The following is a 72,089-nucleotide window of genomic DNA, read 5'->3' on the forward strand; positions in this document are numbered from 1 at the left end:
TGCATATCATTTTGCATCTTGCCCCACGCCTGCGGGCATGCCTGCGGGCATATTTCTTTGTTATCTAGTATGTTTGTCTAAGTCTTCGGCCTTGTCAAAAATGGGTCGTCTCTGGGCTTTGACATTCACTCCCGTCACTTACGACTTTCGAGTTCTGTCAAAGAGGGGCAACTGTAGACACCCCATTTTTGACCGACCTTAAGATTTAGACGTCACTGATTGAGCGCTCGGTGATGTTGCATATTGTGCTCGTTCAGAGGTCGCGGAGTCTCGGCCGTGAGCCTTGCCTCCGGACTTTTGGACTCTTTTGTGCTTTGCCTCGGTTTGCGAACCAGGTCCTATTTTCTCCATCTTCTCTTCCCAAAGGGAGGGAGAGGTCTCGTAGATCATCCCTCAGTGGCCGTAGGCTACGTTTCGTGGTCGTAGACCGTTTTTCCCGTTTCGGAGCCCTGTTCCCGGTTTTCGGAACCGTCGGCCGTGTGCCCCGGTTCGGGACCGCTTAACCACCTCCGTTTGCTCCGATTTTTGGTATACACCCCACCACCATCCATTCCAACGACTTGGAGCTGTTTTTCAGGGCTTAGGAGCACCACTTCTCAGACCAAGAGCTGCTGGTCCATTGGTCTTCAAGGGTAAGCTTCTTTTCCTCTTTTTTGTTCCTATCTTGCTCTATATCTAAGCCTTGCTTGAAAGCATTTTTGGGCTCCGACCCAAACAGTAAATAGTCATATTTTGACCTCCTTTTCATGTTTGATTAAGGACCTTTTGCTGTTTGAGGTCTCCTACTATCACTTGCCGCTTTAACTCTCTTTTAGGCCTATTTTTTCATGGTATTTTAGGCTTATTTGTGAGCTGTTTCGTGGCTTGATGTAAACTGTAAAATGTCTTGTTTTGAGCCCCTCTTCAACTTTGTTGAAGGGCTCTCTTCGGTTTGAGGCCAGAAGTTACCACTTGTCTCTTTATCTCTCTTTTAGGCCTATTTTTTAGGGAAAATTTGAATTGATTTCCCCCCCCCCCCAATTTTTCCCCCCTTTTCCTCCATTCCTCCCTCTATAAAACCAGCAGCTCCAGCTGCATTTTGGGTTAGAAAAAAATTTTGTTTAAGCCTCCTACATTTAATTTCTCTCTCTCTATATTTCAAGCATTAAAACCCTTTTGTTTTTTTTGGCCCCTTTCTACACCACCACATAGCACCACCTCCCCACCATCCTTTCCAACACTTGGAGCTGGTTTTCCAGAGGCAAGGAGCACCTTTTCTCAAGCCAAGAGTTGTTGAAGCATTGGTCTTCAAGGGTAAGTTATCTATCCCTCTCTTTGGCCCTATTTTTGATCAATATATTAGCTCCTCTTTCTTGCATATTTGGGCTCCGACCCTAACTGAAAATAGCATTATTTTGAGCTCTTTTTCATGTTTGTTTAAGGGCCTCTCTCTGTTTGAGGCTTCCTTTTTACACTTGCTTCTTTACCTCTCTTGTATGCCTCTTTCTTGCATAGTATTTTAGGCTCATTTGTAAATTGTTTCGAGCTTGGTTATAAACTGTAAAGTGGATTATTTTGAGTCCTTATTCAACATTGTTGAAGGGCTCTTCACTGTTTGAGGCTTCCTTTTGTCACTTGCCTCTTTATCCCTCTTTTGGCCATATTTTTGCATGTTTTGTTAGCCCATTGTGCTTGTATTTTTGGGCTCCGACCCGAACTGAAAATAGTCATATTTTGACCCCCTCTTCATGTTTTATCAATGGTCTTTTGCTGTTTGAGGCTCCTTTTTTACACTTTGTGTTTAAACCTTCTTTTAGGCCTATTTCTTGCATAGTATTTTAAGCTTACTTGTGCACTGTTTTGGGCTCGGCCATAAACTGTAAAATACCTTGTTTTGAGTCCCTCTTCAACTTTGTTGAAGGGATCTTCATTGTTTGGGGCCAGAAGCTGCTACTTGCTTCTTTATCTCTCTTTTGGGGCCATTTTTGCATGTTAACTTAGCCCTATTTGTGTTCACTTTTTGGCCTTGATTAAAACTGGAAATATGCATTTTTTGGGACTTCCTTAATTCTGTCTTTATTCTTCATATTCAAATAATGCATGCTTTGTATAGCTATAAGTCATTCCAGGCGCCTAGTTTCGAGTTTCGGGTCTCATTTCATGCATCGGGTGCCATGCTTCCATGTTTTGGGGCTGTTTTGCATCATATTTTGGTACTGAAATTTGCATGTTTGCATATCATGTTTCATACCTTGCCATGCTTTGTTAGAGTGGCATTTGTGCCTTAGGTTCGGTCCTCGATTTGCGTGCACGTGTGCACGCATCTCGAGTGTCTCATTTTCATCTAATGGCCATTGATGTGAGTGCGGCTGAGGTCCACTCATGTTGGTGTAAGTTCATCGTGCATTGTGTATGCCATTTCAACTCATAGCATTGCGTTTGCTAGGTTGTATGTTAGAGCATCGTGTATGCCATGTTACATCGCGCATTGTGTATGCCATTTCATAGCAATGCGTATGCTAGGTTGCATGTTAGAATTGCATTCATGCATGTCATGCATATTGCATTGTGTTTGGGATAGGCGTTAGCCCGAGTACGGAAAACGAGGGACGTTTCGTACTCCGAGTGACGGAATGTGTCTCAATTCCCAGTCACCGACACTCCGGATTATCCATGATGAAGTCTCGGTCTTGTTGTGTTTATGTGTGCATTCATTTCATATTAAGTCGTGCAATTCGACTCCTCGGCCATCATGCATCGAGATGCGTGATTGGTGGCACGAGGATTGAGGACTACACTACCCGAAGAGTAGTCAAGCACACATATGTGAAAATACTTTGCCATGCCCCTTTCTTGCTCTCTGCTATAGCAAATCAAGAGTCAGTAGCCTTCCGGAGCTTAGCGCGCATCCCGAGAACAATTGCAAATAGAGGCAAACCGGGGCATCGCAGTGGATTTTCGCGCAAGGCAACTTAAGCATGCATCATCCATCATTCGGAACAGAGTCGGGGCAGTCCCTAGCTTGCATGCTATTTTACCACTTTCCTAGTTAATTTGTTAATTAATTAGGGTTTTGTACTTATTCAGACTGTATTATTCATTTGGGACTGTATATTATTTATTCGGACCCTCTGCGCGAGGGCAATGTTGTAATAAGTGTGCGTGTGTGTGATGTATGTCTTCCAACCCCGCGTCTTTCTCCCTTTTATTTACCAGCTTATGATGGTTAGATTAGGGAATGTTTCAATTAGCATACAGTATGATAGCATGTTTGCATTCATTCATCTGTTTTGCATGCACCGGGCTCGGCACATCATACTAACTGCGTTGTATTTTCAATTCAAAGTTGAATACATGTTAACTGTAGCATTTCATATGCCATGTTTAAAATAGCCGAGCTTATCTTAGTTGCATTTTGCATGTGTTGCATTAGGCATTTCTGTATAGTTAGGATCATGCATGGATTTCTAATAAGCTTTTGTTTTGGCTTGGAGTACTCGGTAAGTTTTATGTTTTAGCATCCTTGCATGTGTGTGAGTGACTACCATGAATAGCATGCTTACCATGAGGCTATATGCTTATGTGATATAACTGCCTGAATGCCTGTGGGTGAAGGTTGGGTTATTTAAATTGGAACAATTCATCAAATGTGTGTTTTAAGCCCACTAGTTAGTGGCAAAATCATGTTTTCTAAGTCCACCTGTGGGTGGCAAATCCACGTCTTAGCCTACTTGCGGGTAGCACCATCAAACCATTTTCAAACAAACAAACATGAAATGTTTTGTTCCAATTCAGGCGATCCAGTCTATACTTGTATGCTGTGCGCATCACATAGTAAATCTAGGCTAATAACCGAAATAAGAACACACAATGTTTTTCAAAAATAGATATCATGGTTAGTAGAGACCAATCTTTGATCGGGCGAGCAGGGGTGCTCACAAAGTGACCTTCCCCAATCGTACCCAAGTTCCCGAGCCGAGGCAACTTTGGTGATGACGGACGCGTGGCCTTAGGCAACGAGTCAGGGTTTCCTAAATTCCCCCCAAAATAAAATATTTAGGTGGCGACTTTGTATCTGGCAAAGCGGTCCATGTTTGGCACTTCTTTCAAAAAATCTGTTTTCTCAAAATGATTTGCCGGATTTGGACTCTTTGCTTCAGATTTAGAACCATGACAAATTGGGAGTCCAAACTGTAGTGAGCCCAATATCGAACGGAACGGGGGGACTCATTCCTCCCGGGGCGTTCGGGGGACGTCTACACCTATACCCTTTGATAACGAGCCTTGCCTTATACTTGTCAATTGACCCATCGACCTTCATCTTTCTTTTAAAAATCCATTTGCAGCCTAAAGGCGTACAACCTGGAGGTAAATCTACCAACTCCCAGGTGTGGTTCTGTAAGATGGAGTCAATCTCACTTTTGATCGCTTCTTTCCATAAAGGACTCTCTGGAGAAGTCACAGTTTCGTGAAAAGTTTGAGGTTTGTTCTCAACCATATAAGTCAAGAAGTCTGAACCAAAAGATTTGGACATCCTAGCCCTTCTACTCCTTCTAGGCTCATCTAAAACCTCAATTTGATCATCACCTTGATCATCAACATGATCATCATCACTAGCAAGCTTATCAAATTGCTCTAAAGACCTCGGAACCCCTTCATGGGTTCGGTAAGGAAAAATGTCTTCAAAGAAACATGCATTCCTTGACTCCATGATGGTATTCCTGTGTATGTCTGGAATTTCAGATTTATGTACAAGAAACCGATATGCACCACTATTATGTGCATAACCAATGAATATACAATCCATGGATTTCGGACCTATCATAACCCGTTTGGGTGTGGGAATCGCCACTTTTGCATGACACCCCCACATTCGTAAGAATTTATACGAAGGCTTAACGCCTTTCCATAACTCATACGGCGTCTTGTCCACCTTCTTCCGGGGTACTTTATTCAGAATGTAATTTGTAGAGAGAATTGCTTCCCCCCACATGTTCTATGGCAATCCAGAACTTATCAACATTGCATTCATCATTTCCTTCAGCGTCCTATTCTTCCGCTCAGCAATCCCGTGGTGGATAATCTCAGATTGAGCACAAATCTCAATAAACGGAGATTCATACTCACCACCACGATCACTTCTTAGAGCCTTAATCTTGCAGCCTACTTGATTCTCAACTTCATTCTTATAAAGAACAAACTTATCAATAGCCTCATCTTTGCTTTTGAGCAAATAGACATAACAATACTTAGTGCAATCATCAACAAAAGTGATGAAGTACTTATTGCCACCACGTGATTGTATAAATTTTAAATCACACACATCACTATGCACCAATGGTTTTGAACTTCTTTCAATAGAATGAAACGAAGATCTTGTCAACTTCGCTTCAACACAAGTTTCACACTTGTGTTTCGGATTAATCTTAAAAGGTGGTATGTGATCTAACTTGATTAATCTATGTAAAGATTCAAAGTTCACATGCCCTAGTCTACCATGCCACAAATTGGAAGACTCAAGCATGTAAGCAGAAGAAAATGCACCTTTATTCATCTTTGGGAAAATAGTCATTACATTGAGTTTAAACAAACCCCCCAACATATAACCCTTACCCACATACATTCCACTCTTGGTTAGAACGACCTTGTCGGACTCAAAAACCATGCGAAAACCATGTTACTGAGAAGAGACCCTGAGACAAGATTCTTACGAATGTCCGAAACATACAGGACTTCGTTCAAGGTGAGCTCCTTTCCTGACGTCAACTTCAGGACCACCTTTCCTTTCCCCTCAACAATCGAGGTAGCAGAGTTTCCCATAAACAACTTCTCACCGTTTGTAACTGGCTCGAAAGTTGCAAACAGCTTCTTCTCAGAGTAGATGTGGTGTGTAGCCCCAGTATCAATCCACCATTCACCTCAGAGACAACAGTAGACAAGTGCATATCATCCTCCTCATGGGAGTGCTCTTGTATATCTGCCATATGAGCACGAGGTTTGGTCTTGTATGGCTTCTTCTGCTTGAGGCAGTCACTAGCCCAATGCCCCTCGCTACCACAATTATAGCACTTCCCTAAGAATCGATAACCTGGTTCCTGTGGCTTGTATGCCGCCTTCTTTGCAACACCACCTCTTGGCCCCAACTTTGAGCCTTTGTTCACATGAGGCTTGTTCCTAACCCTAGAAGATTTGTCATGCTCAATGACATTGGCCTTTACTGAGGAGGTACTCCCTTCTTTCTTTCTATTATCCTCTTCAATCTGGAGTCGGACGACCAGCTCTTTAACTGACATTTCCTTGCACTTGTGCTTCAAGTAGTTCTTAAAGTCCTTCCAACCATTGGGAAGTTTCTCAATGATCACAACAACTTGGAATGACTCATTCAAAGGCATTCCCTCCGCATGAATTTCATGCAAGATCACTTGGAACTCCTAGACTTGGCTTATCACAGTTTTTGAAGCCAACCACAAATTTCATTGCCCCGGCATCCTCAGTCTTGTACTTTTTGTCTAGAGATTTCCATAACTCTTTTGCTGAGCTCTTGGAACAAAACACACTATAGAGTGAGTCTGCCAAGCTGTTGAACACATAGTTCTGGCAAAGATAGTCTGTCTGCTTCCATGTGTCATGCGCCATGACTTTCTGCCTGTCTGGCTCATTCTCTGCCACGGCTAGAGGATCCTCGCTCAAAACCTTTGCAAGGTTTAGCGTGGTCAAGTAAAACAACATCTTTTGCTGCTATCTCTTAAAGTTTACCCCATTAAATTTTTCTAGGCGCTCATGGTGACTAAGTGGTCCTCCCGGAACAGCTGGAGTAACGCTAGGGTTGACCATAAAGGTCACAGCAGTAGCAGTTGGCTACCCAGTTGCCTCGGGGTTCAGATCCTCGCCAACATTAGCAGTAGCAGCAGCAGCAGCATCAGTGATAGTTGCCATTTTTTAAAATTACACCAGAATATCACTTCTGTGTTTCCAGAAATTAAACTTAACCCTTAGAAAATCCCTTAGATGAAAAGTTAATTCAGAATTAGTCTCACCACAAAACCTAGAATCGAACATGGTCAAGAAAGTTCGCAGGAAGACTGGAGGGGTCACATCGATCCCACTTAAAACTCAGTTAACCTTTTGACAAAACTTTCAAGAGCATGTTGACTCCTAGTCCGTGATAAACAATTTAAAGAATTAAATTTTCTTAGGGATGAACTAGGTTAAAACAAACCAAGGTCCAAAACTTTTACAAGCAATGTAAAACAATTGTTACAACAATATAAGCAAATAAAACTCACTACAAATTGGTAAACAAACCAACTAAATCTCAAGCAAAACATGCTTCAAACATTTAAATAAAATAGTCAATCGATAAAGATTCTGTTTAGTCCAAAAGCCTTTCCACGCTTAGGTATTCCTATTCAACACAAAGGTTAGTAGTCCAAATATTTTTGTTTTTACATCCCAAATACTATATATTTGGTTTTGTATTTGTTTTTCCGTTCCCTTTCGCATTGGTATGCCTACAAATAAAGTTAGTAGCAAACCACAACAAAATACAAACAAATAATCTAAGAAAAAAGTAAATATAATAAACTAAATGAAACCATCTAGCCAACTATTTATAAAATTAACCAATGAATTAAAGTGCCAATTAAATTAAAACTTTAAAATAAAGGTCAATAGTGTTGAGTTATGAATGAAATTAATTTATAATAAACATTTAAACTAATAACTCCAAATAAATAAGTTAAATTCAAAGTTAATGCACCCAATTAAATAATTCAGATTAATGCACCCAATTGAATTACACAATATTCATGTACATAAATTCATACAAGTTACAAAACTCTATAACTCCAAAATACATTAAACTAAAATTAATAGGCAAGAATTATAAATAATTGTTAGAAACCAATAACCATTTAGCAATTCACATGCAAAAAAAAAAAAAAAAAAAAATCTAAAGATTAAATCATGTAAGAAAAACTAAAGGCTAGAAACTAAATAACATGTCAAAACTTGCATAATTTACAAATATTGAATTTCCAGGAAAACTAGTGGATTAAAACCATCAAATTGAAAGTCTATAAGCATGCGAATTATATTGAATAAATTTATAATTTTATTTTTTCAACAGTGGCACGGTTGTAATAGGCAGCAAGCACATCTGTTCTATTGTTTATTTATTATTATAATACCAAACATGCAACTAAAATCAAAACATGACAAACTCAAAAGTCATGCAAATAAAAAAATTTAAAAAAAAAAAAAAAAAAAAAACTAGAAGCAATCAACCATAAATTATCTAATGAACATAAAATAATTATCTAATAAATTGGATTGCAACCATAGACAATGAGAAGTAAAACATTAGCATACAATCTTATGAATCTAATTATGTAATTTATGAAAACATCAGAAATTTGTTTTGAGCTTGTTGTTCAAGTTGTGAAATTAAATAAATAGATTTATGAAGAAATCAAAATTATATACCAAAAACATATGTTGATAATTACAACTAAATTTCAACAGAAATACACAAAACAATAAAAAATGATAAAGAAACCAAACCGAAGCCTGCACGATAGCAGTTTTCTTAAAACTGATTTCGCCGCCTCATGGGTCGAGTGCTTGAGGAATCCTGGCGTCTGTCTCCCAGGATACGACGGTCAAAAACTAGCTACGGCAGAAGCACTCTCTGTCTAGCTTAGCAAACAAAAACTGTGGCAGCACTCTCTCACTGTAAGAACTTTCTGGCAAACTGACTTGTAAAATGGAAGCAAAAATTTCTATATAGAGACTTGATAAGAGGGTCTCAATTTATACATGTATAGGGGAGAGAAGAAGAGCCTCCAGCCTTTAAGGCTGGTCATTAAAACACCATTAATCAGCATTCATAGCTCCTTTTCAAAAAATTGAAAAGTTTGGATGCCTAAAAGATTCACACCATGTATAGGGGAGAGAAGAAGAGCCTCCAGCCTTTAAGGCTGGTCATTAAAACACCATTAACCAGCATTCATAGCTCCTTTTCAAAAAATTGAAAAGTTTGGATGCCTAAAAGATTCACACCCGTTAGCCAAGAAAAAGGATTTAAGTACCCTTTAAAATCCCATTCATGAATCTAACATCATGAGGCAATTTCTTGACAATTTCTTATTCAAATCTCAATGGTTTTTGGCCCACTTGGACCCAACACAATGAATAGTTGGGACCCACTTTAATATTTAATTAAAGTCACCACACTTTAATATTAAATTAAAGTCACCAAAAAATCATTTTTTCCAACAAATAATTCGAATTATCAAAATGAAATCCAAAAGTGGACCTGTTGGGCTAGACTGGACTGTCTAATCTGATAAATTAGAGAAAATAATTGCTTTTTTTTTTTTGTATTGTGGTTACCAGCTTGTTGCTTCAACAAGCAACTTATCCACATATTTACAACTTTCTAAAATATAGAACATCTAATAGTAAAATTGATATAGGTCAACTTGCCATGGAGTTTTATGAGTGCTTGGAAGAAGGTGAACAAGGGTTGAGTTTTGATGGCTGGAATAAAAATTTCAGTTTTTTAAAAGAAGTTTAGAATGATTTCAAATTTGGTAGTCAGATTTGAAACAGCTCAATGAGCAAATCTCATTGCTGTGTAACGTTTCAACCTATTTTTTTTTATTAGATTATATAATTTAAGGTTTCAAAATCACATTTTTACTAATTTTGAAAAGTTTTAGTTTGGTTATAATCTTGTTCAGTAATTTTTGTTATTTCTTTACTATTTCGTGTTCAATTAGTGAGGGGACATAAATTTTGAATAACGACACGTGGCCGAGGTGTCACCGAAGTGCCAGCCAGGGTGTCACGTGTCTTGGTCATGATGCTGAGATGATCTCGGCTATGTCGAGGTTATTTGCGAGAATAACGGAATCCAGGATAAGCGGATAAGGAACAAGAGTCCTAGAATGGGGGAAGACTTCAGTTTGGATAAAGATAAGACTCTTAGAGAGTTTACCCTAATCCTACTGGGGATCCAAGATTAGCAGTAATCCTAAGTCCATTAGAGCTAGGCTTCTATTGGGACTAGGATTGTGTTGGCTATAATAGGGAGGCACCTCCATGGGTCTAAGGTATGTCTTTTATGCTCTGTCTAGTGAGTTAAGCACTATTGATTATCTTTGAGAGATATTTTACTAACTTGATCGTCGGAGTGCCTCCGGGTGGACTAACCACCGCGGGATTCTTATCTTTCTGTGACAGGTTGTTTAGGCTTAATCTATTTTGCCCTTGCTCTCCAGCTGAGTTCCTCTTTTTGGTTGTGTGGTCGAAAATCAATACCCACAATTTGGCGCTGTCTGTGGGAAAGAAAAGAGAATAGATGGCCAATAACGGACAGAAAGAGAAGATTGGAGACGACACTCCTACTGGGAGTGGGAAACCTATTGACCTTGATGTCGAAGAAGAGAACTACAACAAAGAGACTCGTGATAAGAGTCACGGAGAGAAGGACGTCGGCCAGGAGGGCGACGTACCAAAGAAATCAGACCGAGGCGGGTATTATAACGAAGACGACCTCCAGGTATGAAAAGATAGATGCCTGCTAGAGGTGTGCGCGGTGCGGATCGGGCGGTTTGAGAGCAAAATTACAAACCGAATGGCGGATTAGCGGATTGACAAATTACGATTTAGGCGGTTTTTGGCGGATTGACGGATTGAAGAATATTCTAACTAATTATCATACATTTGCGTAATATATAACACTAATTTGTATAATATTTTTTAGATATATAACACAAAGTAATGATACATAATATGTTTCATATATATAACCACTAATTTGTAATAAATTTCATATCTTAAATCTCTTTCACTCAGTTTTACATTGATATTTCATTGGAAGTTAAAAAATATATATGTATTAACTATAGCGGAGCGAAGCAGTTCGGTTGGCGGATTATAAAATTTAAAGTTTAAACCGCGGTTAGCGGTTAGAGCAATGCGGATTGATGCGGATCAGTGTGGTTTTAGTGGATTAGGCGGTATTTTGCATAGCCCTAATGCCTGCGGAGGGACGACGAGATGAAGGAACTGGCAAACAAATTGGCAGACCTACAATCGGTCGTCAATTTCATGATGCAGAAGAATGTCATACAGCCACCGTTCCCATTACAAGATACGCCGATTCCAGTGGCCAAGAAAGATGCCCAGAAAAGGGGGTAGAAAACTGTTCCAACAGTCTCTCAGCACGATAGAACCGAGAAACACTCTCACCGGCCTTCAAGGGAGGTCGGGTTAGGAGAATCAATAAGGGGAGATTCACGTAGGACGCATCACACCAAGGAAGCTGACCCTAAAGAACATCGGCATGTTCAGGGGAATGAGCTGTGTTTTGACGCAACCAACGGAGGGAAGTCCAAAAGGACCCACAATGACAGTGGAAGTAGTGCAATAAAAAGGTTGAAATCTGGAGATAGCTGAACTCCTGGACAGACCAAGGAGGGTCTGAGGGATGACCTCTAGAGGAAGCGGCAAGACGCCGAGGTAACTTCTCCGGTCAAGCCGAGAACGTTGTTCTCGGTAGAATTAGACAAATTTGAAGCCCTGAAGAGGTTCCACATGCCGAGATTCCAAATATACGACGGTAAGTCGGACCCTAACTTTCACGTCGGCTTGTACCTGAACTCGATGGCATTATACACCGGGAATGAGCCGTTGCTCTGCAAAGTGTCCCCCTCGTCCTTCGGGGAAATTACATCGGACTGCTTTCATAAGTTGCCGAAAGGAACTGTGAAAACCTGGAAGGGCCTGGCCGAGATGTTTGTGGCCAGGTTTGTGACGAATAAACTACAATCGTTGAGGGTGGATTCCCTAATGGCTCTGAGAATCAGTGAGGATGAAGGCCTTAGGGCCTATGCCAAAAGGTATTATGAAGTGTTCAACTGAATATCCGAGTGCAACCAAGAGGTGGCGGTTTGTCTTTCAAGAATGGCCTAAAAGATGATTGTCCACTCCGAAAGTCATTGGCAAAGACATTACCAAAAAGCATGGAGGAGCTCACAGCCAGAATCGAGAAATATGCCAAAGCCGAGGAAGACACACCGGGGACAAAGGTGTCCAAACAAGAGAAGCGAAACGGTTCGCTGAAGCGAAGCTGAGATAACACTGGATACAACAAACAAGAGCTCAGATCTCGGATCCCAGATCCTAGAAGACAAGATCTCTGCCTAGATGATTAAGTTCGTGAAGAGAAGAGCTCGGCCTAAGTTAAAGAATTTTTATATAAGGTCCACAAAGGAGTATGTGGAAGCCATGCAGGGGTAGATCCCTTGCCCATAGAGCAATATCGTAGGGATTCTTTTGGCCTTACATGCAAAAGGAAGCTAAAGTCTATGTAAAAAAGCGTGAAAATGTTGTTGAAATCCACTTGCAACATGCAATAGAACAGTAATTTGGTTGGGGCCATACCAGTAACAACTTGCTAGGGCTTACAAACAAGAAGGTCAGCCCAAGAGAGTTCAAGGATAGGGACCTCATCTTGAGAAAGGTTGCTGGTAATAGGGCATATCAGCTGAAGTAATAATAAAAGTACTAGTTTGATTTTTGTGAATTTGAAATCTGTGCGATAGGACCGACCAGTCCTATGACGATGTTTCTGATTGAAACATGACGAATAACTTAGACTTATTATGTGGCAGAGTAGAAACTTTACTTGCATATAATAGAGTTGAACTAAGTTGGCGATATTTCTAAGCGAAACATGACGAATAACTTAGACTTATTATATGACAGAGTAGAAACTTTACTTACATATAATAAAGTTGAACTAAGTTGGCGATGTTTCTAAGCAAAACATGACGAATAACTTAGACTTATTATATGGCAAAGTAGAAACTTTACTTGCATATAATAGAGTTGAACTAAGTTGGCGATGTTTCTGATTAAAACATGACGAATAACTTAGACTTATTATATGACAGAGTTGAATTATACTTGCATATAATAAAGTGGAACTAAGTTGGGATGACTTGAACTTGTTATATCAGCAGAATCAGACTCAGATTGGAACTAAGTACATGTCAGTCAAATTAACAAAAAGACCGAGGTTGGTAACCTCGGCCAGACTTTGTTTGAATCTGACCTCGGCAACAAGGTCAAAAAACCCCATACTTAATGAGACCCCAAGTGGGACTTAGGTTCACATTAGGGGGCAGAGGGCTGGAATGATCGCTTGGGAGCTGGAATTTATAAGCTAAAGTTGGTTGAACATTTGTTGAAATTTTGAGAAAAATTTACAAGTTGAAGTTAAGCCGAGGTTATGTTAAAGGAAGATGGTTAACACTTGTTGAAATTTTGAGAAAAATTTACAAGTTGAAGTTAAGCCGATGTTATGTTAAAGGAAGATGGTTTAACACTTGTTGAAATTTTGATAAAAATTTACAAGTTGAAGTTAAGCCGAGGTTAGCAAGTTGTGAGTAACACTTGTAGAAATATTATGATAAATATTTTCAAGTGTTAGGTCAAAGCCGAGGTAAACCGATTAGTGGGTATAATCGAGGTGTTACACCCCAAGGAGAATGCACAGTTAAGGTGTATTTTAAAGACATGCAAATTATTCTAAGTATAGAATCATACAAGAGTAAAAAGAAGACATATACAACCACGTTGAAAGAAGAAATTAAAGAATGCATTCAGAAAAGGAAAGAAGGCACTTCGGCCTAACATTGAAGAATGATTGCTTAGATTACAAAAAAGCCGGTGTGAAGTACGCTGGTGTTAGATGGTGGTAGTAAGCAAAGAAGTGCAACGAAAGCCTCGTCGGAGGGAGAGAGTGAAACTGGTTGCAGAAAGCTTCGCAAAAGCAGCAATGGAAGATTTGAGAGAGAAAGTTTGAACAAGAACGAAGATGCAGAAGTGAAAAGACGGAGAGAGAGTTAATTTTGATCAAACGCATGAAATGGCGGCAAAATGGTAATTATGGTGCCTTGGACGACGTGCTTGTTAGACGGTGCACGCAAAAGTGATGCGACTTGATGGCGCGTATCAGGTACGGTCTAGTAGGGGAAAGATGCGTGGTAAAAACGGTTGAAATACTATGCGTGCCAGCTCATACGCGTGCTGGAACTCTTGGAGTTCTTGATTCAATGAAGCAAATACCTCGGCTAGGAAGACGGTTTCGGCTAAGAAACTTGAACAAACTTGGTTGTTGGTTCCAAAGTATTGATGAAAGCAGTCTATAGATCTTGGTCATATTGAGCCGACGAGTGATGACCTCGGTAATGAATAATGGAGTGAGCTTAGCCGATGTGTTAAATGGATAAATGATATAGGTTCCATCACCTCAGGATGCCGAGGTAATAGAACCTAGGAGGCAGTCGTGGGGGCATAAATTTTGAATGACGACACTTGGCTGAGGTGTCACTGAAGTGCCAGTCGGGGTGCCACGTGTCTTGATCATGATGCTGAGATGATCTCGGCTAGGCGGAGGTTATCTGTGAGAATACCGAAATCCGAGATAAGTGGATAAGGGACAAGAGTCCTAGAATGGGAGAAGACTTCAGTTTGGGTAAAGATAAGACTCTTAGAGAGTTTTCCTAATCTTACTGGGAGTCCAAGATTAGCAGTAATCCTAAGTCCATTAGAGCTAGGCTTCTATTGGGACTAGGATTGTGTTGTCTATAAAAGGGAGGCACCCTCATGGGTTTAAGATATGTCTTTTATGCTCTGTCTAGTGAGTTAAGCACTATTGGTTATCTTTGAGAGATATTTTACTGACTTGATCGTCGGAATGCCCCCAGGTGGATGAACTACCACGGGATTCTTATCTTTCTGTGACAGGTTGTTTGGGCTTAATCTATTCTGCCGGTGCTCTCCACCTGAGTTCTCCTTTTTGTTGTATGGTCAGAAATCAACACCCACAATTAGGATTATAAATAAGGATGTATTCTCTCTGATGAATTAAACTTTGTGATTAATAAAATTTCTTTACTTTAAATTTTCTTGTTTCATGGTTTCTTTTCTTCTAGATTCAAAGTTTTATTTAAATGATATCTAGCCTCGTTCATGCAAGATTGTTGTGTCCAAATGAATATGGTTTGAATGCATGGGGATATGATTGCAACATCATCTATCAACATGGATGACTACATATGTAGTTGTGACAATTGACTTACGATATCTTTGAAAAATATTTTTTAAAAAATATTATTTACATTTTAAAGTAAAATTGAACCCCTAATTTGTAAATATTGATCTGACTAAAAAAAATTGAAAATAATCCAAGAAATGACTATATAAACGTCACAATAATTTCACAAAAAATCAAGGGCAAAATAAAACTAATAGTCTTTATATTTTTACTCTTGTGCCATTTTAGTCCTTATAATTTTAATTGACTCTATTTTTACTCTGAAATTTATGATTTTGTCTCAATTTCGTTCAATCGATTACAATTTTATGTGCTTTTTGATAGAAAATGCTCATATAAGTGACATGTGTTATACTTTTGTAGGCACAATTGTAAACTTATTGAACTCAGTAAGTTAACTTCAATCAAATCAGTGACTATTTTTCTTTAAAAATCTTAATCAAGATTATCAATTAGACTAAATTGACATAAAATCTTAAATTAAAAGTTAAAATCGAACTAATTAAAATTACATGAATCAAAATAAGACAAAGGATAAAATATAAGAATTACCATTGTAATTTACCCAAATGTCAATATGAGACAAAGGTTAGTTATTGCAATTACCATTCTTCAACCAAAGTTTAATGGGTGATTTTTGGGGTTAATTTTTTATTTACTCTTAGAGCATCTCCAACAGTGAATCAGATTTTTCATCAAATCTGAGTCAAAAAGGACTCATTTTACCAAATCTGGTAACAGATGCTCCAACGGTTCACCTTTCACCAAATCTATCCCGGGACAACCGGGTGGTCGACCGGTGAGTGAAATTTTTTTTTTTTTTGAATTGTTTGAACTGTTTTTGTTGAACTTTCTGAACTTTTTCCGGGACGACCGGGACCGGTTAGGGAAATTTTTTTTTTGAACTGTTTGAACTTTTTTTTGAACTGTTTGAATCTTTTACTGGTTGACCGCCCGGTCAACCGGCTGGTCGACCGGTTGGTATCACCCCAACGGTCAGTAACAATGATTTGATGAAATGCTTCGCCTGCTCTCAGTTTGATGAGATGTTTGGTGAAATCTCATTCTGATATCGATTTGGTGCAACCGTTGGAGCATCAAACAGTAACTTTTTTACCAAATTTTAAATTTGATGCTGGGTTTAATGAACCGTTGGAGATGGTCTTAATGATTTTGATCAAATAAAAATTTGTTATTCATCTAAACGCGAAAATAAAGACATTATAACATGGCTCAACAAACTTATGAGATCAATCAAATCTAAAAAAAATAAATAATAAATAAATAAATAAATAAATAAAATTTGAGATCCACCTTAATTTTGGCTCAAAGATGACGAAAAGCATGTTTACAAAAACCATTTTTCTCACACTCACAATGCGTTGAGGAATGGTTCCTCTAACTTTTGTAACATTTCACAAGAAGGCCGATAGATTTGGGTATTTATTTATTTATGTATCAAAACTTACAATTTTAAAGAATTTATTAATTACCACATGCTTCTATGAAAACCCAATATCAGAATACAAATAAATAAAATCTCTAGATTGAAACACTATTAGGAATTCCCTTTCCCGTCAGTCCAACTTCACTTGTAGGAAACAACAGAGTATATGGAACCTTAACAGGCCCAACCCTATTCTTCAATTTCTCATCATTGTTCATTTTAATGATCATTTCTTCAATCTCTGTCGATTTCTTACCAAATCTCCCAAATGCCGCCGACGGCTTTTTGTTGGTTGTCCACTTAGCACTGTCTCTCTGCCCGAGATAGACCTCATCTGCCGAATGCCTCAACAAAATCTCAATCAAAGAAATCCCAAGAAGTGTTTGCAATTGGGCTGTGATTGTTTTCAAGAAAGCCTTTTTGGGGCTCGAAACGAGCTCTTTGTACTCAGGATTACCCGGTTTAGGCATCAACCGACGACTAATGGTTGGACGGTTTGGGAGGTACCCTGCATAAGGGTACTGCCCAAAATAGACTGCGGCGTGGAGGACAGAAGCAACCCAAATGACAATTGCGCATGTGTCAATTAGCTCTCTCCAAGTCTGCATTTTAGGCCACCATAGCTCGTGTTGCTTGTCACCATGCCCTTTCTCTCTAAGTCCTTCCACCAGAATTGAATTTCCATGTCTTGCTTAACCATTTCATCGTTCTTGTAGTAAAAATCACAGTAGTCTTGAACCCAAGTTTCGATTGCTGACTAAATTTTAAGTCCATCCACCGCATAAGGGTAGTCTTCAATCAGTAAACAGAGGCCATATGGAGCATTGCTGTCTTTCATCGTCATTCCTCTAGATAAAAAAAAAAAGAACAACTAAGTTCAAATTCGAATTTTTTTTTTTTTTTAATTCCCTACAAGATTTTTAACTACTAACTATGTTGAGAAGTAAACATAAAATTTTACTGTGGTGAGAAAATAATGGTTTTACCTCTTGATGAGATTGGCACGAAGTGCCTGCTCAGAAAAACCCAGTTCTTTAGACTACAACTGACATTTCCATGGCATATGTACAGGGAGAAAATACTTGACGCTTCCGTACTCCTCTCATCCAAGCTTCATACTTCTCTGAACTATGTCGTTGAACCGGAAACACAGCGACAGTAAGCTACCCGGCTGGTGTGTTGCCGGAAAATCCCTCCAACGGTCATGTTAGCACTGAGAGAGAGAGAGAGAGAGAGAGAGAGAGAGAGAGAGAGGGGAGGGAGACAGGAGGGGACAAAAGAGAAGATTGCACAGTCTAAGGAAAGTCGTAGACCTATTGTATGGAGGCGCTGCAAGGCTTATATACGTTCTGTGCGATCTCCCTTACTCGTTCTCTCCTGGGCACGCGGATGTACTGTCCTTTGTTCGTCCTTCACGTGTGTGCACAACAATAGTACTAAACAGCCAAACGGTATTGACGCACATGAACAGTGAGTTCCTTGCATTGCCCTTCCATTGGGCCACGTGGTAGTTTTTGCCGAACTGCCCATAATCCGGTATTAGGCCGTTCACTTCCAACGGCTTACACCAATCGGCCTAGATCCAAAATGCCCAACTGGTCAACTGCATCTCGGCCAAGTCAGTCGAACTCACCCTAGTTCCCTACCTTGGCCCAGCTTTGCTTGGCTTACCATAGCTCGGTAAGATTGACACGATTCACGAGGTAGGATACTCTGATTGAGGTAGTAGAGCTCGGTTGATATTGCTAGGCAGACCCAGTCCACTTTAGTCTAGCCTAACCAATCGTAAGGCGGTGGGTCGGGCTTGGCCCATCAGATAAATAGCTCGGCCCTTTTGCACGGCCAAAACTCCCCTCTCAGCATACTTTCCCAGAAAAAATTGTTTTCTGATGAATTCCATCGGCATTAATCAGGATTTGCCTAGCAAATGCATTTATATTCATTGTGTCGCTGAAATGGGGATGCAAAAGCTTGTGTATCGGGTGAAGCATGCTCAACTAGCTATATGTCACAATCACGAATGACTCAATCACTGCGTGGGTATTCAACCTTCTATAAAGTTAGAGGTATCCGAATGAATAATTTGAAGGTAGTATCCGAATTGTATATATGAGAAGCTTATAACTTTTTTATTTTATTTTAAAGAGTTTGTACTAAAATGTTTTGTGTATCTTCTACTTACAACATATGAAGTAGAAATAACTTAATAAGTAGAAAAAAGTTGATAATCTAGAATGAACTTTTGACTCCTGCTTGCTTTTTGATTATCAGAAGCTACACCAAATAGGGACACTAACTTGTTATATTAAGTTTTGAGTGTTGTTATTCAGGCCAAAAAAATTAGATCCACTTTCCAGACCTAATGATGTGTCACTCTATTAAAATATTTAAGTCAAATCTTTTTCTCATTTATTCTTTAATCATCAACCAATCATCTTATTGACACAACACTGGGTCTAGAAAATAGATTTAGAAAATGGGCTTATGTATCATTTTTCTTAAGTTTATGTTTGACAAAAGTTGTACCAGTGACTAATGAGTTGATGGTATTCGGAGTCATTGATTGCAACATATGCTTTAGCCAATTGCCAAAGAGAAGCCTTCAATATCCTGTTCAGATGGGGTGTACACTTTGCTTATGGCTCCAAATTGATCTCCCTTTGGGTGTGGCAAGCTTGACTCGATTGCTAGAGGCTTTAAAGTCCCGTCTTTTTGCAGAAAGAGGAGAGTTCTAGTGGCGTAAATCTTCATGATGTTGTATTAATACGCCTTACGTATGACATCAAAGTGTCATGATGATCTAATATGAAGAGTCGGGTTTTTTTCAATTGCCTATACAAAAATTGATTGAAATTATTATGATTTACAATATAATGATCATTTGGCTGTCATTGACATGGTGTACCATTTGATATTTAAGAATGTTACATACCTCTTTTATTGTGAACCCAACTAGGTTGTTCTTTGTGTGATCTTTAGTCATTGAACTATTTTGATTGTTATAGAGTTTAGGATCTAGTGTGCTTCTTGAAGGGAACTCCTGCAAGTAAAAAAGATTAGTGAATATTGTAATTGAAAGCCAAAAGCATGTCTTCATTTTCTAGAAAAAAAAACAAACGATGTGCTTAGTGAACTTTTTTTGAAAATTATTCTGAAAAGTTCTATTGAAAACAACCCACTTTCAAAAAACACTAAAAAATTGTTTCGAAATTGTTTTCACACAAAAATAAAACGATGGGTGTCTTACTTGGAGATGACGGATGATGACAGGGTCTAGTCCAGCCAACATTTCTCTTGCAAATTCTTCATCTATCCTCAATGCGGTCTTGTCCTCTGCTCCAAACACCATGAAAATGTTATAATTATAAATAAATTATAAAAATATTCCAAGTTGATAAAAGAGAGTAGTGCATCGTAAAGTGGCAATTAACTTTTTATTCTTCTTATATATATAAAGCCAAAAAAAATGTGATTTAGTTTGTGAGCTATGTAGTACTGCTTATGACTTGTGGCATTAGGAATTTGAAGTACCCCTCGCCATCGGTCATCAAGATTTCTTTGATAATTTCCAAGGGGATGTTTTTCTTAATCTTGTCAAGTAAAGGTCCCTTTGGTAGCTTGATTCCTCTTTCGAAGATTTTGAGTATATCTTGGAAAGAATAAAACTCATTAGGTGTTTTATCAAATAGTGCCTCAAACTCCGGAACAAGAAATTGAACTACGAATTTTTACTTATACGCTAAAATCGGACATCTTCGAGTGACCAAACTGTTCATCTCTTGGAACATAAATATTCAAGCTCATTAGAAGTGGTACATTCCGATTTTGGATCTGTCATCAAAATAGCCAAAAAAAAAAGAAAAAAAAAGAAAAAGAAGTTATATTAAAATGATTGAAACTACTATTTTTTTAGTACCGATGCTAAATTATTTTAAAGATCCTTTTGTCACAAGTAAGTGATATAAAATGAGCACGACTGAGTAACCTGTCTTGGTTGGTGGGCGGCTTGTTCTTTCCCTGTGGGGATAAGGGTAGTTTGATGATCCACCAAGAACTGGGCGGACATATTTAGAGCCTTTATCGGGATCTCCCAAGTCATTGTAGTAAGCATGATCATAAACTCTATCCCATTCCTCAAGCTTTCCTTTTCCATCTCCTCTCAAATTCACTAGTTCTTGCTTTCTGTACTCAATGAGGGTTGATGGAGTTTCATTTGGAAGATATGTCTACCAAAAAAAAAAAAAAAAAAAAACGTTGGCGAATTATTTCAGCATTCAACTTCACAAAAATATCAAATTAATTAATAAAAATTAATATTACTTGATTGGTGAAGAAAAAGCAGCCGAGTGAACCCAGGAGTTGCACACAGAGTGAACACGATTATGTCCAGGGACATGATAAGAGAGTTAAGGCCCCGTTTGTTTGGGGTTATAGGAAGAGGATTTGGACTACTAATACCTTGGTATTACTAATACCTTGTTTGTTTTGAAAGATGACTTTGGGATTATTAATACCTTGGTATTACTAATACCCTTGGAAGGGGGATTCATAGTGATGAGGTAGAGATGGTATTAGAAAAATAGTGAGACGATTAGAAATTTTTTTATTTTTTATATATTGAGAATTTTTTTTAAAATATTAATGTTTAATTTTAATATTTTTTTATTTGTTTTATTATTTTATATAAAAATAATTTATCAATTTCTCACTATCAATTCCCTCACTATTAATCTCCTCACTAACAATCCCCTCCATTCTATCTCTGAAAACAAACGGATAAGATAGAATTCACCTTGGTTGAAGTTTTTTTTTTATTATGAATGCCCCTGGAACTCCTATCTCTTCATCCCAATCGAATATTATATCATATGCTGAATTGCCTGCGGTTACTGGGGTGATCTTGGTAATCTCCCAAATATGCTGGTTTTCCAAGTTTCCCTCTCAAGCCTTTATCTGAAAAAAATACCATATTCAAATTTAGCACTACAGTTTACTAACTGAAAACAAAGGAGGGATAAAATGAGAAAAGCAAAGAAAGGATGTTAGATATATATTATTATAATTATCTATCTGTATTATAGATATATCTCATCTCCTTTTCTATACTTATCTAGGTTTCTTCTCAGCCTATAAATACAGGCTTCTTGTATTTCATTATTCATTCAATATACAGTTTCTCTTTTCTCTTCTCTGTCTACTTTCATAGCATGGTATCAGAGCCTAGGGTCCTCTTCTAGCCTCCTTTCCTTCTTCCTCATGTTTTTTTTCTAGCAGATTGCTTTTGTTCCCTGTTGGTTTCTGTGTATCTAGTCTATCCCTGTTTCAACGTTTGGACTATACCAACCTCTTCGTCTCCTCAAAATGAAGCCAACGCCACCACACTCACCTCTATTGGAGTGTACATGCACACGCGCTTCCCAAAGAACGATGCGTTGGTTGACATCAGCTCCACTCTCACCACGCTCCCGCACGCGTCATCTTAGCCAACTTCAGCCCCTCGCCTTCCGCCTTAGTCGATTTGACCTCGGCTCGCCCATTGGCTTCCGCTTCAGCTGATTCACTATTGGCTTCCACCAAGTTTCTCTTAGCCGCACGCCGTTGCTCTGGTTTCCGCCCGGCTTGCTCAGCCGTTTGCCTTCTTCCTCAGCCACTGACGTTAGCCCTATTCAGCCGTTGACGTCAGCCCTACTCAGCCACTGCCTAGCTGCTAACGTCATCACAGCCACAGTGCTGACATCAGCCTTGCCTGTTCCTAAGGCATTTTAGCCTTCTGAATCTGTTGGTGACCTCTGTTTTGGCAATTATGGATCGTACTGAGAATATCCAATCTGTTTTCGTTATACTTGATGGGTCCAATTATGTTAGTTGGGCCCAAGCTCTCTCTAGCTTCATCAAAGGGAAACAACTTTGGCAGATCAGTACTGGTGCTCTTCCTAAACCCAACCAGAATGAGGATGAGCCTGACTTTTTATTCGATGAGCGTCTTAACGAATGGAAAAGTAAGAATTATCAAATTATTACATGGTTCCGGACTACCTCAGTTCCTTCCATCAACCTTCAGTTTGAACGCTTTCAGGATGATGATTCCATTGCCTCTCTTGCTAAAGCAATTTGGGATTTCTTGAAGGAACGTTATCAGACCACTGGACAAGCTCATCAATATCAACTGTTGCAGATTCTTCATCATATGCGCCAGGCACTCGGTTAGTCTCTTAATGACTTCTTATCCCAGATGTCGTCTGTTTGGAACCAGCTCACTCTTTCTGAACCTTCGTAGGCCCATTCTAAGGATGCACAACTATTTATTACTTATTGGAATAATTAGCAACTATTACAGTTTCTTATGGCTCTTTATAGTATTTTTGAGCTCGTGCGTGCTTCTTTGCTCCATTGTTTTCCCTTGCCTACTTTAGAGAAAGCCATTACTGAGCTCCTATCAGAGGAGACTCGTTTCGGGATTCTCAAATCTCAAAACATGTATTCTGTTCTTACTACGCCATCTTCTTAGAGTTCCTCATCTTCATAGCCAATCATATGCAACTATTGTCGCAACCGAGGCCTGCCAGCCAATCATTCTCTTGTTCACTGCCAGGTTCGCGAATGCTTGACTTGTCACAAGACTGCTCCAGACCATCTCCAAAGCAATTGTCCTCGAGCTCCCTCCACTACTTCATCTAAAAAAGGGGCTTCTCGTTCTAAGTATCAGTCCAAATCTAGTCACGGTTCTCACTCTGCTGTTGTTGCCTCTGAGGGTTTTTCTGCTCCTTCATTCTCTATGGATGATATCGAGTCCATTATTGTCACGACCCAAACCCGCCCTCATAAGTTTAGCATCGTAACCGGCCAGTAAACCCTGGGGTTACCAAATGCCTCTGAACAAAATATTATATAAACAGGGGCTGCAGAAGCAAATATACTAAACATACATAGTCCATAGAGCTGTGCAGACATACATGGGATAGGAAATTTTCAAAACAAACTTATATATATATATATACAGATGTGGCGTCAGAGATACATTAGTCTTACATCACCCAAGCCACTTATACAAAACTTTCAAACTTGTTCAGATCAAACATAAGCATTTAGAAGGTACAAAAGTCCCAAGGACAAAAAAATTTGAGCAGATCTCAAAAGGGAACCTCCACGGGAAGCATAATGGCTGGCTGACACCAAAACTTGCCAGGCAGCAACTTAGGCCTAGTCACACGCCTGCTCACCTACATACATACAAATAAATAGTGAGCAGAAGCCCAGTGAATAATAACAAGGTAAAGGGTTTTAATGAATGATGTCTATCACAGAGTTAAAAAAATCAAAGCTTATATTGAAAACAGATTCTTATGCATATTCAGATTTCAAATCAGAATTACGTTCATATTCACACTTATATTCGCATTCATATTCATATTCGGATTTCGTATAAGATCATACGTAGTACATCCATTAGCTATCATATTAACTTGATCCTGAAACACACACACACACACATATATATATACATAGTCGGTACCGACAACCATAAAGGTCCATATCTTGCGCGCAAGTAGCCATGGTATTGTTACCCCCAGGTGAGGGCTACGTGAATATAGGCCTCGATATTGTTACCCCCAGGCAAGGGCCACGTGAATATAAGCCACAGTACTGTCACCCCTAGGCGAGGGCCACGTGCATATTGGCCACAATATTGTTACCCCTGGACAAGGGCCACATGAACTAAGGATGTCACAAATATATTTCAGAAAAATGGTCATTCATTCATAATTCATAAAATAGTATTTCAGAAAACAGATCGCGTCATATCAGTCAGAAAATACTTGTAATTAAACATAACTTTACAGAGTTATTACTCACAGTTAACAGATGACTCCAAGTAAACTTTAGAGTAGGTAATTCACTTAACTCACGGCGCGTGACCTACATAACATGACAGAGACATACATTGAAACACATGCTCGAATTGCACATAACACATTTTCTTGTCCTAAGTGTGTTTTTAACCTTTATCCTCATTATAGTGTCTTAATCATGGCCAAGGAATGCCTAGGATGGAATGAGCATGCAACAATGCACTTGAAAATATTTTTCAAAACTTGCTGAAAACAGGGTCCACGCTCGAGTATGGCTTTCCTCGCTTGAGCGGAAATGCAAAATGTGATGATCTGCTCAAGCGTAACTTCCTTCGCTCGAGCGGTCTGTAAACTTTGGCAAAAGTGCTGATTGTTTGTTTTTCACACTCGACGGACGCTCTATCCCCGTTCGAGCGTGACTTTTGTCGCTCGAGCGTGCTGCAAACACCAAAAACTTCTGAGAGCTCGCATTTCATGCTCGAGTGTGCTTCAGATCGCTCGAGCGGAAGTGCATGCACTTAGAGTGGTCGCTCGAGCGTGAATTCCTGCGCTCGAGCATAGGTGCAAATTCTGGAATTTCCAGATTTGTCTCCAAGTTACAAAACATGAACTCAACACCTCAAAACTCATCCTCTTGGGCCAAAATTCCGGAAAACATTTAGAAACGCACAAAACATCATGTTTTGAAGATCATTTCATGAAATCAAGGCCCAAAAGCGTTTCAATTGTTCAAAAATTCAACTTAAACTTTATGAATGTTCATGAACATAACATACATGAATTCCCTTAAACTCAAATTTCTCAAAACATGATCAAATGCTACAAAACATCATGAAACGTGATGATTTCACAAATTTAAGGTGAATTCAAGACATGCATGAGGGAATTCTTGGAAATTCAACTCAAAATGTGGGAAAATATGCATGTATGCATGGTATGGTTTAACACTCTTTATTTCTAACCCAAATCCCTTATGAATTCATTTAATTCACTAGAAGTCTTCCAAGATCTAACCCAATTACACAACTAAGAGTTTGATTCCATACCTAGAGACTTGAATTCACAAAGGTTGAAGTTGAAACTCTTAAATCCTCTTAAAATGTCAACAATTCTTAGCAAATCCTTTGTTTGAGCTCAATTTCTCCCTACTCTCCCTTTCTCACGTTTTCTTACTTGAATAGGCTCAAAATGTATTGAAATGAAAGAAAAGAGGTGAGTGGGGGGCTCAATTGATGCCTAATATAGGCTTGGTTAAAGTGCAATTAATTGAGGTTAAAATAAGTGGGCACTAATTTAATCTACTTTAATCGTTCCAAATCGAATTTTAATTAAACCTACCATAAGGTTCTAAAAATTCCAAATAACACATATATCAAGCCAATTTCATGATCGGATGCCGATAAGGCCTTCGATTTATAAAACAAAATAGAAATTCAAACAGATGTGTCTATGATGAACAGATAGAATCACAATTTATGCAACATATATGCAATTAATTTAAAATATGGTCTTAAGAGCTTATTAGGCATAATAAATCATGGATTAACGTTAATCATAGGCTGGGGTTGTTACAATTATCCACCAGGTGCTCGCCAAATCTTCTACTCCTCCCTCTACTGCTCTTTTAGTAACCTCAGGTAACTCTTCATGGTATTTTGATTCCGCATGCTGTAATCACATGACTTCTGACACCACTCTATTTTCTTCTTTATCATCATCATCTTTTGCTCCCACTATACACACTACTGATGGTTCTCATATGCCTGTTAGTTATATTGGCCAAATCTTTACTTCCACTGTGTCTCTTTTTGATGTTTACCATATTCTTGCTCTTCAATTGAACCTTATCTCTATTAGTCAGTTATGTGAACTTGGTCTAACTATTACTTTTTTTGCTAATGGTTGTTTGGTGCAGGACCCTCAGACGAGACAGATCCTTGTGATAGGCCTTAAGCATGGACGTTTGTTCGAGCTTATCCATCTTCGCAGTCCACACAAATCATCTATTGCTGCAGCTACTCTGTCTTCTTTTCATCTTTGGCATTATCGCTTAGGACATGTCTCTTTTAGTCGTTTGAAAATTTTAGTTTCTAGTGGTCAGTTAGGTCGTGTTCATCTTGAAGATATCGATTGTCTATCTTTTCAAATTGCTAAACAACTTGCCTTATCTTTTAATAAAAGTAATTCTATTTCTACTGCTCCTTTTGATCTTGTGCATTTAAATATTTGGGGACCTTCCCCCACACTGACCATAGGGGGTCCAGATATTTTGTGATTTTTGTTGATGATTTACTATGAACTTAAACAGATTTACTATGATTTCTCTACTATGGTCCGCACTAAGTTGTCTCGTACTATTAAGCTTTTTCGTTCTAATAATGCTAAGAAGTACTTGGATTCTGATTTTCTTTATTTTTTTGGGGCTCATGGTACCCTATTTCATCGATCTTGTGCAAGCACCTCCCAACAAAATGGACGAGCCGAAAAAAAACACTGTCATATTTTAGACACTACTCGGGCTTTTCTCATCTCTTCTTCTTGTCCTGAAAATTTTTGGGGAAAAGTTGCCCTCACTGCCATCCACACCATCAATCGTGTCCCTACACCTGTAATAGCTAACACTTCTCCTTACGAGCGCTCGTATGGTTCTCCTCCTGATTATACCACTCTTAAAGTTTTTGGTTTTGCTTATTTTGTTCTACTTCAGCCTCATGAACACATTAAACTAGAACCTCCTTCTCATCTTTGTTGTTTTCTAGGGTATGGTATAGAACATAAAGGGTATCGTTGTTGGAATCCTATCTCCAAACGTCTTCGTATTTCCCGTCATGTGGTCTTCTGGGAACACAAAATATTCTTTACTTTTTCCAAGTTTCACTTACCACAGCTCACCCACTCACCGGTCTTTACTGATATTTCTATAGACTTATTTTCTGATGACTTTGATGCGAATTATAGCCCCATGCTTCCACAGCCACCTACATCTATCGTCCATACTGAGGATCTAGTGTCTGCTTATGCCTTCTCCAGCTCCGGTGGAGGTTCCTCTATCTCCATTTCCCATTGAGGTTCCTTCTCCACCTGAGCGTCATTTTACATGGGTAAGGCAACCTTCTGTTCTTCTCTGTGATTATATTGTTGGTTCCACTGCCTTTTGCTCTCATGAACCTACTTCTTATCGAGAAGCTTCTTCTAACCCTCTTTGGCAACAAGCTATGACTGATGAGCTGCAGGCTTTTGATCAAACTTATACCGGGGATATGGTTGATCTTCCTCTTGGAAAGCGTACTGTTAGTTGCAAATGGGTTTACAAGATCAAAACTTATTCTGATGATTCCATTGAGCATTACAAAGCTCGCTTTGTCGCCTAGGGATTTACTCAAGAATAAGGGATTGACTATGAGAAAACATTTTCTCCTGTTGCCCGTCTTACTTCAGTTCGCAGCTTACTTGTCGTTGCTGCTGCTCGCCACTAGAGTCTTTATCAGATGGATGTCAAGAATACATTTCTCAATGGTGATCTCACTGAGGAAGTTTATATGCAACCCCCTCCCAATTCTTCTGTTCCATCAAACAAAGTTTGCAGACTCGGTCGTGCTTTGTATGAGTTAAAACAAGCTCTGCGTGCCTGGTTTTTCAAGTTCATCTCTACCATTCGTGACTTTGGTTTTTCATCTAGTGCCCATGATTCTGCCTTGTTTATACGTAAGACGGAGCGTGTTACTATTCTCCTTCTTCTCTATGTGGATGATATGATTATCACTGGAGATAACACAGTGAATATTTATAGTGTCAAATAGTTTCTGAATCGCCAGTTTGAGATGAAAGATTTGGGTTCGCTTAGCTACTTCTTTGGCTTGGAAACTTCTCAAGATTCCTCTGGCTATTTTCTTATCCAGGCCAAGTATACTTTTGATCTCTTGGCTCGTGCTAGCCTTACCGATTGCAAAACTGTCACTACTCCAGTTGATCCTCAAACTCGTCTTACACCCCTTGACGGTCCCCTATTGTCTGATGCCATTTTATATCGTCAGCTAGTTGGCAGTCTTGTCTATCTCACAGTTACTCGTTCAGATATTGCTTATGGTGTTCACATTGTCAGTCAATTTATGGCTGCTCCTCGCTCTCCATACTATGTTGCTCTTGTTCAAATTTTACACTATCTCAAAGGAACTCTATTTCATGGTCTTTACTACTCCCCTCACTCTTCTCTACAGCTACATGCATTTTCTGATGCCAATTGGGTAGGGGATCCTACTGATCGTCGTTCCACTACTGGGTTCTGCTTTTTCTTGGGCAACTCTCTCATTTCCTGGCGTAGCAAGAAGCAAACCCTTGTTGCTCGTTCTAGTACCGAGGCTGAGTATTGTGCTCTTGCTGACACTACTCAGGAGCTTGTATGGCTTCGTTGGCTTTTTTCTGACATTGATGTTTTTTATTTTGCTTAATAGAGATAGTGTCAGTCAACTGGTAATTCACGTGTTCCTCTGTATCAGAAATTGTGTTTGTTTTTTTTGTTTCATCGGTTACAACCACATGATTTAACCGTGTGATAGTGATATCTCATTATCTTCAAACAAGGAACATTCTTTATTATTCAATTCTTGCTAGTAAGCTTGTGCCTAAGTTTAGGTTAATTAATACAATACAATGGCTTCGTTTGGTGTAGTTGTTAAAACAGCTTATAGATTATAACTTAACAGATTATACATTATGACTTTAATCAGAAATTGTTAATCTGTTTGGTGTAACTGTTAGATTATAAATTTAAGTTGCTGAGTAGTGTTTGTTAAATAAGCTGTGAAATACCTTTTTCAATTAATTTTTATTTTTTGTTTGTCTACATTTCTCATAAAAAAAAAAACAATAATAATTTATAGTCCATTTGGGTCTTTTTCTATTTTTTAAAAAATAAAAAATAAAAAAATTTATGAGTATAACTATAAATTAACATGTCCACAGTAGAAACTGATAATCAGAAACAAGAGGTGGGCAGCTTCTCAGAATCAGCTTTTTTGAATTAAAATAACCTGTTAAAATCAGAAGCTGTTTCAAATAAGTTTAACTAAACAGTCCAAAATAACTTTTTCAAAACTAAAAGACATAAGTTAACTTTGAAAAGCTGAAACAAACACCCCCAATATGGGTTTGCAAACATTTGCTATGAAATGTGTATGTGATACCATGGTTTTAAAAACCGAACCGGACCGGCCGGTTCGACCGGTTGAACCGGATGGGGTTCCGGTCCGGTCAACCCCCTTAAACCGGCCAATTGTAAAAACCGGCCTATTTATTGAAAACCGGTGAACCGGTCGACCCGGTCATGGGTTGATCGAACCGGACCGGTTTTTTTTTTTAACTTCTTTGTTTGTTTTTTTTATTTTCTTTCTTTCTTTCTTATTTTATATATATATATATATATATATAAAATATAAGAATATAAGAAAATTTTAATTTGAAACTCTTTTTCAAGGGTCTCCTCTTGTGAGGAATCCCATTAAGAGTTTGATGAAATTATTGTGAAAGTCTTCACCTATTTATAAGAAAAAAACTCTTTCAAAAAAACTCAAGAAATCCATGTGGGATTCAATCAAATGTATTGGAGGGAATATTGAAATTTTGATATCCCTCCAAAATTTTTGCTTTCCTTTCAATCAAATTATTTGAATTAAAATCATATGGAGGGAATATTAAATATTTGATTTCATCTTCCAAAATTGAAATTAATAATATTTTAAAATATATTATTATATTTTTCAGTAAAAAAAATATTAGGACAAATATTTAAGATAATTTAATATTTTTAATATTTTTAATTTATAATTTTATTACTTATATTTTTATTTAAATATAATTTTAATATATTTATTACGTCACAGTTCGATTCCGGTTCAACCCACCGATTGAACCGGTGACCCGTCCACCCGATGTCTTTTCCGGTTCGTTCACCGGTCCGGTTTTTAAAACATTGTGTGATACGATTGTTAAACAGTGTACGAAGATTTGGTTTAGACTCTTAGGAAATGACTATTGTTATGTTTAACGCTTTCCTTATCTATGTAGTCATTTTCATATTAAAAACTGGCAAGGTAAATTAATAAATAACATAAAAATAAATTAATAAATAAACAAATGAATAGAAAGAAACACTCACCATTTTACCTGTTAGAGAAAATATATAATTCCCTACAAGTAAATCAATGGAATAAAAATTAATTCTGAAAAATTAAATTAACAACGATACAAGAATTTTTACGTGGTTTTGAGGTACGTTCATGGGATCGAAATCCAATTCCGCTATCAACTAAGGAGTTTTCAAACGGTAAATCACCCTTAGGTGAATTCCAAATAATTACAAATAATTAAGAGAAAAGACCTCACCAAATAGATGAACAAAAGTCTTCAAAACAAAGTTGTAGAAGACCCAAAATAATAGACCCAAATTAACTCCACCAAAGCAGCCGAATAAGCAACAACTTGATTACACACAAAAAACAGTGCACTTGAATATGCAACCAACAATCAATCAGTCAGCAAGCTTGTGCTTCAACTACAAAATCCACTGAAAAAATATCAATCTGTGGCCGCTGCTATACTCCAGGAAAAACGAAGATAATCAATATATATATATATATATATACATATATTGTCGAATTTAGGGCTTTTTATCAAAACTTAACTGCTATCAAATTGAATATTAAATATCTATTGAGTCTCCAAAAATTAGGTATAATATATTGAAAATATATTATAAACAAAATCAAACCAAACTAAACTCTTTTAATAAATCAATTGGTCTTATACTCTAATAAGGAGGTATATCCAACATTAACCTCTTTAGCTTATGTGTTATTTTCAGCCTAGGTGAAAATTATATTCAAATTAAAGGTAGGTTGTGTTTGCTTCTCTGTATCATCACCATTTAAAAACAATGGTGATTAAAAAAAAAAAGAAAAAAAAGGTCAATGACAATGCAGATTATTGCCTGGATGGTCAGATTTAAAATTAAGTTCACATTTCATGAATGGTGGTAGAGATCAGGCAGAACAGGGGTGTTGTGCCCCTAAATGGCTCCACCTCAAACTCACCTCAACTATTTAAACCATTCTCTTGTAGGATCCGTTGAGAAAATTATTTATGACAATGTTTGGCATAAGTTTTTTTTTTTTTTTATTATTATTTTAATCATAAAAAGACAAAATAAGTTAAAAAATTAATAAGACAAAATGTCACATTCAAATCATAATCATTTTATTTTTTCTCTTATAAAAATTAAAAAAACTAAAAAATTCATTCCAAATGAGACTTAAGCCAAAAAACCAACTTATATCCCAAACCAAGACTATATAAAAAATAATTATATATTAATAATTATATGATTGAATCATATTAGTAGCCACATGATTTTACATTTTTTTAAAATAAAAATAATTTGATCATATGACTATCGATATTCAATTAACTTTAATTTTATACATAAATAATTTTCTCAACGAGCCTTATAATGTCAACCATTCGAATCACTGTAATTATTTTTCAATGTGACTGCTTTGTTAATCAGTGAATAAAAGACTAGTGGTTTAGACTTTTTAGCAATGACTGCTCTGTTTACCTCTGTGCTTATATCATCCATACTTTAAAATTGTGCATAAAAAATTAGTATTAAGTAGTCATTTTCAGGTTAAAAACAAACAAGACAAAAATAAAAACATAAAAAAATAAGAACGTATTAATAAATAAGAAATGAATTAAAAAAAAAAAAAACTCACCAATATATTAACATGTTTTAACTTATTTTGTTATTTATTTCAGAATAGGTGAAAATTTTATTATACAATAATTGTTAGGTAAGGTTTGCTCCATTCTATCATCACCATTTATTATTTAATTATAAAAATTCAAACCAAAAATTTTGGAAATAACGTTTATTGCCGGTCTTCCAACACTTTTTGTAGAAAAGGTTAAAACCCACATCTGTGTTAAACATAATGGTCAAATTTCATATAATTAACCAATATACCTTTGGCGAACTCATATATGAAATTTATGCTGAAGGGCTTTCCTTATGCAATGATATTAAACTCAAAAATCAATTGAAAAAAGAGCAAACCACTAGACGTACAGAACTTGGTCAATTTTGTTACCAATTCCATCCTTCCTCCCGTCACCAGATCTTCCTCTCGAAAAATTCCTACTCGCAAATCTAGAAAGTACACATCCAAGAAATACAATAAATTTTCTAATTACAAAAAGAAACCTTATCATAAAAAGAGAAAATTTTCCAATAATAAAAATACATCCACTTCTATGTCTAAACCCAGTTCCTCAAAAAAAACCTGCCACTTGCTGGAAATGTGGTAAACCTGGCCATTATGCCAATAAGTGTCTTACTAAAAAGAAAATTCATGAATTAGATATTTCTAATGAACTTAAAAACCAATTAGAATCTATCCTCCTCCTAGACAAAGAACCTCAATAAGAATCTAAAAACTCTTCCGATAATCCATCTGATGGTGATTTCCAATTAAACGAAATAGACAATGATATTATTACCTCCTCTGATGAAGAACTAGAAGATCATCCTGAATCCTCTCATGCGTGCCATAGCCAATCAACCACTGATTATTATAAAGCTATTTTAGAAATGAATGGTCTTAGCATTAATGTTCTCACTGCCCAAGAAAAAATGATTCTTGAATTTATTGATAGCATTGATGATCCTGAGAAAAAAAAACAAGCCATGTTTAAATACTCCAATTCAAAACAAAGAAATGCTCCAACAAATCATACCACACAAGAATTAAAATATGATACATATGATTTCAAAGATGTCCTTGATCGAGTCAATAAAGTTCCTAATCCCTTAAATACACCCACAATTCAAGATTTACAAAATGAAATTTGTACTCTTAAGATTGATATCTAAAATCTCTAATCTAGAGTTTTAACCCTAGAAGAGAATCCCACCAATACAGATGATTTCCTGGCTGATACAACATTACCTTATGAACTGCATCTACAAGAATCACATCCAATAAACAACCTGACAAAAAATCACTTGTTATTAATGATTCTGTCAATTTACTCAATAGCATCACATTTCAATTGTATCTAAGAAAGTCTTGTACCTTTCAAATATTTCGAGAAAACTAATCAATCTCCCAGTACTGCTAATGGTGACTCAATAGAAATTAATTATAAAATATCTCATGCACAAATTGCAACCAAGGTATATGTCTTAATACTGAATTCTTATTAGTTAAAAATGTCTCAATTAATTATCTTAGGAACTCCTCTTTTAACCATGATTGCACCTTTTACTGTCACAAATGAAGGTATTTCCACTACCCTTATTAATCATGACATAATTTTCAAATTCCTATTTCCTCCACAGGAATATGAAATCAATACGCTTAAAACAAATCTTATTTATAAATAAAAAAACAAATTTGTTTACTCCGAAAAGAAATTTCTTACAAAGTTGTTGACCAAAAATTATAACAATCTCATGTTCAATCTATTATTCAAAAAATCCAATCTTTATTTGAGAATAATTTATGTTCTAAACTACCTCATGCCTTCTGGCACTGTAAACAACATATGGTTGATCTGCCATACAAAAAAAATTTCAATGAACAACAAATCCCTACCAAAGCTCGACCAATTCAAATGGATAAAAAATTAATGGAACATTACAAACAAGAAATCAATGATCTTTTTAATAAAAAAAATTAATTCGACCGAGTAAGTCTCCATGATTTTACCCTGCTTTTTATGTCAATAAAAATGTTGAATTAGAATGGGAAACACCTAGATTAGTAATTAGCTATAAATCACTCCTCGTTTGGCAAGTCGCTATTTTAGCTAAAAAGCTAAAAAGTCACTAAAAAAAATTAAAAAGCCAATAACTCATACAAAAAAGTCAAATATTCCATTTTCTCTCTACTTTTTACACATATTTTCATAAAAAGTCAAAAAATCATCCCAAATATACTAATTTTTTTATATCACATTTTAGTCAAAAAATTAAAAAATTCCAAAAAAAACATGTTCCCAAACTAAGGTTTTACGGTGCTGCTTTGTTAATCAGTGAATAAAAGACTAGTGATTTAGACTTTTTAGCAATGACTGCTCTGTTTACCTCTTTGCTTATATCACCCATACTTTAAAAAATTGTGCATAAAAAGTAGTATTAAGTAGTCATTTTCAGGTTAAAAACAAACCAGACCAAAAAAAAAAAAAAGAAAAGAAAAAGAACGCAATAATAAATAAGAAATGAATATAAAAAAAAAAAAAAAAACTCACCAATATATTAACATGTTTTAACTTATTTTGTTATCTATTTCATAATAGGTGAAAATTTTACTATACAATAGTGGTTAGGTAAGGTTTGCTCCATTCTGTCATCACCATTTATTATTTAATTACAAAAATTCTGTCAAATAGGATGGGATTCATGCATTAATGAGAGTTATGTTTGATTCATTGATTTATGGGTAAATTAGGTAAATGATTCCTGTAATTTATCTGTTTTATCGTTTTAGTCTATATTGTTTTAATTTGATCAATTTTGTCCTTGAATTTTATGAATTGTGTCATATTAGTCTAATTAATAACGGCGGTTAAATTTGATGGACGAAAAAACAAATAATGTGTCAATTGGATCCATGTAATTCATAGGATGTGTTAATTTGCTCTCTATAGTTTATAGGAAAGTCAAAATAACAAGGATCAAATTGACACATCCTGTATACTAAAAGGACCAAATTGGCACACCATTTGATTTTCCGTCCATCAAACTTAACCGTCGTTATTTATTAAACTAATATGATACAATCCGTAAAGTTCAAGGGTAAAATTGATCAAATTAAAACAACAGAGACCAAAATGATAAAACAGGTAAACTATAGGGACTACCACTGTAATTTGCCCTTGATTTATTTAATTTGAATTTTTCCTATTATTATGTTCATATAGCATTAATGGTAATCAAGATAACAGTTAATATGAACACTTTTTTTATTTTTTTATTTTTATTTATTTTACAAGTAACAGATGATCTATACAAGAAAAGGAAATGGCAAAATACAATAATGGTTTCTTTCTAGAGCCAAATAATAATGGTGATTTAGTTCCTTTTTTGACAGGAAGGTTTGGTCATTGACCTATCGTTGAGAGCATCATACCAGCATCAACAATTCTACATACCCCAAAAAAATATTTATTTTAAAAAGTATTCAAAATTCAAAATTTGTCGATAATATTCAATGCAATTGTAGCCCCACACCGAAAGTTGAAATCTTATACCAATATTTTCCTTGTCTCGTGATGTTTTAAATATAAATTGAAACGTCAGAATATAAGAATTTTAATATTAATATATATTTATCGATATATAATACGATATTATCCAATAACAATCAATATATATAAAAGTATCCATCTCATTAGTTTGAAAAGTTCTCAAAATTTTACAAAAACAACATGGCCACATACTCTGGGACTTAAATCAAAAAGTGCATTACAAGATGCCAGTTTTTTTTTTTTGGCTGGAATGTGAGAATATAAAACAAAAAGATGAGAACTTGTACTATAAAAAAACAGTCCCGTTACAGAGCCCGAATTATTCATGCTTGAATTGGCTCAAAACCCAAAACGACGTCATTTTGGGTTTAAATTTTTTTTTTTTGTTCTTTCTCGCTGCAGGAAGAAGAAGAAGAAGAGCAGAACCAGAAGAAGAAGAACAAGAGAAGAAGAAGAAGAGCAGAACCAGAAGAAGAAGAAGAAGAAGAAGAAGAAAAGAGAAGAGAAAGAAACCTAGCAGCAAAATCAAAATTTGAAACCCAAAACATAAACAAACCCAGCAACACCACAGAGAGAGAGATCAAACCAAAATCAAAAATCCAAAATCCAAAATCAAACCCAAATCCAGATGATCAATCCACTGATTTCAGATGATCACCCTCTTTTTTTCTTTTTTCTTTTTCTCTCTTTGAAGATGAACACAGAGGGGAAAGTCGAGACATCAACAACACATTTTTTTTTTTTTCGAATCTGAATCAACTACAACAGCATACATTCATCAACAACAGCAATCGCAAAAAAAATAAAATAAAATAAAATAAATAAATTAATTAAAATTGTCGAATCCAGATCCACAAATCTGTTCATCAACAAATCATCAATCCAAATCCACTAGAAAAGAAAGAAAGAAAAAAAAAAGTAGAGAGAGTAGAGGCGAGAGACCCACCGTCTGCTGTGTGTGTATACACAGATCTGTGTATACACACACAGATCTTCCATGTCTTCCTCCTCCTCCCTCTTCTTTTCTTCATCAATCTTCCTACACAGATCTCCTTCTCTCTCTTTTCTCTCTCTCTCTCTCTCTCTCTGCATTCGAATGCAAGAGAAAGAAGAAGAAAAAAAAAATGAAACCCAAAACGACGTCGTTTTGGGTTTCAAGCCAATTCGAGCCAACAAATTTCCCTCAAACATTTTTGATAAAAAAAACCCCAACCTAGAAAAGGTTTGGTCTTGATAGTTCTATTATTTGAATTCCTACAATCAAAAAATTAATAATAGATTTTATAGTTGAGCCAAATGGATTTTTCAAGTAGTATTACAACAAATAAGAGTTTTAGAAATCAAATGTTTTGGTCTTTAAAAGTGAAAATTTTGTTGCAAAAAATATTTAAGGACCAATTTCTATCATCGTGATGATAGTCACTAAAAGGTTATCCTGAAAAGTAAAAAATAAAGTTTTTAGCGACAAAATTTTGAAAATGTCACTAATAAATAGATTTTTAGGGACAAAATAATTTGGTCTCAAAATAGTTTATTTTTTGAGACAAAAAATTTGGTCCCAAATAAATAATAATTCATCACTAATGTCCAATTTTTGTTGCTAAAAACATAATAACAATATTTTTGGCAATAAAAATATTTGGTCTCTAAAAAATAATTTTTTCTCTAAATTTTAGTTCCCAAAATCTTAATTTTTTGTTGTGTGGAATAATTGATGTCATGGAAAATATTTTCGTCCCTCCCAATAGCCACGAAAATGTGTAAGCTTCAATATTCTTAAAAAAAAAAAAAAAAAAAAAAAAAAAACACGAAATGCTATCTACTCAGAATATCTCAAGAGAACTATCTAGAATTTGAATTGTATGATGTGAGCCATGCCTAACATAAATCCAATCCACGTATTTTAAAATTGAACATTTTTTTTGAAATTTATAGAATAATTCTAAGTGCACACAATTTTATTACATAATTGGATACAATTTTTTCGTATGAGATGTAACCATTAAGGGTTCGTTTGGGAAGTGTGTTAGCTTTTTGGCTATTTTGTTTGGGGTTTTAAAGTCTCGTTTGGAAAGAATTTTTAATTTTTTTAATTTTTTTGTGAAAGAAAAAATGTAATGATTATGGGTTAGATGTGATATTTTGTCTTATTGAGCCAAAAAATTTATTTTGTTTTTTATGTCTAAAATAGCCAAAAAAAAAATCCCAAACTTGACTTCCCAAATGAAATCTAAACGTGTAAGTCCTAACTCTATATAAAAGAAGTTGTATTTGATTATGTGATTTGATCCTGTGAACATAAAATAATTGATCAGAATCAAAACCCAACAGTAGGGTTCGCATTGATTGCACTAATGACCTGCAAAGAGACTTTTTGTCAAACGAACTCATGAACATTATCAAGAGTGGAAGGATTGAAGTCATTGAAATCCAAAACATTCTTCTTCGTCAACACAACTATCCCTTTGATCTTCTTATCATTCCCAACCTTGCCTTTGATCCCCTCCACATCCATGTGCATCTCTCTTTTTTTCTCGAGAAAATAGAAAAGAAAATACCAAAAAAGTGACAAGCAAAGAATATTTTTGTAACTCACAAAACAAAAAGCTATATATTGTTGCTGTTTTTACGAATGAATCAATGAATGAAGAGAATGGGTTGGTATTTACAAACCATGAAACTTCCTAATCACTATTTTTCTTAAATGCAAATATGGGCTAAATAATTTAAAAATATTTCTCATATTTTTAAACATGGTTGATGCACGCGTTTTGTCACTTTTATTATATATACAATTATGATTATACTTCTTAGATGAATCTGATTCTTTCATAAATAGTTGATAGGGTTAACTGTATTTAGCACCCTAGTACTTTCATCACAATCTCACTTAAATTTCTTTATTATCAATTGTGATAGTCAACCACTTACATTTCAAAGTAAATTACAATATGTCGCTTTTTTGTTTATTTATATAGTTAATGTACGGGGGCGAAATATCCTTAGCTTTCCGTACTCCTTGAACTCAAGCTTTACGTAACTACGCCTGACCTGGAGACAAAGAAATGGTGAGCTGCCCGGGGGTGTGCTGCCAGATAGACCCTCCGACGATCAAGTCAGACTACTCGAAGAAGAAGAGAGCACTTTCTAGAGAGAGAGAGAATTGTTCAAATTGCATGAATTGCTTATCTCCAACGTTCCCCACTTCTCATTTTTCTAGGCTGGCCATGCAGCCTCAGGGATTGTGCGCGCACTACCTCTATTGTCCTTCCCTGGACAGGTGACAGTGCTTATCCCTCACTACCTTACGCGTGTAAAGGCCAAAACCTCCAAACAGTATGTGTGGAACTGCCAAACGGTATTGACGCGTGCCAGGAGCGGATTCCCCCTCCGTCACACCATTGGTCCAGGTGGCATACTCCACCGGGCTGTCACGACCGACCTATCCCTTGGGAGGAAACACAACCATAATCAATAAGGCCGAGCTATAAGAAGTCGATCCTTCCGGACTGACTGGCTGTGAGGTGCGCCGGCCTTCATCCCGGTTTGGATTCATTCCGGGCCATGCTTTGCTTGGTCCAGACGCACCATGGCGGATCCAACCGAACGCCTAGTCAGATTCCAGCCCGGTCTGGCTTACGCATCATTCTATGTACCAAATTTGACAAATGTAGCTCGACCCGGCGTGATGGGACGGGGAACTGCTTTACACCGAGCAAACGGCTCTTGCGAGGTCCGTCATAACTCGCGTTATTGTAGTTCGGCCGTACTTGTCCGGCGCAAATTTCCCTCTCAATTGCCCCTTAATCCCATCCGAGCTGAGCGTGATTAGGATTACCACCACTACCGAGCTATCTCATTTGGTTGGTCTTCTGAATTGCGCCAGTAATCTTGTCATCAATCGTACAGCCGTATTGATAGAGCCATCTATTCGATGCCACGTGGCTTCACATCATTGGACCTATGCAGCCCCAGGGCTGTCTCCCTCACGCGCAAAATTCAAACAGCTGCCTCCCATTGGCTTCCCCTCTCCTTCATATAAGCACACGAGGGGTCACATATGCCCCTTACTATTTATCTTTTCTCTCAAGCCAACCTTAGCCTCCAAGCTTCTGCCATTACTGCCCTTACCGCTCCTCGCCTCATTTTCGTCCATTTCTGTTCCTCTAGGAGCAGCAACCAAGCTCGTGGTTGACTCATCTCTTTTTGGCACCCGATATCGGTAAGTCTCTCTACTCTTCCCTCATATTTTGATGTTAGTGTTCTTCGTGTTTGTTTTCCAAGCTTTTGACTGGATTGTTAGAACCTTACCAGTGCGCCCACTTTAGGGTAACACTGGTACACCCTAGGGAAAACTGGAATTGGAGAAGTAGATGGGGCTTCCATGCCCCTTGTTTTCCCAAGTTTCAATGCATAAATTTCAAATTTAAGATAAACAGCCTGAAACCCGAGCGAGACCGAGCAAAACTGAACCTTTTGATCTATAAATAGGAGTTAGCCGAGCAAAAACCTGTTTGTGGTCTTGTTTTGAGAATGAGACCGAGCTGCAACTAGGGGCCAGAACCGATCTAAAAAGGCTAGGTCGGCCAGATAGTGAAGCCGAGATAGGAGAAGTAAACCGATCAAACACCCCAGGATTCTAAACTGAGCTAGACACTTCCCTGTTGGAGCCGTGCAATGTATGCCGTGCTAATCCTTGGACTTATTTGTTAATAATGCAGAACAAACTAGGACCGACCAAGCCCGTTCGGCGTTATCACCGTTGAAGCTCAACGTCTAAGCAAACACTGACCAAATTTTCACCGAGATACGACCTAAGTCACCTCATTAATAGAACCGGGATAGATGGGGAAGTGCTGGTTCATGGTGAGTTCTCCCGGGGCCCTTGCCTAGTTCCGTGGAGAGTACAATGTTCCAGATGATGTCCACCTGGAGCTCGCCAGGAAAGGAGACACTCCCTGGGGTGAGCTGGACAAATGCCCCTTCACGGTGGTGTCCATTGTAGAAGGAGGCCTGCGTTTCTCGGTTCAACCGTTTATCTGCGAGTTTTTAAGGCAGACTAGCTTGTGCCCGACCCAAGTCTCCAACAATACGTACAAGATAATAAATGGTGTGGCCGAGTTAAATAGAATACTCAGCCTGAATCTCGGCCTCGCCGAGATATTTCACCAATATAGTCTTAGCAAAAATAAATGTGGGTTTTGCTGGTATCTGAAGGTTAGGAAAGGCCGAGCAAAACTCGTCGAAGGTAATCCGGACAAAGAAACCAACGACGACGACTTCCTGTGGGTGTCCGGTCGTTACGAGGATACCGAGGCGCCCATACCGAGCTGGTACATTAGGAAAGATTTTAGGAGTGCTGGTGAGTATCTCGGTGAACCGTATTATTTTCTTTTTGCATTGGTCTTCTTGTTGCCGACCTAATACTTGTCTTCTTTTTGCAGATTATAAGCTCTTGGCAGAGGATTACTCCTGCGCTAACTAGGAGACTATAAGGGTTTTGTTGCGTCATCCGGCTGAGGAGCGAGAATCATCAAAGCTGCTCGGCTTCGAACCGAGCTACCACTACACGGCGCCGCGCAAGAGCAGGGTAGCTGACTTTCTGCGTACGCACTCTCCAAAACTAGACCCAAGCCTTCCATCGATCAAATTGGTCCCTTTGACGGTCGAGCAAGAAATGGCAAAGATCCGAGCTATCAAGTCGATGATCACCGACGAGGCGAGCGACTCCCAGCCACCGGAGGCAGCTGGGGGGACTTCTTCCACGCCGGCCGCGCAAGGGGAGAGGGCTGTGTTAGCTCTGGCCCGCGAACAAGCAGCGGGTCGGTCGAAGAAGAGACTGAGAAAAAATCAAACCGAACAACATCTGGTCAACGAGGATTTGACTAAGCATGTGTCAACTGACTTGGGGGACCAGACCGAGCAACTGATCAGCGGGCCATCCACACGATCCAGTGCCCCCCCGGTCTGGTCGCCCGAGTTATCTTATAAAGGCCGGGCTGTCTCCACTGCGGACTCAGTCTACGCGGACAAGGATTGCTCTCTCGGTTTCAACATTACCAAGGGGCTGCTCCTTCCTGCCGACATGAAGAAGCACGAAGAGCTTTCCGACCTGAAGGTGCTCCGTTCGGCCGCAAAGTCAATAGTGTTGGTAAGCTGGCAATCTCCTTAGTTTATGAAGTTGTTGCTCGGTTTTTCCATTATGACAACCTTCATGTGTTTGCAGGCCACACAAAACAACTATCTCGCCCATGAGCGAATGATAGCCGTGAGAAAGAGTCTGCGGGAGGCCATTACCGACAACAAGGCCAAGACGGTCGAGCTAGAAAAAGTGAAGGCCGCGCAGGAAGCTCTGTTGGTTAAGCGCGACCAACTATCAGAACGGTTGGCCCGGGCTGATGAGGAGAAGCAGAGGGCCTTTCAGATGACCAAGGCTTGCTACATCTCTGAGCTGCGCAAACTCCACGACGCCCACAAGGCCGAGGTGGATAAGAAGGTCGAGGACGCTGAAGATCGTGGTTACGGGGAGGGTGAGCGGACTTATGAACGGCAGGTTCAGGGGACCAAGGACATCTTTTGCCAGTGCGGTTGGAAAGTCGCCGTGGAAAAACTTGGCCTTGGCCCGGATACTGAGGTGTTTCAAAACCCTCCTGCTGCCTTCATCTCGGCCCATATGCAAGCTTATGCTAGCGCGGTACAGAAGAGGCTCATCGAAGAGGCTAAGCAAGCAATTGAAGAGAAAGCTACCGTTGCGTAACCTGCCGAGAAAATTCCTTCCGAAGCTTCTGAGAGGGCCAAAGATCAAGAGACCGAGCAGGAGGTTGTCGTGGTGGTGGACGCTACGGCAGATGAGGCTGAGAAGGGATTGGCCGAGCAAACCGTTGACATAGATCTAGATTGGTCTTTGACCCTTTTTTCTTTTATTTATTTTTTATGTAACCGGGCTTGGCTCCACTTTTGTAGTCCGACTTGCTCAATTAATGAAAACTCCAACTTTTTGCCCGCCTTGTATCTATTTCTTGTGCGGTAGTTATCATCTCGGTTATAACGTGCAAATTTTCTTCGATTTGAAATGTTTATCAAATATAACTGCCAGCTCGAACAACTAAAATTAGCTTGGTTACAAAGTTTGGTGGTGTGGGCAAACAGAGTCAGCTCAGCCCTTACACTAGTTGCACAGAACGCCATCGTTTTCGTCGAGCGGGCAAAGTCAGCTCGGCCCTCAGCAAGTTTGACAAAACACAAACATTTCACTTGGCCGAGCAAAATCAGCTCGGGTTTTATAAGTTGGGAAAAATGCCAACATTTTGTTTTAGGCTAGCAAAAATCAGCTCGGCCCTTATAAGTTAGATAAAACACTAACATTTCATTTTGGGCGAGCAAAAATCAGCTCGGCCTTTACAAGTTGGGCAAAACACCAACGGTTCATTTTCGGCAAGCTAAAATCAGCTCGGCCCTTATAAGTTGGGCAAAACACCAACTGTTCGCACGGCCTGTCTCTAGACCGGCGAGGAAAAATCAGCTCGGCCCAGTACAGGCTGGTCTCCTTGCCCCTGGCATCCATAGTGGCCCAATGTCCTTGTGATGTTATTGTACATGAACACATAATATAAGAAAAAAGTAGGGCTATTTTTCATTATATGTTGGCAATTTACATCAAATGCCAAAAGGCTAAAGGTTCAAAAGGCTAAGGAAAAAAAACGATTACATTTCAAAAGTAAAAAATCTTAAGGTTAGCTGTATTCCACGGTCTAGGGATAGCTTTACCATCCAAGTCCTCCAGGTGGTATGCCCCTTTGCCTGCAAGGCAGTTACTTTATACGGTCCTGTAGACACCCCATTTTTGACCGTCCTCAAGACTCGGTTGTGCTTGCAAGTACATCCAGCCACAAGTTTGATTGCTCGTCGGGTATTCAACTTTCGCGGTGGAACGTCACAGGTTTGAGCTTTCCAAACCCTGTATCCTTTCTACCCCATTCTTGGACCATGACTTGGTCATTTTAGAATATTTCTCTTGGTGCACTGTCGACCACCTTTTGGCCCTACCGGCCATTGATAGAGTCTGCCAGCCATCAATGAGCCACTGCCGGCCACCACTGATGGCCGGCAGACCCCTTGTCTCAGCAGGTTTCACGCCAGATCTTTTGAGCCAGCTGGTTTTCACTCGTTTCCCCTCCATACACGTGTATGGAGGAATGAGCCCCTTTCCAAGCTTGTTTAACAAGCTTTGCATTGTTTTTCTTCTATATAAGGAGAGGCCCTCTCTCCTTAGCAGAGGTTAAGCCATTTTAGAGAAGAAAGATCTCTCTCTATATATATTTCTTACTCTCTCTCTGTATTGTTGTTGGTTTTATGCCTTAAAGTCCATTTTTCTTGCACTTTTGCACTACAACACATAGAGACACACCACCACCTTTGGACTGAGGTTCTTGGGAATGTTACTTGAGCTCTGAAAATGAGTTTTTAACCCCTGAGGTTGCTGGTTTCGAAGTTGGACTTCAAGGGTGAGCATTTTCCCCTTTTTAGCATTTTTTGTATCTCATTTTGGCCATCTTTTCATGTTGTTTTAGGCCTTGCTTTCAACTGAAAAAAGTTCTGTATTTAAGTGCTTTTGGTGGTTGTTTAAGGTCTTTTTGGTGTTAAGGGTGTTCTACCATCTTGTATGCCTTGTTTGGCCTTGTTTTGAGCCATGCCTTAAGGCCTTCGAGGTAGTCTTGGTTTGGCCTTTTAGCCATTGAAATCTAGTGGATTTTCCGTGGTAGGCAATGTGATTTTGAGGCCTCAACTCAGAGGGGGTGACCCCCTCTCTTTTTGTTTTTGTTTGCTTGAGTTTTTGGCCTATCAAAGGAGCATGTATCCCTATACTTTTGAGGCTTGGTTCAGGCCCCTTTTTTGTGACTTTTAGGACCTGCCTTAACTCTGTCCATAGTTGGTTTGGTCATATTTTGCATACTCCATATACTTATAGAACAAATCTTCCTTACTAACCTTATGTGCATGTTGATTTGACTCATCATTCCAGCATATTTTGGTTTTGCTCCAGCATGATTTTATTCTTATTTTGGGCTGTTCTAGGATTGTTTTAGGCTTCCATGGTCATATCACTCATGTTTTGTATAGCTATAGCGTAAATGCTTTGACTAGCCTTGGGTTTTGAGGCCCCTATCATGCCATACATGTGATGTTTGCATGCTTTGCCATCATTTCGAATGTTATTTCAGTCCATGAAATGTGCTCATACACCTGCATTTGACATGCTTTAGATGCCTTGAAGAGTTTGTGTTTTATGCTTCATGAATGGATGATTGTGCATGCTATTAATGCTTAGGCCTTTGGGTCATCATATCAGTGCATTTTTGGTCTTGTTATACCATGATGTAACTCTGTTTTATGTTGTCCAAGTTATACCATGTTTGGTTTTAATAGGTGTAATGTAATACCCCTTTTGTAGCCTCGCATGCTCCTTGTTTTTGACCTTTGTTCTAGCTTGTATTGGCTAGGTTCAAGCATGTTTTTAGTCTCACCTTGACCTGCCTTAGGACTGTTTTAGATGCCCTTAGTCCTTCGGGGCTTGCCTTGCATGGCCATGGTTTAAGTCCCTTTGTTGGTTTGGTACTTTGAGCTTTCTTGCATGCTATGTTTGACTTGTTTGGGTGGTTTGACATCACTCCTTGCATGATTTCAGAGATTACCTCATTGCCACATTATCATGATTATCACTCTTTGCTCATGTTTGAGAGTTATGTCCTTATGCTATAATTTTTGGGCTAATGCATTATGCACGCATACCTTGCTTTTGTGCCCTCATTCCAACACTTATGGCCACTGATTTGGAACATGACTGAGGTCTACTCTTTTGGTTTAAGTCCATTGTGTATGCTATGTGTATTGCATTGAGTATGCCACCATTGCATTGAGCATGCTAATTGACGTTCACATTGAGTATGCTAGTTGTTGTAAACATTAGCATTGTGCATGCCATTACCTTTTTTAAGTTAATCATATCTCATTAGATTGAGTATGCCATGTAGTTGCATGTTTGCATGCTTAAGTCATATTGCATGTTTGCCATGCTTGTGTTGCATTGTTGTTTGGATTAAATATTAATTCGAGTACGAGAAACGAGGGACATTTCATACTTCAAGTGATGAAACGTGCCTCAATTCTCGATCGCCGACGCTCTTGACGATCCATGATAGAGTTCTAGGCACTTATGTGTTTTTCTTGTGCATTCATTTCTCATTGATTTGCACAAGTTGGATCTTTGGCCATCATGCATCGGGATACGTGATTGATGGTCGTGGATCCAATTATGCCTCTCCCTTGATGTTTCGAGGTGATATGGGGTGGCATAGTGTGTACATATCCTTGGGAGACCCTCTATTTTCTCTATTTTGTGCTCTGCTGCAGCATGGTGTCCCAGCACATCAGTGGCTGGTAGTGCCTTGCAGATGGTCGGTAGTCCTTCATTCTTGGTCGTCAGTGCTCACTCTTGGTCGGCAGGATGGTCGGCAGTGGCTGCCCATGGCCGGCAAGCCACTGATGTGTTCCCCATACTGGTTTTGGTAAGGTTCAGCAAGAATTCCTTGAGGACACCCTGCAGACAGAGCCTCAAAAGAGCATTTGGAGAGCTTTTCGGGACGGCGACCGAGCATGCATACTCTTCTCCTTCAACCAGAGCTGGAGTATCTTAGTTTAAAGCTTTATTTGTTAATTAGCTTGAATTTGTAACTTAATTGATTTTGTTTAATTAGTTAAATTTTGTAATAATTAATTAATTTGATAATTAATCAAGTTTTGTAATAATTAGTTGTAGCTAGTTATTCATTTGGTTATGTAATAATTAATTAGCTTGTTAGTTAGTTAATTAGTTGGCATGTATTATTTATTCGGACCCTCTATCGAGAGGGAGAATTTTGTAATAAGTGTGCGTGCGTGTGTGCATGTCTTCCAACCCCACGTCTTTCTCCCTTTTACTTAACCGCTTACAATGGTTAGTTCTAGGGCATATTTTCAATTAGCATCCTTATGCTATGCCTATTTGCATCATTCATCTGTATTGCATGCACCAGGCTCGGCGCATCATACTAACCGCATTGTACTTCAATTCCAATTTGAATACATGTTATCAAATGTCGCATTTCCTATGCCATTTTAGAATAGCCGAGCCTATTTCTAGTTGCATTTTGAATGTGTTGCATTAGCCATCTTAACATGAATTAAGATCATGCATTGATTACTAACTAGTTTCTGTTTTGGCTCGGAGTACGCTGTGAGTGTTTACGGTTTAGCATACTGCATGTGTATGAGTGTTGCCATGATAGCATGCTTGCCATGAGGCTATTTTCTTAATTGATATAACTGCCTGAATGCCTGTGAGTGAAGGTTGGATTACTTGACTTGGAACAATTCATCAAATCCGCATTTTAGCCTACTTACGAGTAGCAAACTTCAAACCATTTTCCAAACAAACGGATATGCAATGCTTTGTTCCAAATTAGGCGATCTAGTTTATACTTGTTTTTGTTGTGCGCATCACATAGTAATTCTAGCTAATTAACCGGAATAAGAACACATGTGTTTTCAAAAACAAGATATCATGTTTAGTACAGGCCGATCTTTGATCGGGCGAGCGGGGGTGCTCATAGATGACCTTCCCCAATCGTACCCAAGTTCCCGAGCGGAGGCAACTTTGGTGATGACGGACACGTGGCCTTAGGCAACGAGTCAGGGTTTCCTAAATTTTCCCAAAAAATAAAATATTTAGGTGGCGACTCTGTATCTGGCAAAGCAGTCCATGTTTGGCACTTATTTCTTAAAAATCAGTTTTCCAAAACGATTTGTCAGATTTGGACTCTTTGGTGATTCATCGGTCTTGCATTGCACTTTGCGAGATCAGATTCAGAACCGTGACATTGAGTCCGAACTGTAGTAGCTCAGAACAAAACGAGATTTGTGCCTTCGCAAGAAGCGCGAATATCAGAGAGTTCCTGGGAGCGCGTCTACAGGTCCTTTCCAATTTGCATCGAGTTTGCCTTCGCCAGGGATCACCATGTTGCCCATTACCTTTCTCAGGACCCAGTCTCCGATCTTGAATACCCTTGGATGCACGACCTTGTTGTATTTCTTGGAGAGCTCTTGCTGATAAGCTGCTATGTGGATCAGAGCACGTTCCCTTCTTTCTTCAGCTAGGTCAAGTTCCAAGGCCATTGCCTCATTATTCAAGTCTAGCTAAAAGCTTTCAGACTGGATGGTTAGCATGCCGATTTCCAGTGGGATAACAGCTTCCATGCCATAGGCCAAGGTGAATGGTGTTTCTTCGGTCGAACGTCTCGGCGTGGTGCGGTATGCCCAAAGCACATTGGGGAGTTCTTCAGTCCACCTCCCTTTGGCTTTCTCTAACCGCTTCTTTAGCCCGTCCAGGATGGTCTTGTTTGAGGCTTCTGCTTGACCATTTGACTGAGGGTAGGCCAGTGTTGAGTTGTAGAACTCGATCTTTAACTCCTCGCAAAATCTGCGAAAGAGTTTCCTATCAAACTGAGTGCCATTATCTGAAATGAGGGCCTTCGGTATACCGAAGCGAGTGATAACATTTTGCCAGACGAACTTCTTCACATCTTTTTCTTTTATGGTTGCCAATGGCTCGGTCTCAACCCACTTGGTGAAGTAGTCGGTAGCAGCGATGAAGAACTTGCAGTTGCCTAGTGCTGTTGGGAGTGGTCCCACAATATCCAATTCTCGAAGCGCGAACGGCCAAGGACTTATAATGGGGAGCAATTCTCAAGCCGGCCAGTGGATTTGGTGGGCAAATTTTTGACATTTTTCACACCTGCGAACGTATTTCGGCGCGTCCGCCTAGATGCACGGCCACCAATAACCCTGGAAAATTGCTCGGTAAGCCAAAGACCTGCCTCCAATATGACTCCCGCAGGTGCCTTCATGAACCTCATAGAGGAAAGCTTCCACCTTGTCAGGGTGGATGCACTTTAGATACGGCTCGGTGAAAGACTTCTTGTACAAGGCTCTAGATGGAGAGAGCCAAAACCGTTCTGATTTGGCCCGGATTTTGTTGGCCGCCTTCTTTTCTTCTGGTAGAATTCTATCTTTTAGAAAGGCGATGATGGGGTCCATCCAGGATGGTCTCAAGTTAACGCAAAGTACTTCGGACACTTCTGGTTCCTCAATGCTTGGCCGAGGTAGGAATTCTATCATCAAAGGATTGGGAAAAGTTGTTTGCGTGGATGCAAGGCCGGCTTGTTCGTCAGCCGTGTTATTTTCTTCGCGGTTGATTTGTTCCACTCTTATTGTGGCAAACTTTTTAATTTCTGCGCGCACCAGCGCCTGATATTTGGCCATTTTTTCATCCCTGGCTTCATACTCCCCAGAGACCTGATTGACCACCAGCTTGGAGTCGCTGAATACCATAAGAGTCGATGCTTTCATTCTTAATGCACTTCTCAATCCGGCAAGGAGGGCCTTATATTCCGCCTTATTGTTGGACGCCGGGAAGCCGAGCGTAATTGCTTGCTCGATAACTAACCCATCCGGCGAAGTCAGTATGATACCTAGCCCGGCGCCATGTCTGTTGGAGGCCCCATCGATGAAGAGCTTCCACATCTCGCCAATAAACAACTTCCAGCAGTCTGATGGGTTTTGGGAGCTTCTCAGCTCCAAGGTACTGGTCGGTTCGTTCTGGTCTCTTCCCATGTCTTGGGCTGGCTTGTCTTTTGATGAGTTATTCAGCTTTTCCACTTCGGCATGCATTTTCCCTGCTTCCATTTGTGATCCACCACTTGTCTTTATTGCCTGAACTGTGGGCTGTGCCAAATCCGCTTCAGCCAAATCAACCGGACAAACAGGATACATTCCAGGGGCAAACGCTGCCACAAAGTCTACAAGAGCTTGAGCCCTGATCACGGTACGCGGTCGGAACTTGATGTCGTATTGCCCCAACTCTACGGCCCATTTCAAAATTCTCCCGGTAAAGTCTGCCTTTTCAAAGAGCACCTTAAGTGGAAACTCAGTTAGCACAACTATTGTGTGGGCATGAAAATAGTGTGCCAGCTTTTTGGAAGCCATCATCAGGGCCAGGGCCAATTTTTCTAGCGGCAGATATCTTGATTCCGCCGGGAGAAAAGTCTTGCTTACGTAGAAGATAGGAAGGCGCTGGGTACCTTCAACACGGACTAGGACGGCGCTCATTGCATATTCAGAGACTGCCAAGTAGAGATATAGTTCTTCGCCTGGTTTTGGTGTGACTAGGATAGGGGCTGAGGAAAGGTATACTTTTAGATCCGCTAATGCACGGTCACATTCGTCATCCCAGAAGAACTTGACCTTCAAAGTTTTGAAGAAAGGCCTGCAACGATCTGAAGACCGGCTTATAAATCTGTTCAGCGCGGCTGCCATCCCGGCAAGATGTTGCACGTCCTTCGTGAAGTTTGGGCGCTCCAGCTCTTGTATCGCCTTGATTTGGGAAGGGTCGGCTTCAATTCCTCGATTTGTGACCAAAAAACCCAGAAACTTGCTGGTGCCAACTCCAAAGGCGCACTTGGAGGCATTCAGACGCAGCTTGTGATGTTTAAGTATAGCGAACATCTCTGCTAGGTCGGCGAGGTGTTGAGACTTTTCCTTACTTTTTACCACCATATCATCGATGTAAGCCTCCATGGTGCGGCCTAAAAAGGGAGCAAACATCTTGGTTACCATCCTCTGAAAAGTGGCCCTAGCGTTTTTCAGTTCGAACAGCATGACTTTGTAACAATACAGGCCTCGTGGAGTGGTGAATGAAGTGATTTCTCGGTCTGGTTCATACATGGCTATCTGATGGTAGCCCCGATACGCATCTAGGAAGCTAAACCTTTGGTGGCCAGCGGTTAAATCTACCAGCTGGTCAATTCTTGGGAGGGAAAAGCTGTCATTTGGGCACGCGCGGTTGACCGTCTTGTAATCAACGCACACCCGCCATTTACTATTTTTCTTCGGCACTACTACCGTGTTGGAGATCCACCTTGGGTACTGTATTTCTTCTATGGCATTTGCTTCTAGCAGGTTCTTGACCTCCTCCGCCACTATCTCGGCGTGGTGCAAGGTCGAGCATCTTGTCCTCTGGATGACCGGGCGTACATTTGGGAAGGCGTTCAACTGATGGCAAATGAAGCTAGGGTCGATGCTAGGCATATCGTAAGGCATCCATGCAAAAGCTTCTATGTTGGAAACCAAGAAGTCGACATATTGGAGTCACTGGCGCTGGACAAGGATGATCCCAAAAGAAAGAACTTAGTTTGATTGTTCTCGTCGATGCGCACATCTACCAAATCTTCGACCGATTTCTCCTCGGCCTTTCTTCCTACATCTTCAAGGACTTTCTTTCCCTTCGAGCCCTCTATCATTTGAACAAAGCCTTTGGCGGCTCGGCTGCCGTTCACCGCAACGAAGCATTGTTTTTCCATTACCTGGTCGCCCCAAACCCCTTCTACCTGCCCGGTAGGCGTCGGAAAGCGCAGAACCTGATGGTAGGTCGATGCTACTGCTTGCATGGCGTGCAACCAGCCCCTGCCCAAGATTAAGTTATAGGTTGATGGGACCTTAAGCACCCAGAACTCTACTTGCTTCGTGACCGAACCCGCTTTGACCGGCAATATGATCTTTCTTATTGACCATTCTGGTTGAGAGTTAAAGCCAACCAAAGGAGACGTTATTGGGGCTAAGTCTTTGTCCTCTAACTTTATTTGTTTGAACGCGTCATAATACATGATTTCAACTGAACTTCCCTGGTTAATCAAAATTCTTTTGATGTCGGAGTCTTGACGCGAAGAGTTACTACTAGGGCATCATTGTGGGGCACTTGAATTCTCTCCAAGTCCTTACTTGAAAAGGTAAGGATATCTTGTTCTTCGGTCTTTCCTTTCTTCATAACGGACTGAACGGAAAGCACCTCCCTCATGTGCTCGGCTTTCTTGATCATCCCTCTCAGCTCGTAGACCCTTGCCAGTTTGATGATGCCATGAATGACATTGATTACACCTTGTGACGCTGCGTCCAGAGTGGTTAGGCCGTTTGGTTCGGTCTGTCCCAGTGGAGCGGCTTTCATGCCCCCATCGATGTATTGGTCCAGATGTCCCGCCACCACCAGCTCTTTCAAATGTTGTTTGAGCGGCAAACAATCCTCCATTCGGTGCCCCCGTTCCTCATGGAAGGTGCAGCAATATCTTGAGTTGAAACCTCTCTGTGCACTCCCCAACTTGGCCGGCCAACAAACGAAAGGTTCACCTCGGATTTCACTCAGGATGCAGTAAATAGGGATTTTAAAGACTATGGCGATACCAGTTCGTGCCTTTAACTTGCTCTTGGTGTCTTCCTCTTCATCAAGGGGAGCGTTAGCTCGGTCATTTTTGAGACCTTTGTTTCTATCATCGCGGTTTGAGCCATGACGTTGATCTTTTGACCGGTCGTTTGGGCGGTTGTTCTCTTGCCCGACCGAGTGAACCTTTCCCGCCATTCTTCTATCTGCCGCGACCGGATTAGCCTTTTTGGTCGCGGAGGCGGCATCATCCTCCACATGGATGTGTTCATTGATCCGTTGTATCAAGGACTCCATGGTCGTGGGCTGGTGCATTGTAAGCGAATCTCGTAGCCTATGTCCGACTGAGAGACCTCGCTTGTATTGAGTAATCGCCAAATTGGTGGGGCAGTCGAGGATCTCATTGTAAGTTTCCTAGTACTTCGCATTGTATGCCTTCAATGAACCTCCAGACTCCATCTTGACGCCCAGGAGATGGTTGACCTCCTTTGGTGTTCGAGTGTTGGTTTTGAATCTGGTGACGAAGGCCTTCGCTAATTGCTGCCATCCCTCGATACTCCCCTCTGGAAGCCTTTCGAACCATTTCAGGTCCAGTTCTCCTAAGCTTGTTGGGAATATGAGGCACATCAAGGCGTCATTACACCGGTGCCCAGCCATTACTTGCCGGTAATGACTCACATGTATGTACGGGTCCGTCCTACCGTCGTACAGTGTGAACTTTGGCTGGTGGAATCCGACAGGGAGTGGTGTACTCTCGATTTCTGGAGACAGCGGCGTAGTTGTAAGTCTCGTTAGCTCTTTGTCCAAAAACGCTGGGGCCACCACTCTAGGTGCTGGCATTACGACTTCCTCACTACAACGGGTTTGGGAGCTTAGCCTCTGCAATGCCGGCAATCTCCAAGTCTCCCTATGGCAAGCCCTCTCTTCCAACACATCTATCAAGTCTCCCGAACGGGCGGAAAATAAGTATCGCGACGTCGATGATGGGCGTAAGGGATGGTAGGTGCTGTCGCGAGTGTGAGATTTTCCCATCTGTGTGTCGGAGTCCTCGACCCCATAGCTTCTGGTGATAGAGAGAGAGTGCATTCTTTCTTGGCAGCGACTGGCAGAACGAGGAGATGGGGTGCGTACACTGAGGTTGCCCTTCCCAGCAACACCTTTCCCCTTGATCTGGCGTTTCAGCACCTCCATTTCAACTTCCATCTTGCGAATGAGGGCGTCCTAGTCTTTGAGTTTGTGCTCCAGGCGCTGTGCATGCGACTCCCCCCGTCGTCGACGGCCCTCTGGACTCTTCGAGCGATTAGTACTTCTTGCGCGTTTGTCTTGCGCGCCTCGCGAAGAAGTCTCCAGGCCCGTCATGGCTGGAATAGCAGGGGGGCCTTCTCTCCATCGAATAGATTCCGGTGTGACACCATTAACGACGGATAGTGGAGTCTCATCATTGTTAGCCATGGAAACAGTCGAAAAAGCTTGAAGAGCAAGGATTGAGTATCAAAGTATTTTCCACAGACGGCGCCAATTGTATGGGGGTGAAATATCCTTAGCTTTCCGTACTCCTTGAACTCAAGCTTCACGTATCTACGCCTGACCTGGAGACAAAGAAATAGCGAGCTGCCTGGCGTGACGGGACGGGGGACCGCTTTGCACCGAGCAAACGGCTCTCGCGAGGTCCGTCATAACTCGCGTTATTGTAGCTCGGCCGTACTTGTCCGGCACAAATCTCCCTCTCAGTTAATAAAGCTAACAAACAATTAAAAATGTAGGGATTAAAAATTTTGGTAAAAATATAAGAAATAAAATGAAATTTTGATAAAAGTGTAGGGGTGTTTTGTCAACTTTATTAACTTTAGATGGACAAAAAGGTAACATTGTAATTTAACTTAAAGTGCAAAGGGTTATTTATCACAATCATAAATGGAGGGACCACTGTAAAATTTTGATGAAAGGCAATGATCCTTAGTCCAATTAATCATAAGCACTTACAAAATGAATAGATAGAAACCATTGAAGTGAGACGTGCGATGTAACTCAGGGAACCAATTGAATCATCTAGCACACATTTGTTGATTGAACACGAGTTGAGTTTCTCGTAATGGTAGTGTTACATGTACTAATTAGTGTACCAATATATGTTAAGATATTATTACTGATTCCATCCATTATACAAATTACGAATACCTAAAATCTTTAAAATTATACTATATCATCTATTAATATATTAATTAGTATATATAATATTATTCTTCTTGTAATACTAGAATGGGGATATTTATAATTAATAATACGTGCATATTATACTATTTTCAGCCATTAGTTAGCTTTGCTATAAAGAGAGATATCTCATTCCAAGATTAAATATTAAAGTAGATAATGATTTAATAGTAGATTAAATATTTTTCCATAAAGATAAGTTTCTACAAAATGACCAAACTACATATATATTATTTCCCAAACCCTAACCAAATTGTTCAATACTAGGGCTGGAAATGAATCGAATTATTCACGAACAGGCTCGACTCGGCTCATTAAGGGCTCGGTTTGGCTCGGCTCGCGGCTTGTTTAAACAAGCCGAGCTCTAGCTTGAATAAGCTTGGCTTGTCAAGTTCGGCTCGTTTATCTTTATTTAAAAATTAGGGTCAACTACCAAGAGGTCCTACTTTTGAGACTTATTACCCATTAAGTCCTATTGATAAATTTGTCACTTGATAAATTTATCAGTCTCTTGTTTTTATAGTGATAAATTTATCAATTAGGACATGTTGGTAAATAAGTCTAGTTAATAGGACTGATTGGTAAGTGCCCTTTTAAATTATATAATAAATATATTATTTATATATTAAATAATATATAAATATATAAAAATAATGTATACATTATTTATACATTAAATAATATAAATAATATTTTTTATTTAAATAATATAAATAATATTAAAAAAAATCTTATCGAGCCAAGTCGCGCTCAAGCTCAATAAGCAAACGAGCTGAGCTCGAGTTCGAGCTCGGCTCAACTCGGCTTGGCTCCTATTCAACACATTCTCTCTCTCTCTCTCTCTCTCTCTCTCTCTCTCTCTCTCTCTCCACCTCTCTTATCTCTTCTCTTCTACTCTTTAGATCTAGGGTTTCAACAATGAGCTTGCCGTCGTCTAGAGAGGCCATAATCGTCTCCAGAGCAAAGGCCATCATGGTTCTTTTCTCACTCTATTCCCTCATCTCCTCTTCTCTCGAACGCATTCATTCCTCACTTCATTTCGCTACCGCAACCACCGTCGGTGGCGACCAACACCGTTGCATACATCGAGTTCGACCGAGTCATCTTTCCTCGCCAAACTCCAATCCTCCGATCTCCATCCATAGACTCCGCTCTGCTTTGATTCTTTATTTTTTCCACCAAACAACCCCTGAGCCACAATGGCGACGAAAATTCTAAGGGCTTAGGCGTAGTGTTTGGCAAGGAACCTTCGATTATGATAAATATGTTTTGCTAAGCACTCTTGACTTTATGGAGCATGATTCTAACGCCTTCGATGAGGGTGAAGAGGAAAAATGCAATGATATGAGATAGTGTTCGAAGAAGTTGATGATGGAAAGAGGAGTGATGGAGTCAAAGAAGCCATTTTCTGCAGATTACATAGCATTACTTTCCTAATCTACTTTCTCTCTTTCTCTACTTCTTCACTCTAGATCGATGATCACTTTTATTTATTTATCTGCATTGTTGTTGTTCTTAACGATTTGGATTATCTTTTTTTGTTGTTGTCGTTGTTCTTATTGTTGTTGTTGTTTTCGATGATTGTAACAGATATATACACAGATATATTTGTGTAAATTTGTGTTATATCTGTGTGAAGAATTTCAACAGATTTCAAATATTATATTTGTTCTTTCAACTAAATATTATACAAATATCAAAAATTATATTTCTTAGATCTAGTGTGTGTGTGTGTGTGTTTTTTTATTTTTTTATTTTTTTATAGTAGTTGATGATACAGTTCGTGATGGTAGAACGGATCGGATTGATCCACGCTCCTTAAACCTATGTCCGAATGACCAAGCCCACCTGAAGACTTGCACAAGAGTTCAATGGGGAACGGGGAGTCCCCCAGCGAACCCTCTGACGAGTAAGTTAGAAAGAAGAGTGGAGTATATAGCGAGATTAAAGATAGAAAGCTTAACCTTCTTCTTGTCTTCAACGTCAGCTTATATCCTCTGGTAATCATTTCGTTGTTCCTTTCGACCTGTCACCTTGGCCGAAAGTCTATGCTGTAGCTTTCCTTGTTCAGGGTGAGAGCGTGCTGTCCCGATCCCGACGGAGAGAGGTTATCGCAATAAATGCTGTAAGGGCCTTATTAATGGCGATGTGGCGTAGCAATAACTTTGCAGATCTTTGTCTACTGATATGGCTTGCCCTTCTCTTGCCATGTGTCTTGATGCCATTGGTTCTTATTGCTATGTGGGGCTTCAGCGGTGCTGGGCTTCATTAATTGGATTATGTATTGGGCCCTAAGTGGTGGGCTTGGGTTGTTTATAGTGGGCTGTAGCCTTTATGGGTCTACCCATGTCAGTAGTAGTAGTAGTAGTAATTGTTGTTGTTGATGATGATGAAACAGATTGCAACATATTAAAAAAAATTGACAGATAGGAGAAAGACAAAGATTAGAGATAATAAAATTTGGATAGATTTGTTCAAAATTTGAACAAATAGTAAATTTCAGATAGATTTCTTTAAAATTTGAATAGATAAAAAATCAACAAGTAGAATTTAGGGAAAAAATTAAATAAATAATAAAATTTGGACATATAGATTTAAATAGATAAGAGAAGGAATTGAATAGATAATAAATTTTAGACAAATAGATTTAAACAGATAAGGGAAACATTTGAACAGATAATAAAATTTGGACAGATATTTCAATAGATAGGAAAAAAATTGAACATATTGTCAAAAAATTAAACAGATAAAAAAATATTTAAACAAATAGTCAAAAAATTTAAACAGATAGATAAGAGGTAAAATTGGAAATAAAATATCCTTTAAAACAACAAAATGATTTCTCACCAAACTATTTCAAAAATGGTAGACCTCTCACTAATAAAAACTATCCATTGGAACCTAATACGTTACGCAATTGTTAGATTGGACTTTTCAACAATTTTCTCTCTTTTTTTTTTTTTTTTTTTTTTTTGTGGGAATATTTTGAAAATAAAATAGGAATTGCCTTCCATTCAATTCACTATTTGGACTGAATGGTCTAGTTTTGTATATTGTGGGCTCATTTTGGGCTCACCTTGGCAATTCGAACTATTTAATTTTTAGTGCCTCTCAAATAGATCTTTTATGAAAAAAAATATATTGATATGATATTGGTAGTTACAGGCACGAATCATATTGCAAAATTGATGGTCTATTTTCTAAAATTATACTTGTGTAATTTTTTACAGACAAATATAATCTAAACATATGACTATCAATATCTAATTAACCCAATTTTTTTCTTCATGAATGATGTTCTGTAAAGCCACTAAAAATTAAATGGTCCAAATTATTAAGATAGACCCAAAATAGGCCAACAATACACTAAACTAGACCCTTCAGTATGAACTTGGGAAATCAAATCCCAATAAAGTAAATGTCATACATCTTCACTTATGTTCACACTAATTGAAATAATGGGTATTTTTTTCATAAATTATGTTCTTTATGCTTGTGTTTCAATTAGTCTTTTTTAATTTATTATAATCCAATTAGTCCTGTAAGTTGCAAAGTTACAAAAACAATCCTATTATACGCACGCATTTTACGATCAAACACAATCATAAACCACACAGAAGGAAATGTTACCTCTGTCAATATCTGCACAATGTCACCCATATTCCCGTATGAGAGTACCGTGACGAAGACCCAATGCGGTTGATGAAGACACTTGCCATACAACTCTCAAATATGTCGCCTCCGTTGTTGGCCAAATTGTTCAATTTGGTCAAGTTCTTCAACAACGCCCCTATTTTTGCAACTATTCTTATTTTACTTCTTAGGGAGTGTTTCCACCATCAATACTAATTGTTGGTTATGGTGGGCATGTTACTAATACAAAGTGTATATGTATGTATGTATGAAATGGATATTGGAGTGGACGATTGATTGATTCAAGAGATTCAAAGAGACCCAACTCACATCCTGGGGTGGTACGACCTGGACAATATGAACATTTGGATGTCCCTATCACTAAGCTTCCACCTCTCACCCCATCTGCTTCATTACCAAGCAGTGGTGGTGCACTTTCTGTCAACCCCTCTTTATTCACCTCACAGATTGCCCATCTCAAGTGACCCAGTTCAACCAAATAGTGACATTGAGCCTCCAATTTCTTCCAAATCACCAACTGTTCCAAAATCCCTTGATCATGAAAACCCTTCTCCCAATTCTAGAACCTTCCCAACTAGACTTTCATCGCCTCCTCACCACTCTCATGCTGTGTTTGGTTGAAGAATTTGGAGAGGGATTTGGAAAAGGAAAGGGAAAAGGTGTGTGAAATTAGGTGAAATGTAGGTATATTTTATTCACATTTCACCAAACTTTTCCCTTTCCCTTTCCAAATTCCTCTTCAAATCCTCCAACCAAACACAGCGTCAGGGAATTCATTCTCCATGGCTAGTTCGACAAAGTGAAGAAGATATTGGCCAAGCCTAATCTCCTCCATCTTCACGTTATTGCAAAATCCTACACAACGCCAAAAAATTAGGCATTGGAACACTCAATCTCCCTAACCCCATCATAGAGGAGACCGAAGAAAACCAAAATAGGACCAAAATGGTTAACCTCGGAGGAGGACACCTCGAGTTTGGAGGAGGAATCCCTCCTCAATCAACCCCTCTTTAAGTCTCCAATGAAGATCATTCTCTGATATTGGCGAGGGATTGCTAATCCCCACTTCAAAAGACATTTTCATAATCTTATGAATGAGCGCCAGCCCCAAATTGTTGTGTTGACTGAAACTAAAGTTGGAGGAGATAGAGACACAGGTATTTGTGAAAATCTTGGCTTCTCCAAAGTAGAAATTGTTGAACTAGTGGGCTTTGCTGAAGACACATGGCTGCTATGGAATGATCTTGACGTCCGTTGCGACATCCTTTCAATTACTCAGCAGGAAATCCATGCCTATGTTCAGGTCCTTTCTAACCCTACTTGTTGGCTTTTTTCTACTATCTATGCCAACCCTCATTACTGTCTTAGAAGTGTGTTATGGGACAACCTCAAATTCTTTGCAAACAACCACAACTTTCATTGGCTTGTAATTGGGGACTTCAATGAAATCATAACCAGTTCATAAAAATTTGGAAGGAGAGCTATCAATCCTTATTGCTCTTAATAATTCAAAAACTGTGTGGACCATTGTGGTTTGTTGGATTTAGGATATTCGGGACCTCGATATACCTGGACTAACTTCAGATAACCTGGAGCCGTCATTAGGGAGAGACTCGATAGATCCTTTTGTAATAATGCTTGGCATCTCCTATACCCAGACACTGAAAGCTCTCACCTCCCTAGAATCCATTTTGACCATTGCACTATCATTCTCAATCTCAACCCATCATTGCCTAGATCAGTATGTCCTTTTTGATTTGAAACTATTTGTGTAATAACCCTGTCCCGTGTTATGGTAATTGATCTTAATTATGATCATGATTATATGCTTGATATGGTTTTGAGTGCTAATTATATGATTATATGTGTTTTTGTATTTCTGTTTATTCACCGTAAGAAAATCTATTTGATTTTCTGCTTTAGAATTTGAATTGAATGCTGTAGAGGCATCAGAAACTGAAATTGACTACGCCGTTGTGATTAGCGTAATTTTTAGAGCCTATGGTGAAATTTAATTGAAAATTGATTCGGATCGAATTAATTAGATTAAATTGATTTAATTGTGCTCAATTAACTAGTGTTAATGAAACTTGATTAAGGGTGTGTATATAAAAGGGGCCAAACACACTTAACTTCCTTCTTTTGGAGCTCAAAATCTGATTATATACTCTATAGAGAGAGAGAGAGAGTACACAACTTAGAGAGAGAGAGAGAGGCCAAAATTGAAGATTTTGCTAAGAGATTGGAAGACTAAGGGAATTGGTACAAGATTTAACTACATTTGTGAGAATTGGAGCCTCTAGGTGAGTATTTGAGCTCAACTTCATGAAATTAAATTCATAAATAAGTGAATTCAAGCAAGATGTGTAAGTGAGGGCAAGAATGGAGTTGATTATGATGAAATTGAAGTCCATATACACATGCATGTTTAGAATTGCCATGAATTTGCATAATCAAGCATGAGGCATAATGAACATGAAGAATTGAGCACCAAATTTAACATGCATGCGTAATTTTCATGAGTTTCATGATCATAAGTATCATTTGTACCATTTGAAATAGAATTGGAGTCAAAAATTAACATGCATGCATGATTGATGAAGATATGAAGTTTGTATGAGGTTGAATGTATGAGTTTTGAAATTTATGAAGGGAATTCAAGATAATTTATGAGGTGGATCATGATTTTAGTCAATTGGTCCCAATTACTTACGTTCTTGTGTTATATGATGTCCTTCCATGCTTTTGTATCAAAAACATGAGTTTTGGAGCTTTTTTGGGTTGAGTTTGAGCTTTAAGAACAATTCTGGAAATTCCAAAATTCATCGGGTCCGCTCGAGTGGGGAAAGCGCTGCTCGAGCGTAAAATGTTAGCTCCCAGAAGTTTTGTAGACATTGATGTTCGCTCGAGTGGGGGAGAGTTACGTTCAAACGTCCAGTCACGTGTTTGACTCTCAGCTCGAGCATCCGAAGTCACGCTCGAGTGCAAAAATGAAGTAACTAGTACTTTTGCAGACCAAAGGGATCCGCTCGAGCGGCAGAAGCTGCGCTCAAGCGGAGAGCCCTGTTTCCGAAAGTTTGAAAAGGTTATTTTGTGTTTCATTTTCCGTTCTCTTCCATTTCTAAGCATTCTTGGGCATGCATTGTGCTTTGTATATGACCTAAAAGGATAAGAAAGAGGCCTAAGAGAAAGAAATAAATTAAGAACGGATTGAATCGCTTGTGACCCAATATATGTTATGTGTTATGTAGGGTCGAGCACAAGGACGAATCCACCGACAGAACACTGTGAGTAATATCTTAGTAAAGATATTTTTTAAGTATGCTATTTGTCCAATTGCTTACTCCTATTTGAGTTTCATAAGTTTGTTAATTCGAATTGTGGACAAATATTTGTTATGCCATATGATTGGATAAGGCCGTTGGATTACAATTATGATTATGATGTGATTATGACCTCAAGTACGAATGCGCATTTCATATACAATTGGGCCAAAGGCCGTTTGACATGATTGGTGGGCCAAAGGCCGTTTGATATGAATGATGGGCCAAAGGCCGTTTGACATGAATGATTGGGCCAAAGGCCGCTTGACATGAATGATGGGCCAAAGGCCGTTTGACATGAATGATTAGGCCAAAGGCTGTTTGATGGGAATGATTGGGCCAAAGGCCGTTCGATAAGAGTGAATTAGGCTCAAGGCTGTTTGACATGAATGAATTGGGCTCGAGGCCATCTGTTAGGAACAAAGTGGGCCAGAGGCCATTTGATATGTTTAGGCTTGTAGCTATTAATGTACCAGATAGAAACATGGATGGGCCCAAGGTCGTTTGATACGTCTGTTTCAAATTTCATTCATGTACTTTCTTTATTTGATATTATTCACTGGGCTTTTGCTCACTCTCATTCATGTGTATGTAGGTGAGCAAAGAGATGTCCAAACCCAGCCTCGGTGAAGTATGTGAGGAAAGTCAAGTGGAGTCAGCCCGAATGTCTCACGCACGAGACACCGTTTTGTTTCTTTTGGTTTACTCTCTTGTTATCTTGGTGAACATATTGCATCACCTTTGTATATAAGTTTTTGGTTTGGCTGTCTATGACTTGAACGATCCTGTATGTGTAAAATTCTATGTTATGTTCCCTGGTGTGGGTTATTAACGAGTATATGTGAGATATTATGATGTGCCATGTAAGCACAGCTCTATGGACAAAAATTTTAAGCTTGCTTCTATTTTGGCCCCTTATTCTATTGATAATATGTTTGGTCAGGTTTGTGGCCATAGGTAATCTCTTGATTACTGGCCGGTTATGACCTTAATCCATAGGGGCGGATTCGGGCCATGACAATTTGGTTTTCGGAGCCCTTTCTTTTTTCTGTTATAAAGGATAGCTAGAGCAACCCCTTAAACTCCTTCACCAACTGTGTGAATGATTTTTAAATCAGAGTTTCTCTGTGGAATAAAAATAACTTCAGAACTATTTTTCATAAGAAAAAGAGATTAGTAGCTAGAATTTTGGAGATTCAAAAAAACCTTCACCTAAACCCCAGCTCTTTTCTTTTTGACCTTGAAAAATCCCTCATTAGTGAGTATAATGGTATCCTTAAACTAGAATAGGAATTTTGGGCTCTCAAAGCCAGAATGAATTTTATCCTTGATGGTGACTGTAATACAAAATTTTTTCATGCTTCTGTCGTCTCCCATCGAAGGAAGAATAAAATCTTTGCTCTTAAAGATTCAAACAATTGTTGGTTCTATGCAGAGGGGGTTGTTAAAGCTAATATTGTCAACTACTTCTTTGATCTCTTTTCTATATCCCAAACCTTAGTCCCTTTCCACCCACAAATTGACCTGTGCTTTCCTATTATTGATAACTTACTCCATTGCTCCCTTTCTGCCCCTCATTCCTTGAGTGAGATCAAATCAGTCCTTAAATCCTTTAAACCTTAGAAGACCGCTAGGCCAGACGGCTTGCGCCTAGGCGTTTTTCAATGTAGCTGGGAAATTGTTGCACCTTCTGTGCTACGTTGTATCAAAAAAGCTTTCATCATTGGTAAAAAAAGCCTAGATATCAACAAAATTTTCTTGTGTCTTATTCCGAAAGTTGATCATCCCAAGCAGATTACACAGTTCCGTCTCATTGTCCTTTGCAACACCATTTACAAGCTCATCACTAAAACCGTTGTAGCCCACCTCCATCCTTTTTTGAATGATCTTGTCAGCCCTCTTCAAGCTAGTTTCATTCTTGTTAGAAAAGTCACTGATAATGTAATCATTGTTCAAGAGTGTGTCCATCATTTCAAACATAAGAAAGGGAAATCTGGATCTATGATTATGATATTGGACCTTGAGAAAGCTTTTGACCGTCTTGAATGAGATTTTATCAAAAAAGTGCTTCATTTTTTCAATTTCCTATCTCTTTGGATAGACCTCATAATGTCTTTTCGTCCTCTTCAACTCTTTTAATCTTGTTTAATGGTGGCACCACTGATTCCTTCAACCCCTCTAGAGGCATTGGGCAAGGTGACCCATCTCTCCTTACTTTTTCATCATGTGCCTTGAATATCTCTCTATCAGGATCAATAAGGCTTGTGATGAAAACAAATGGGTCCTTATTAAAATTAGTAGAGAGGGCCCTGAGCTCTCTTATTTGTTCTTCGCTAATGACCTAATCTTATTCAGCAAAGCCACTAAAAAAAAAAAAAATATTACCTTCGCATCAGGGACATTCTCCATGGTTTTTACTCTGAATTTGGTCAAAAAACAGCTTCCACAAATCTAAGGTTCTTTTGTCTTCAAATCTTAATACCAGTGTCCAGAACCAACTTGCAGCTACACTTCAAATTCCTAAAACCACCAATTTAGGTTGGTATCTAGGTTGCCCTATTCACCATGAGATACTTAATAGATCTTCATTTCAATTTCTAATTGAAAAGTCCAACCTAAACTAGTTGGTTAGAAAAGTAAATTGTCTAAAGCTGGTCGTACTACTCTTATCAAAGTTGTTCACGCAACTATCCCATCATATGTTATGTAATGTAACTACTTCCCCATTTCGATTTGTAACTTTCTTGACAAAATTGGTAGAGATTTTCTATGGGGCTCAAATGAGGAGGTTCAAAAAATCCATGCCATCAATTGGGATACTATAACCAAGCCAAAAAAGTTTTGAGGATTGGGTATTAGACAATCACAACTGGCCAATAAAGTTTCTATGGACAAACTTGGAAGTTGACTACACAAAAAGAAAGAGGTCTTGTGGGCTTGATGGGAAATATAAACACCTTGAGTCAAATCCCAGCAGATCTTTTCCTATTTGGAAAGGGATCCAAAAAGGAAAAAACCTCATTGATAAGGGTGCTAGAATCCTTCTTAAGAGTGGTTTAGACACCTCCTTCTGGTTTCAAAACTGGACTGATTTTGGCCTACTTAGGCAAGCCATTTCTGGTCCCCTTCATCTCCATATGGAGTCTTTAAAAGTTAGGAAGTGCTGGAAAAATAATTCTTGGGACCTCTCAAACATTTCATTTGACCTCCCCCCCCCCCCAATATCATCAATGTCATTTGTGCAAAAATTCTTTCTTGGTTCACTTCCACACTACAAGAAAAAACACTTTTGGCAACCACCTATTTTTTTTGGTCGCAAATAGTCCACTTTCTGCGACCAAAATTTAACTTTTGGCGACCACAATTTTTTGGTCGCGAAAAATCACCTTTTGGCGACCAAAAAAAAAGTTGGTAGCGAAAAGTATACCTATTGGCGACCAAAAGCTTTTTTGGTCACGGAAGATCACCTTTTGGCGACCAAAAAAAAAAAGTTGGTCACAAAAAATATACCCTTTGGTGACCAAAAAACAGAGTTGGTCGTGGAAAGTATACTATTGGCGACCAAAAAAAAGAGTTGGTCGCGGAAAGTATACTATTGGCGACTAAAGGCTTTTTTGGTCGCGGAAGATTACCCTTTGGCGACCAAAAAAAAAAGTTGGCCGCGGAAAGTATACTATTGGCGACCAAAGGCTTTTTTGGTCGCAGAAGATCATCTTTTGGCGACCAAAAAAAAAAGTTGGTCGCGGAAAGTATACTATTGGCGACCAAAGGCTTTTTTGGTCGCGGAAGATTACCTTTTGGCGACCAAAAAAAAAAGTTGGTCGCGGAAAGTTATGGCGGGATAAATTTTAAAAAAAAAATGATACTACTGTAATTACATGCTATTTTTCTGTTTAGGCATTAAAAGTTTTATAAAATAATATATAACCCAATTTTTATGGGTTATATATATTTTTTGCCAAATATGAACAAGAAGCATGGTATTGGCAAAGTGGATTGGGTGCATGGTGACTCCTTGTTCAGGAGTTCAAGTCCCAGGCAGCACAAAAGAATTATTTTTTTTGGGTCAAGGCGCTGACTTTTGGTGACCAACTTATCTTTGGTCACTAAAAGTTTACTTTTGGCTAATATGAATTGGACTTTCCGCGACCAAAAAAGTTGGTCGCGAATGGTCACTTTTAGCGACCAAAGGCTTTTTTGGTCGCAGAAAACTATCTGTGACGAGGCTTTAGCGACCAACTCGCGACCAACATATTTTGGTCGCGAAAAGATTTTAGCGACCAAATATAGTACTTTTCGCGACCAAAATGTTGGTCACGGAAAGTGTTTTTTCTTGTAGTGCCAACAGTGATATTCAGGTTCGGAATTTCTTTGCAAATGGTGGGTTTGATACAAAATCTGCCTACATGCTCACTAAAGGGTTCAACTCATCAACCCCTTAACCAATTGGTCATGGATCTGGCATATCCTTTCAAACCCAAGAATAAAACAACTCCTTTGGTTGTCCTTGCATCATAAACTTACCACAAAGTCCTTTTTTTCCCCCCATAGAAACATCACTGTAAACACCTCATTTTGACACTCTGTTACGACCCAAACCCACCCCCATAGGTTTAGCGTCGTAACCGGCCAGTAATCTTAAGATTACCGAAGGCCTCTAAGACAAATTAGCAAAATAAAGGGCTAGTGGAAGCAAATATCAAGAATATAATCATCCAATGAGCTGTACTAACTTATATGAGACAGACATTTTAAACTTAAATATATAATAAACGCCATGGACACATCATTCTAACTCCAACCATATACAGATGAAACAAAAGGGACTTAACCCTATTTATAGAGTCACACAGAGACTCGTCCAATAAACAAAAGAAATAAAAGCTTAAAACTTGTTCATAACACAATGATTACAGAACTCATCCACAAAAGACTTTGAGGAACCTCCACGTGAAGCACTTAGGTTGGTTGACAAAATAGAAGTCTAGAAAGGTGCCATTAGGCTCGGTCTTGCACTTATTCACCTACATATATATACAAACAGTGAACTAAAGCTCAGTGAATAACATTACGATAAAGAGGTTAGTGAACGAATTTCAAACATTTCATAATCATAAAATAGATCACAACATAATCATTCTCATATCTGAACATAATAATGGTACATCTAATAGAACATAGCATATAGACTTCCAACTGAAGTAATTGGTCTCAAACACCAATTATCAAACATAACGCCACTTTATCAAGTGGCTAACGAGATCTCGTAATCACATATATATCATAGACCCGCATTAATATGTTGTCCCCCATGACTTGGGACTTTCTTTGCATGCCGTAGTAGATTCAAACATAGAACATTTTGTTCACGTAAACAAAATATCATTTCAGAAATCATAACTTATCAAATAACATTTCGATCATAATTCATATGAACATATATTTGCAATAACGTCACTCACAGTGGGCTTCCAGAACGATTGATCAGTCTTTGAGTCTTGACCTACAATCACAAACGTACATAGCACAAACCATGTCTTATCATTACACATTCATATGGCCATCATGGCTTAGCTTTCCTTACATTAGCCTCCTATTCTTTCATATCACATAGCTTATACTCATTTAAACACACACTCTCAATACACTTGACTTATTACATCTCTTTTTAGGTGTATCTCTAATTCTTATCCTTATTATTGTGGCTTAACCATGGCTTAAGAATGCCAAGGATGGAATAAGGATGCAATTTAACACTTTGAAATACTTAGCAAAATTTCTAAAAATAGGACAGTTCGCTCGAGCGAAGCTTTGGTCGCTCGAGCAAATCCCTTAGTCTGTAAAAGTTTTGAGAGCTCGCATTTTAGGCTCGAGCCAACTTCTCGGTCGCTCGAGCTAGGGGTGTTCGCGGATCGGTTTTGTGCGGTTTGCTGTTTGGTTTTGACCCACCCGCATCTATGCGGTTTGGGAAAAAGTCAACCCGCAACCGCCCGCAGTGCGGTTTGCGGTTTGTGCGGATAAGGTTTGCAAATGTGCGGGCGGTTGCGGGCGGTTTGCGGTTTACACTTTTTCTTTAAAAATTAATTTTCGAGGTTTTTTTTCCCAGCGAATTTAGGCATCAGATTCATTTTATATATTTGTGATAATAATTTTTTGATGAGTTTACAAATAAAAATTGAATATCAATGCATTAAATGAAAGTACCCAAAACAAAGAGACCCTACACTAGCATTTTTGCCATGAAAAAAATGTATATCAATGCATTAAAGGTTGTACTCAATTAGAATTGCCAGTTCAGTAATCAATAATCAAACTATAAGTTTTATCGACCATTAGAAGGAAAATTTTATTAGGAAAAAGTGGATGAATCACCAATGAAAATCATATAAGAAACCAAGTTTAGAACTTGATAATTCTACGACATTAAGAAAGTTAAGAAATACTTAAAAATAAGGATCCTAGTGTCATAGAGAATATAATGGTGCTCCTGTAAAAGTTACAAAGTTGGTATATAAAAAATAATAATAATAATAATAATTAAAGTGCGGGCGGTTTTTGCGGGTTTAAACCGCGACCCGCCCGCAACCCGCAAATTTGTCATATTTCAAACCGCATCCGCCCGCATTATATTTGCGAAACTGCCCATTTATATGCGGGTTGGGCGGATTGGGCGGTTTGAGCAGTTCGGATAAACCGTTGCCCACTCTTAGCTCGAGCCAAGACTGAAAATAAAAGGTGGTTGTTCAAGCTAACCATCAAACTTCACAAAAGTACTGAGAGCTTGCAAAGTATGCTCAAGCAAAGGTTTGTTTGCTTGAGTGGTGTGACAGAATTGTGGAATTTTCAAATTTGCATTCAAAGCCCAAAACTCAATTTCAATGCATCAAAACTCATTCTTTTGGGCCAAAACTTGAGAAAACACTTAGAACATTGTATAACATCATGAATTGAAGTTCATTTTGCAAAATCAAAGCCTAAAAGCATGTCAATTCTTCAAAACCAAACTTTAAAACACATGCATGAAATGATAAAGAAATCCAAACTTCCAAAACATGGACAAATGAGATGTTTAAGTATGAAATCATGGTGAACTCTCAATTCTTAGCAAATATATACACTTGCATGTGTGAATTCTTAGAAAATAAACTCAAAACTTGCATGCGTGTGAAAATCTTTTCCAAAATTCGTTGTTAAACTTCAAAAACATAGAAATCACTTTCAAAACTTCATGACTCATGCTTGCATGTAACTTATAGCTTCTAATTCCATCTATAATGGCATGAATGATGTTTAAAAATAAGAGTTCATGACAAATTCATGCATGCATGTATGGAATTGACCTTAATTCTCACAATCTTAGCTTAATTAGCAAATTATTCATATACTCTTCTTGAATTCACAAACTTTGTGACTTAATGTCATGAATTAGAGTTCAAACTCTTACCAAAAGTCTTCAATTACACATGTACTAGCAAATTCTTTGAGTTCTGCTTCACAAATCTTCCATCTCCTTGAATTTCTTCAAGCTTTTCTTCAAATACACACTTTCTCTCTCTACAAATGAGCTCTCTCTCTCTTTCTCTCTCCCTCTCTCTCTAAAACTTGATTTTTAGATTTTTGCACTCAAAATGGTGAAGTTAAGCTCACAAAGCCTAAGTGTGACAACTCCAATCCATAATTTGTCCATAATCCATGATTAAGAATGCTAATTAAGTTTTAAGAATGAGATTATGTGTTGGTTTTGCATTTTCTATGGTATTTGTGTTCTATCTGTCTATCGTAGGATTATATGTTCTGAATTTCTGTTTCAATATGAAAATTGAAGGCCTTAACGACATCCGAACATGAAATTGACTATGTCAATGTGTTAATTTGAATTTTTAGAATTTTATTGCAAGTTTAATTGGAATTCGATTCAGAATTAAATAATTACATTAAATTGATTAAATTAAGCTAAGGCTAATCAAGATTAATTAGATACCACTAATTAAGCCTATAAAAGGCTAATTAATCCAAGACCTTCCTTATACACTCCGCAAGTCATCCTTGAGCCTTCAAAAATGTAGAGAGAGAGAGAGAGAGAGAGAGAGAGAGAGAGAGAGGGAGTGTGTGTGTGAGAGAATTCGAGATCAAAGAAGAGAAAATGAAGAATTGGTGGAATTGGAAGACAATTTGGAGCTTTGAGTTAGAATCACACTTGAATTCAACCTTAGGTAAGAATTATACTCTTAAACTTTGTATTTAAGGCATTAAGTATATAAATTCAAGAGAGTTGGGTGGTTAAATACAAGAATTAAGCTAAGATTGAAGGATTAAAACTTAATACATACATGTATGTATATTTCATGGCATTTGAGGTTATTTTCCCAAAGAGTTCTTGCATGTTCATACCATTTTATCCTAAGTGTTCACAATTTAACGAGTTTGAGCTCAAAACAATGGATGCATATGCTATACATTAAGTTAAAGGGTTGGTTTTGAAGAATTGACTTACTTTTGGGCTTTGATTTTGTGAATTGAACTTCATTTCATGTTTTTCAACAAGTTCTTAAGTTTTTGTCCAAAAGAAAGAGTTTTGATGTGTTAAACTTGTATGTTTTGAACTTGTAAGTGTAATCTGAAAATTCCAGAATTCGTAGGGTTCGCTCGAGTGATGGTTCCTTCGCTCAAATGTATTTTGAGAGCTCTTAGTATTTTTGTAAAGTTTGATGGTTGGCTCAAGCAACCAAAAGATCGCTCGAGCGACCACCCTTTGTTTTGAACCTTGGCTCGAACGATCAAAAGTTGGCTCGAGCATAAAATGAGAGCATCCAATACTTTTGCTGACTAAGGGGTCCGCTCGAGCGAACAAACTACCCTGTTTTCTGAAATTTTGCAAAGTGTTTCAAGTGCATAATTGCATCCTCATTCCGTCTTAGGCATTCTTAAGCCATAATTTAGGCTACACTAATGAGGATAAGAGTTAGAAACACACCTAGAAAGAAATGAAATAAGACAAGTGTGTACAGAGCATGTGTTTCAATGTGTATCTATTATGTGTTTGTGTAGGTCACACGTTACCGTCTGTCTGATTTGTCTGTTATGCTTCTGGAGCTATCTGTGAGTAACAACCTTGTAAAGTTATGTTCAATTATAAGTATTTTCTATCAGATATGATAAGCTTTGTTTTCTAAAATGATATTTTTTGTATAGATGAATGATTGTCCAATTTCTAAAATGTATTGTGACATCCTTAGTATCATTTAAATCTATTATCTGTTATCTGTGTAACGCCCCTTATTTTATTACTCGGATAACCTTACCGATATTCATTAATTAAGTCCATTTACAAATAACATTTTATCCTTGGATGAAATGATGAATAATTAAATATACATATTCTCTCTTGTTATACAACAATGACATTTACATACAAATAAAAGAAATGCCCTGAGGCTTACAATAAAAGAGAGGATACTACTATTTACAAAAAAAAAAAATAGCACTTAGCCAAACAACAAATGAAGTAGTACAATCCATCACTATATTACACTTATAAAATGGTAAAAACCATTGTTTGATCTTCAAATCCGAAAAGCATTCCCTGTACACATGTACAAGTAGGAGGTGAGCAACCACTAGCTCACCAAACAATCCCATATTAAAACATTAGAAGATAACGTGAAATCATATCATGTCAAAACCATATGATTTTATTACATAATCTCTTAAATCTAATTTATTTAATTAACCACAACAAGTTAACTTAAATAAATAAATATGTTTCGATAGCAGCATGACATATTTTTCAATTCATTCAATTATCTCATCATCAATTGAATCAAATAATTAAACAATGAATCAAAATCCATTTTATATAGTCTTATGAAATGAATGCATATGCCATGTCATACTCAAAGTATTTTTCTCGTCTTTTAAAAATTTTATGTACAATGCCAATTTGAAAACAAATTAATCCAACAATTTCAATAAAATTCCAAGATGGTAAATATGACTCAGATAATCTCTAGGCTGGTGTCTGCAAGTAGACTATACAAGTACTACCAATTTGTCATTTTTACCAGTATTAACTAGAAGGCTTGACACCTATAATCTTTCATTTTTACCAGTATTAACTGGAAAGCTCGACATCTATCCGCGCGATTTCTAGTCTTTCACTATGGACACTCAGGCCAACTTAACCAATATCAAACTACATCCCCTAGCCAAACTTACCAACGTATTTATCCAAAACAATTCAAAATGATCTTGTTTCACCAAAACAATTCGTTTCTCAAAACAATAGTTTTCAATTAAATTCGAAATCCATCATAACAATGAAATGGAATGGCAATACAATATTAAGAATGCATTAGAATAGTTCTAATTTCAATTCCACCACACAATGTTCCATTGTGATCAAATTCCATATCTCTATCAATATAATACCATGATACAATCCCAAGAGATAATGTAATAATGTCAATATTCATGTATTTACCACATGTAAATCAACAAATTTCCAACTTGGTCATTTCAAGACAAATCTGTAACCTATTAGCATACGCCAAATATTAAAACTATTTATTAATTTCCCAATTGTTTTGACTCACACAAAACCTTCAATTAATTTTTGTTCCACCTCAACCAAGATAACCAATATGATTTTCACCAAATTTCATACTTATTAAATATTACCATTTCCATCCTACTATATCAAAAATTATAGTATAATCTCAATAACACACTTTTAACCATAACGGATATAACTTTTTAACTAAAACTAATTTAATCGACTAAATTAGTAAGTTTATTATATTAAAAAAAGTTCAAATTTATAATATCAAACCTAACTTCATATGCTTCATCCCTCAAACATAACCATATTTCAACATAACTATTTTTTTGT

At 38.4% G+C, this 72,089-nt stretch overlaps 1 pseudogene; it reads right to left on the bottom strand.

The window, feature by feature from the left end:
- Positions 1-16,560: 16,560 nt before the first annotated feature.
- On the bottom strand, positions 16,561-38,338 carry LOC114302649 (putative linoleate 9S-lipoxygenase 5; annotated as a pseudogene).
- Between the last annotated feature and the right edge of the window lie 33,751 nt (positions 38,339-72,089).

This window comes from Camellia sinensis, chromosome 2 (genome assembly GCF_055761805.1).
Source record: "Camellia sinensis isolate YWXY chromosome 2, ASM5576180v1, whole genome shotgun sequence".
Taxonomy (NCBI): Eukaryota; Viridiplantae; Streptophyta; class Magnoliopsida; order Ericales; family Theaceae; genus Camellia; species Camellia sinensis.